Raw genomic sequence first — 70,324 nt, 5'->3', positions numbered from 1 at the left:
CAACTCAGGTAAATACCAAGGAGCACAATTGTTGGATCATATGGTAAGAGTCTGTTTAGTCTTGTATTAAACCACCACACTGTCTTCCAAGGTGACTGTACCATTTTGCATTCCCACTAGCAAGAAATGAGAGCTCCTGTTGCTCCGCATCTTCACCATCATTTGGTATTGTCAGCATTTTGGATTTTAGCCATTCTAATAAGTATTTAGTGGTATCTCATGGTCATTTTAATTTTCATTTCTCTAATGATAAATGATAAGTATTATTTTTATGTTTATTTACCATCTGTAGATCTCCTTTGGTGAGACATCTATTCATATCTGTTGTTCATTTTTAAATTGTATTGTTTGTTTTCTTATTGTTGAGTTTAATATTTCTTTGAATATTTTGGAAAAAAATTCATTTCCAATATGTGTTTTGCAAGTATTTTCTCCCAGCACTATCTGTTGAAAAATCTATCCTTTTTCCCTTGCATTGCTGTCACACACTTGTTGAAATCAGTTGGCTACATTTGTATGGGTCTGTTTCTGGGCTCTCTATTCTCTTCCATTGATCTTTGTCTATTCTTCTGCCTTGATTTCTGTAGCTTTATGGCTTTACCTAAAGCTGTAGAGGATTCATTGTCTCCTGCGCAGGGCCCAAAATGTATGTTTAGCATTTTAAATTAATACTTTAATATAAAAGAGCAAACTCCCCAATACATCAGCACATCCTTAAAATTTGTACTTTAAAAGCAGTCTGATTTTGCCCTGGGTCTCTTACAGTGGTCTCCATGTTAAAGGTCAGAGACGGTGCCGGGTGAGAGGTGTTCTTCAATGCTCCAGTTAAATATGAGGGGCACATTCTATTCATGTTCCCTGCTCTCCCACCCGTTTCATAAATAAGAAAACTAAGGCTCAGAGAGGGACTTGCTCAAGGTCACTGAGCTGCTGAGTCTGTCTTACTCCAAGGCCCCACAGGCATCGCTGGCACGTTGGCAAGTGCATGTGGAGCCCTGAGTGTAAACCTTCTTCTGAATTTTTGTATCATTTTAATATCAGCCAGGCTTCTTGAGATGACACCCACGCCCTTTACACACCTTCTTGTCTCTCAGGTCTCAGAGCCTCAGGGCCACCTGGGCCCCCCCGCCAGAGCGCTCCCTCCTGGACCCCCCTTCTCTGGGCTGCCTTCCCTAAGCTGCCCCACCTGTGCTCCCGCCACCTGTCCTTACGTCCTGGCCCCGGACGCCACCCCCCAGCACAGACCTGCCAGCGTTTTTAAGACAAGGAAGATGGATCTCACCTGAGGTTAATTAGCCATTAAGTATTCAGGTGGGAAACATGCCTAGAAAACTAACAAGGTGAAGGTAGGTTGGCTTTTCTTTTTACACTGAGCTGCCTGAGGTTGCCCTGAGGAGTGAGAGGGTGATGGTGCTGGAGGGGGACACCCACACCTCCCCTGCTCCCACGAAATCCGGGCCACTGAAAAGCGAAGGTGCTCCATGGTGTCCCCTCCACTCCCCGGGGGGTGTCCTACCCCGTCTGCTGGGGGCCCCCTTCTCTGGGCTCCCACAGCCGGGTGAGAGCTCTTCTCGAGGACTGAGTGTGAACCGCTGTCTCAGCCACAGCGGCTTCGCGGTCGCAGGCCTGGTGCCTCAGTGTGCATGGGCCTTTCCGGTCAGTGCGTGAACCAGTGAGGCTCATGACCAGCTCTCTGCACGCCTGCCCCTCCCAATCCTGCTCAAGGCCCTGCTCTCAGCGTCGACCTCTCATCACTCTTTCAGTTCTTTCCCCCTTGGCTTTGCATGTGTGCGAATGCATGTATGTACATACAGGTATATGCATGTGTGTACATGTGTGTACATGTGTATGTGTGTGTAAGTGTATGTGTTTGGGAGGAAGATGAGTGGTAGGATCATCTCAAGGCAGCTTAGGGAAATAAAAATAGGAAGAATAGCTGCTTTTCTGAAAAGACTGAGCCCTCCGTTTTGGGGAATACATATCCCCCGTGATAGAGCCAACCAAGCAAAGAGTGAATGTCTCAGGTCTGCAGTGACTGCATGGCTTTCCAAGTGACAACCACTTTGGAGGAGTATGTGATCAGGAATCTGCTTTTAATTCTCATTTATCCTACACCCTGTATTTTTGCCAAGGAAGGCAGAGGACTATTGACCTTGTAGATGAGAAAGGCAGAGTGTTAATTGCCCCAGAACCACAGAAAGTCCACATGTATATGTCGATGGCAGAGATGCTTATGCACCAGTGCCAGAATGGAAACAGAAGGTTAATCAGGTAAAAGGGTGATTCTCAGAAGGTAAAAGAAACATGACCTTTTCCGCTCCTAATCCCATGAGGAAAAACCTGCTTGTAGTCCTGAATAGAGCTTGATGATGATGTAGAGACTAAAACTGTAGAGAAGCTAAGAAATTCATCAGGAAGGAAGTTTGCTTTAGTTAGACATACAAGTAAGAGATTTGGTTGTTACAGTTTAATTAGAAAATAATGTACTCCCACAGGAAGATGAAAGAACATAATTTAAAAGATGAGCTATTAGGAATTCTGAATAGAATCTTTTCTCAAGATTTTTCCCTAAGTGTTCTATTTATGATCCCAAAGCACTTAAGAACCTGAGAAATTAGTAGAAAATGTACTTACCTTCAGCTCTGAAGCAGGAACTTTCTGGCCGAGATGATTGAGAACGAATGAGGTTTGAAAGTAAAGCAAGAGAAGGGCCTTGGGCTGGGACGCACGGAACAAATGCATCACTGGAGAGACAGTTGTTTGTTGTCATAACCTTGGATAAATGTCATTCGAAACGCACTGCATACTTCTGGTAATGCGGAAGTCAGAGAAATGAAAAGAAGGGGTTGGATTAAGACACAATTTCCATGGGCTCAGCTGGGCAAGGCTGCTTCCAATGTTCATGACAATGTTTATGGCAGACGGCAGACCCTGTGACCTTGCTCCTTTTTAACATCATTTTAGAGTTAGTTTTCAACCAAGGAATTCAATAAAATTGGATTTTGAGGAAATGGTTTTGGAAGAATTTGTTTTAAAATTTTCAGCAAACTACTCAAGGCATCTTGCAAACATTTAGCTCATTAATCTCTTTAAGAAGAGGGGAATAAGCCCATCATCCGTGTTTCACAAGACCAAACAGTGAGACAGGGGCTGTGTGCCCAAGGCCCCGCGGAGCATGGGCTGCCACAAGAAGAAAACCTTGTGTGCTGCCGATTCTCCTCTGTCATTAAGCTTCACAATATCCACCATCCAGAGCTCCATCATTCAAAGCAAAATTGTTCAGTTTAAGGGTACAACATTGTTGGCTTTCTGTTTGCCAGTGCCTGCAGGGGAGGACTCCTGTTGGTATCAGGCACATTGATGTGAGTATTTAAATGTGGCCTGGGGCCAAGTCACAGTGGACCTGGGGCTTTGGGGCTGAGTCCAAACCAGTGGCCATTTCTGAAAGTAGCAGCTCCAGACCTGAGCTGAATGACGTTCCCCACGTGAGTGGTCTGGAGAGGACTGAGGACAGAGGTCTGAGTCTGATTTCCCAGGTGGGGAAACACATTTTTATAAACTGTCTTTCCTCTGGCCTGTCCCTGAGGTGAAGCATGTTCTCCTGGGTGCTGCCGGCACCAGGGTCATTCTAGGCCTCGGAGCGTTTGTGAACAGTCCTGAGCCCCACAACGGCCCTGGGGCCCACACAAGGCTGTTCTGCGGGCCTCTCTCCCACCAGAGCCACGCAGTTGAACAGTATGTAAAAGCTGGGCAGTGCCCCCAGAAAGCCACCTAGGAAAGAAGAGACACCTGTCCTCAACCCTCAGACCTGCTGTTTCCAGAACCTTTGCCAAAGATCTGATTAGCTAGTTGGGAAAGCTGGTGGCAGGTCAGGGAGCGGGCCCCAGGCAGGTTGGCAGAGGGAGCGGTGTTGGAGAAGGCAAGTCTTGGGGGCTCCCCTCCGTGTAGAGGCTTGGGCGGCTCCATGTAGGAATGAAGAGAGATTTCAGGGAGGGTTTGCTAAGCCCTAGGAAAGAAAGGAGGCTTTGCCATTTTAGTTCTTTCATTTTTTTCTTTTTTGGCTCATCTCCCTCTAATTATGCAGGAAAATATTTGGAGCATGAAAAACCTTGTATGCCATATAAAGGAATTCGATTTTTTAGAGGAGCATATTAAAAGTAGGTAAGAATTTTGACAACATGAGTAGCAAGAATAAAAAGTGCCTTGCATAGCAAATCCTTCATGAATGGCCTTTGTTTGTCGTTTCCTGTTCTTTGACTGGTGTGTATGGGGGGGGAGGGGTACCAGTCACACCTGAAGCTGAAGAGTGTTAGAAGGATCACGTTGATTGATTTGGGGAGGGAGATGTAGGGTGGTGGCTACTTTTGCAATTTGTTCCTGAGCCCCTCCAGGTGCAGGGCACTGCCCTCAGGGTGGGGGACTTCACAGAATAGAGTGAAGTGTGAGTAGGTCATAGCTGCAGTGGCATGGGCACTGGGGAATCCAGTTAGAGCCCTCCTTGTTTCCTAGAGGATGAAACTGACCCCAGAGAGGCTGACTTGCCCAAGGCCAAGTGGATGTCAATCTGCATCTCATCTTGCCCCCTGGCTCAGTCTTCAAGGGGCCCAGGCCTGATGATTGTCTCCCCACCTTCTTTTCTGCAAGGAGCCCTCCACTGTCCCACCTCTCACTTCATCCCAGTAACCACTTATTCTCTCCTCTTCTTGAACTTTTCTGGTATTCCCACATCCCTCCCAGATTACGGAGCTTCCGTTAGACAGGGAAACTGTTGTGGTCCTAGAATGGAGGCTCCATCAAATGGGCTATTTGAGAAGAGATGAATGAAAGGACTGTTTACAGAGCATGTAGGGAACCACGGGGAAGCAAAGGCCCTGGGGACACTCATGCCTGCTTGTGCGTTTGCAGCCCTGGGGACACTCATGCCTGCTTGTGCGTTTGCAGCCCTGGGTCTGAGGGGAGAGAGGAGGATGTGGTGAGTGCCCCCGAGAGTTGAGTCACCACCCCACGGGAGGAGCTGGGAGGGGGCCCATCCCCCTCCCTCCTCCCTGATCTACTACTGGGTCTCAGGGCCCAGGGATGGGAGGGTGGTGGGGAGGGGTCACACGGAAGCTTTCCTTCACAGACACACAGGTTCAAAAGAAGCCGGCTCGGGAGGAGTCTGCAGAGCGGTCAGGTGCGTGACCCCGGCCATACCGGCCCAGCCTCCCAGCACTGCACCTGCATCTCAGCCCGTGTCCAGGGCTCACTTGTCTTTTCTCGGTGCCCCTTTTCACTCAGCGAAGCTCAGTGTGTCTGTGTCTCGCTTTCATCACACAGCAGCAGGCGGTTCTGTAACAAGAACGCTCTTTGATCCTTTAGCTCAACATCACGGATGGCGCCTGAGTGGTCTGCAGCTGGGACAAGGGCAGTTTCCGCTCTTAGAGGATGTTTGGAGAGTGTTCATGCTTAAATTACACAGCATCCCAGGGTGCTCCTTTTGCCCGTAGCCAAATTGTCTAAAATGTTTCTCTTAGCACTACCTGTCTTCACCAGGGAGAGATTATTCCTATCAGAAAGCACAACCTACCTGTGTTACTTTATATGGAAGAACAATATGGTTCCCCAATTAGTAAGTGCCTGGTTCTGGCTTGGGCATGCTGTCAATCACTTTTGGTTTTGGATCTTCCCCTGAAAAGGAAAAAGTAGGCATTTGGCTTTGCGTCAGAGCAAGTCCACATGCCCAGGGCCAATCACTGTTGCTTTTAATGAAAAACCTCTCACACATCCCAGGCCTCATTGCTGGAAGGGGACCCAGAGGTCCTTTGGTTTAGAAAGTTTGATTTGCAGTTAAGGAAACCAAGGCCCAGGGAGGTGAAATATTCTTCCAGTGTCATTCTGTTAGGCCATGAGCTATCTTTCATACCTAAAATGTGTTTGATTGGAGGTCCAAATATAAAATATTAAATAATACTAAAGATACAAATACATTACTTCAGCTACCATTCTGCGGTACTGTCAGAAGTCTGGCTCCTTCCCCAGTTCCTGCTGGGATTTCGTAACCAGTGTTCCCAAGGTTGCTGCCAGCCTCCACTTGCTCTGAGCTGCTGCCTCCAGCATCTCACCTTTGCCTCGGCCCGTCTCGAGCCGAACTCTCCGGCACTGCTGGGAGCAGAGGGCAGGCAGCGAGTCCTCACCCCCCAGTGTAAGGCTCCTGTGTGGGACGCAAGGCTTGGGAAGAGCAGAACGGAAGCAGGAAAGCTCAGCTCATCAGCCAGGCTGCACTATTTATTCACTCATTTGTTGAGAGCTTCCTGTGTAACCAGCAATGTTGTGGGTGCGGAGAGTTTGCAATTAACAAACATAGCGGCCACCTTTGTGGAGTTTCTGTTCTAGGGCTGGTCTCCTTTACTCTACTGGAATGTAACATGCACCATGAAATAGATATGGGTAAATCAGACCAGACAGGGCTGTGGGATCCAGGAAATCTTCCTGGAAGTGATGTGGCACAGGATCTGGAATGAGGAGTAGGAAACTTCCAAGCAGAAAGAAGGGTGCATTGAATAAATGGGGTGGGGGGGTGTTGCAGAGGATGGGAAGGGGCACCAGGAAGGGTAAGGAGCATGGACAAGCATGGGGCCTGGATCACAGAGCCCAGTGGTTCTGAGCTGTACACCTGTGGCTGAAGGTCAAGGCTGGACAGAGCTCGGAAGGCGAGGGTGGTCACTGAAAGACTTTTGGTGAGAAAGTGTTGTGATGCAACCTGCATTTAAGAGTAACGAAAATATAACTAGCACCATTCCTTTCTTGTCACCCCACTTCACTGTAATTTCCTTTGGTAAGATTGCTGTATAATATAAAAACGGGACCACAAAAGCATAAGTTGGCCTAAGATCATCATATGAAATTGTTGTCTTGCTTAGTTTATGGCAGTGACAAAATTTCAAGAAGGACAACTTTCTACACACATTTCAGCACATCCGAGAGAGTTTGTGTTTCTCATCTGCTGGTCAAGATGGCTTTTTTCCCAAGGATCACCTCATTTCAGAAGTGAAAAAACAGAAACAAACTGGTTACTACTGCGAACACTTTTGATATGCAGAAGAGTCCAGAGAACATTTTGAAACTTTGACATAGATCCAGGTCTCTTTGGTTTTAAAAGTGAAGTGTGGTGGTTTTGTAACTGGGCTAAATTGGAACTGTGTTTTTCAGAACCCCCTTTACTGTGTGACTCCAGGTCAGAGTTGGCTAAAGGAGAAAGTTGCATGGGATTGAGAAGTAGGCAGGGGCTGTTCTGAAGGTCGTCCTGGCCTTATCTCTCCCTTGGTGTCAGGCCTTCATCCTGACTGCTGGTCTGGCTCTCCCCCAGTGATCCAGGCACATGGTCAGGCCAGATACAGAGGCCAAGCTTACCATTTACTAGACTCGTTGCCTGTTCCCTTTGGTGACCCGCCCGGGCAGCCTTCAGGAGGGCTGCTTGTGACTTCACTCTGGTCTCCGACTCCCCTTCAGATTCCTGCTTCTCCAGCTTTTTCTGCAATTTTGTAGGCTCTTTTACTACAACACATCATAATACTCCTTAATACTCATAACGGCTTTCCAACTCCGATTGAAGACTTTACTAGCTAGACACGGGGTGCTCAAGTAACAGAAACCTAAAAAAGGTGGCTTTCGGTCTGAGTGGTGGGCAGAGGGCTGAAAGTCTCCAAAGAGACTATTAGTGAAGGCTTGAAGGACAGGGAGAAAATTTTTATAAGAAGAATGGGAAAAGGAGACCCACGCGATATGGTGGTGGAACATTTGCTGAAATTGTGGGCCTCAGCAACAAGGAAGTTAGAATAGATACTGAATGAGCTCATGGATCTGACTAAGGAGGAATTTGAAAATGCTGACTGGCTCCTTTCAGCTGTTTGTAATAAAGTACAGGGATAGCTAGATGGGCAGAGGCAACTGTTTACCTTTCAAGCAGAGTTTAGAAGAAATATAAATGAGCCAGGATTTACCATGTTGGAAATAAAACAATTTCTCACGCTCAGCCTCTCCAGATAGCAAGATATTCTGAAAGTAATAAATGGCCTTAAGGAAGAGATAAAATCCAGAGCACCTCCAGCATAACATACCTTCAGAGTAAAGTAGCCTTAGATCAGACACAAGAGACTTAAAGTGGTGCCTTTACACTACACAAAAGTTCTAAGAATATCAAGGGCATGCCTGTACAGCTGTCAGCTAGACAAATGGGCTTCTAAGAATCTCAAGGTCTTTCTTCCATATCAGTCTTACATGGAGCTCCAGGTAGAAAAAGCACCTTTCTCAGAAAAAAAATGTGGCATGGCCTCTGTCTAATGGAGTGTGGTTGTGACTTTTGTCTAATTTTATACATAAGAAATGAACAAATGTTTTGAAGAAATTGTATCATCTTGGACTGAAAGGGAAAATTTATACAGTTTATAATAAAAAGGGGACTCTGGGCTCTCAAGCTCGTATCAGCAGGAAGCAGGCTGAGAAATTTCTCAGCTACAGCATGGGCCATTTCTTATGGGAAAGGAAGGATGATACAGAGAATAGAGCCAAGAATGACAGAGAACCACACCTGGGCGGCAGCACTGGGTCCTAATCAAGGAACTGGTGCCTTGACTCCAGATGGATTTCAGGGTGGCTCTGGACTATGTGCTTCCTCCCTCCCCCTGCCCCCTTTGGAATGGGACACCCTCTGCCTTTCTCACATTGGGAAATTGATAGTTTGTCTCCTTAGCTCTCAGGTCTTCAAATTAAGATAAACTACCCAAGAAGTTGCATCCAAGGAACCACAAAGGAAGAGATTTATCTTGAGATTTGGATCACAAGATCCTGGAATTAGAGTTCACGCCTCATGAGGGCAAGACTTCTGGGATTTGGGAGGGGTTAGTGCATTTTTTGTATGGGAAGGACTTGGATTGTTGTGGCTAGAGGGAGCTAGTGTCCAAAAATAACCTTAAAAAGTCCTTTCTTCCCCATGGGCACACAGTGCTTCTCTCATGGGGAGCTTATGTCTCTGTCCTGGATTCTGGGGTGGGTCTGTGACTGCTTTGACCAATAAAAATGTGGAAGAAGGGAGTTTCGGAACTTTGGAGTTAATATTTAAAGAATACCTGCAGCTTCAGCTTCTTGCCTTTTGAGAAAGCCGTTATGCTGGGGGGAGGGAGGCTCTGGCGGTTACGTGAAGAGGCCAATGTGAAGGAAAAGTGAGGCCCCTCGCCATGGCTCCGCTGACGCCCCCACAGCCGGCGCTGACCCGCCAGCCACGGGAGTGAGCTGTTTCTGGAGCGGCCGCTACAGGCCCAGTCAAGAGACTCTGACGCCAGCAGAGCAAAGGTGAGTCCCCACCATGCCTGCTCATGTTGCAAGACTATGAGCAAATAAAGGACTCCTTTTGTTTTAACCCCCTAAATTTGGGGATAGTTTGTTACACAGCAATAGATAACCTACACTAGAAGTAAATTTCTCTCTGAGAATTTCACTTATTGCTAGAAATTCTCAACAATGATTTAAAAATGGAAAGCACTGATGACTAAGAGATGATTGCAAAGAGAATTAGATTTAAAAACAACTAGGGAATGGAAGCTGGTAGAGGCATATCTGAGTATGATTCTAGAGCAGAATATGTTTTGGAGCTCTTAAATATTGAATATAAAATCGTAAAATCTGAATTTGATAGGTTGAGACTTGTGATTCATTTGAAAGGAAAAATCTTTGAAAAGTATGGGAAATATTATCATTTGAAAGAAAACACATGCAAAATATAAGGTCTTTACTGAGTATAAATCACAAACCCAGAGAATGGAAGAGACTGATGGCGTTGAATCCAGAACTGAGAGTACTTTTCTTATTTCAATGCATATGTTTCTGTATTAGTTGAAACTGTAATCTTAGCAAAGCAAAATCTGTTCATTTTGGTTATGTTCATAGTTGATTCTGAAACTAGGCTGAATCAACCAAGTGTTGAGTTACGGGAAGGACAGGGATCTGTTTTCATTTTATACATTTGGATAAAGTGGAAAGTGAAAAATCAACATCCCCACTGCATAGAAACTAAGGTTTATGGGGATGCATTTCAGCACTTCTACACCCAGGCCAGGGCCAAAAGAAGGTGAACATTTTGGCAGAAAACTAACATATTCGTATAATTTAGGCTGAGGGTGTTTTAACTCAGTGCCTGGTGCCGCCCGCCTCTCCAAGTGCCTTCACAACTTCATTGAGAAACACTTATTCTTGCTTTGTATGAGTGAAGTTCTCCAGATGAAACTCTTGGAATAATGGCAAAATAACTTTCGGAATAACCAATTTCCGTCTTGTCTTATTCTCTCCAAACCCTCTAACTCCCTTCAGACAATGGAAAATAATTTGGCTTCATAATTAGCCCAATTTGGTGTAATTTAGAATCACTGAGAACCATCGTCTTGTGTGGACCTGATCTTTGTCCTTGATTTCACAAACAGATGTCCTGCCAAGTTTGAGAGGGGAGTGTCTGGGGATGCCCAGCAGCCAGTGTGTGGGAGGACGTGCACTTTCATACAGTAGCAAACTGTCCACCCTCACTCACAGGGGACACCTGCCTTGAGGGTTCTGACTAAAACTTGTCTTCCCTCCTGGACTCTGTACTGAGGATTTAGAATATTCACTTTGGCAGGAACTATACCTATTTATATACTGTGTACCCCAAAGGCTTATAGTTATAAAATTTCCAATGATTTTTTTAATAGTAAAAGAAGGAATGAGGAGTGAATATGGGAATTCAATAAATCTTAATTATCAATGGCAACCAAATGCAGGGACCAGCAACCAAAAGTGTGGGGGATGGCTTCCCTGGTGGTGCAGTGGTTAAGAATCTGCCTGCCAATGCAGGGGACATGGGTTTGAGCCCTGGTCCAGGAAGATCCTACATGCCTCAGAGCAACTAAGCCTGTGCGCCACAACTACTGAGCCTGCGCTCTAGAGCCCGCAAGCCACAACTACTGAGCCCGCATGCCTAGAGCCTGTGTTCCGCAACAAGAGAAGCCACCGCAATGAGAAGCCCTCGCACCGCAACGAAGAGTAGCCCCTGCTCGCGGCAACTAGAGAAAGGCAGCGTGCAGCAACGGAAGACCCAACGCAGCCAATAAATAAATAAATAAGATCCATTAAAAAAAAAAAAACTACAAAAGTGTGGGGGGGGCCTCCCTGGTGGCGCAGTGGTTGAGAGTCCGCCTGCCGATGCAGGGGACACGGGTTCGTGCCCCGGTCTGGGAGGATCCCATATGCCGTGGAGCGGCTGGGCCCGTGAGCCATGGCCGCTGGGCCTGCGCATCCGGAGCCTGTGCTCCGCAACGGGAGAGGCCACAACAGTGAGAGGCCTGCATACCGCAAAAAAAAAAAAAAAAAAAAAAAAGTGTGGGGGAACTCTGGCCTTGGCAGCAGGGTGGTGGCAGTGACAATGGTCAACATTTGGTAAATTCTTTTCGTAAGTGGAAAAGTTCCCAGGCTAGCTGCGGGTCTAGAGGGCCTGAAGATTGGGAATAAGAAGAGTGTTGCAGAAGCTGTAGTTATGCACAGTCTCCCTATTGTCAGGTGAAGAACATTGTTAAAGAATTATTTATCAAACCAGCGCTGACTGGGATCTATGTACCAGATACTGTGCCTGGTGCCAGGGTGCAATTTTTCTCTGTCCCCAAACGTTCATTGTCAGATGAGTTATAAGTATATCATTTTTTCTAATGTGCTTAAGAATGATGTTTAAATGTATATAAATATTTGATAAAGCAAAGGTCATGAACAAAAAATATGGATCGTTACCTGGGTATTGTTTTTAGAGCTTGAGGACTGGTTATCCCATTGCTCATTAATCATCTTTTCTTACTATATCTCCTTCCAGCCATATAAGAAACAGACTTTCTACTGAAATTTTCCATTTTCCTTGTTTCCTCTACTTACGTTATAAAATAATAGACAAATAATTGCCCAAGGTACAGCCTGCGTGTTTATGGGGTGGCTTGAATGGGGGCAGTATGGAGAGAGAGGTGGCACAACACAGTGGTGAATTTTGGGGTCTAGAGTCATGCTAATTGGTTTAAAAATATATTTGTGCAACTTAGTGGTCTTGAGAACTTGGACAAATTACTTTGTTCTCTAAGCCTCAGTTTCCTCACCTATAACATGGAAACAGTAATGATAGTATTGATCTCCTAGGGTTGTTGTGAGGACTAAAGAAAATAGGTCTTGTGAAGGGTTTGCAATGGTGTCTGTTGTAAGCAACCCATAGATATTCACCCTTTTATTTGTGCAAGAAAAATATAGGAGGCAACAAAGAGAACTTTTGTGAAATAGGGAAGTTTGGTGGAAAATTTAAATACTTTAAAAATACAATTTAGAATAAAGACTTAGAAACTATAGCACATTAAAATAGAAAAAGTCCCTAGAAAAGTTCAACCATTTCATTTTTAAGCTTCAAAGAACTTAGAGTGAAGTGCCCTTGGTCACAGAGCTGGTGGGGGCCGAGCTAGAACTACAGCTGGGCTCAGGTTCTGGATGATTGTCTTTATCTACCACCAAGTCTGTACTGTCCACTTCTAAAGGGATGCAACACAGGACCGTGATATCAGATGTTCCACGGCTGTATATGCGCCTCCATTTTCTGGGGCTGGGTGCTGTGTCTTGTTAGTCTCTGCTTTACTGTGGCTACTTTCTGATGGTGGACCTGGAGGAGGAGAAAGCTCTGGAATGTGAGCTCCACGACTGTAACATGTTACTTAGAAGGCAACTAAAATTTTGACTGACTTTCAGGAAGCATTGTCAGAGTAAGTTGTATCCATCGATGATTCTGTCTTCTGGAGACCCTCTATCCTAGCAATAGGTAAATACTGTGCTTATGTGAGCAGCCCGAACAATCATGTCTCACAGACCTAGAGGTTGGGGAATGTGATACATTATAACTATAATTATGTATATACACTGGCTAACAGAAAGGCACCATATATTATAACCCTGCGGCAATATTAGGGAATTAGAATTCAACAAAAGATAGACTGTGTATCAGTTAGCTACTGATGCATAACAACCCTCACACACACCCAAACTCAGTGTCTTAAAACAATAAGTATGTGTTGTAGAGGAGTCCTCCTGCTCCACCGTGAGTTTGCAGTCAGTTATGGGTCAGAGATGGACCTCAGGTCTTGCCTGGGCTCTCGGATGTTGTGGTTGGCTGGCTGTAGGCTGGTCTAAGGTGGCTTCAGCTGGCCTCAGCGTGGCCCTCCTCCACACTGTCTCTCATCTTCCAGAGGCTACTTGGGCTTGTTCACAAGGCAATGACACTGTTCTGAGATGGAGCAAAAGTACACAAGGTTTTTTGGCCCTAAGTTGGAAACTGGCACATCATCACTTCTCCCACATTCTATTGACCACAGTAAATCTTAATGACTCAGATTCAAGGGATGGGGGAATAGTCTCTACCTCCTGAAAAGAAGAGCTTCAAAGTCACGTTGCAAAGGGCATAGAAGAATTGCCACTGTTTTTACAATTAATCTAGCCTAGTTTGTATAATGAAGACAACATAGATTTTGGAATCAGATCAATATTTGATCACTAATTCTCTGCTTTACTAATTTTATCATCTTGGATCAGTTGGCCATAATTAAACCTGTCTTATAAATGGCACATCATAGATATGAATTTCCTTCCCATGTATGCTTTGTATAGAATAGATTATGACTTTCCTTGTATTACGTGTTATGGACTGAGTCATGTCCCCCCAAATTCATATGTTGAAGTGCTAATCCCCAATGTCACTGTATTTGGAGATAGGGTCTTTAGGGAGATAATTAAGGTTAATAAGGTCATAAGAGCCGGACCCTACTCCAATAGGACTCGTGTTCTTATAAGAAGAGGAAGAGACACCAAAGGTCTTTCTCCCCATCCACACAGAGGACAGGCCACGTGAGGACACAGCAAGAAGGTAGCCATCTACAAGCCAGGAAAGAGGTCTCACCAGAAACCACACTGATGGCACCTTGATCTTGAACTTGCAGCCTCCGGAACTGAGAGAAAGTAAATTTGTTGTTTGAGCCAGTCTGTGATATTTTGTTATAGTGGCCTGAGCAGACTAATATGTAACGCATATAATGCATTAAAATATAAGGTGTTATATCTTCCTTTGATAGTCTTAAGATACCATTAATATTTACATCTTATTGTGCCTTAATATCATTGTTATGAGCATTGTTTTTCCTGTGTTGTAAGCATGTGGGTTAGTTAATGAAGAATTTTATTTCACAGAATAACTCACAAAAATGTGTAAATGCATTTGATAATGACAAATGACCAATGTACATATTTAACAATACATATATGTATATTTACTCTTACATGTAACACACATATATTTAATAACAGTGCCTAAACTCAATGTACTACACACAGTAGCTACTCAAAACATTTGTTGAATGAAAAATGAGTAAATCTTATATACTGAGATGGAAGGGAAGGCAGTTTTCCCGTTCCAAGGGCTGTCAAGGTTGTCCCTCCCAGAGGGGTAGGTGCTGAGGTCTCTGTCCAGCATCTAACAAGCTTCCAGGTCTGCTCTTTCGGTTTTCACAGGTTTCTCCCTCTGTGCTATTTCCTGTGTTCTCTTTGTGGCACCTTGGATGTGCTTAGCTGGAATATCTTGCCTGTCTCCCAGCCTGACCTAATTTTCTACTTCTTCCTTGTGTCTTCCTCTGGAAGAACCACATGGTGAAAATTGGGACTTGCCCTTGTAGCTGCTCTTAGTCTGAGCAGGATGGGGTGGCTCTCTTGGCGAGTGACCAGACAGCAGGACAGCTACAGCCTCATTGGTCTTCTTCAGGACCGGGTCCCAGGGTTCAGGGCCTCCTCTGACAAGCTCTATTGGCAGCAATGGCCTTTAAAACCAACCACAGCATGTGGCGGCATGCTTCTCTCTTACCTGGAAATGTAAGTGCTTTAGGGTTTCAGCGTGTTGTGCCTGAGCCTTGGAGGCAATGCAGGTGAGCCAGTGTCAACCGGGGCGGAAGACATGGCTTACCACGCCGAGCTGGGGGCAGGGAGGGCTCCCCCAACTTCAGTAGGGCTCACATGAGTCCTGATCGGAAGGAAGGGGTTTGCTGATAAGGGCGAGCTTGGGCTGGCTTCCAGGCAGCTGGTGGAGCAGGACTGGTTGCCATAGCCACCTGCAGGGCTGCAGGCAAGGTGGACTGAGTCTGGGTTGATGAACAGAAGTCAGGGTCTGGAAAGGGCAAAGCAGGGTCTGAGACCAACTTGCAATGTGCCTCGATGCTCCATAGAATCTCGCAGCCAACAGGGTGTTTCATTTGCTGCATCTGAACGTCTTCCTGGGGGGGCAAATCTGTGCGAGTCAGTCCTCCTTGGCCTCACGGGGCCAGGCATCCAGGGACATTTTGGCAGCTCACACACCAGGCCGTCTTCTCCATGTCAGGCTGGTCCTCCCATGGGGACAGCTCTGGTTGGCCTTCCCTGCCGGATGGTGGAAGCCGAGCACCCTGGTCATGGGCATCGGTGCCGTCTTGCCACCCCTCCTGCCCTGTCCCCGTCCCTCACTCTGGGGCCTGCAGGCGTCACAGCTCCGGGCCTCGGGAGGGTATGTTTCAGACCTCAGAAGGCAGGAAGGACAGGCTGTGGTTGGCAGGTTAGCAGTGAGGAGAGGAAGGAACATGGTGACAGAGCTGGTTGTCTTGGAGGCAAATGTGGCAGGAGGGGGTCTTCTCCGTTCACAGCTGGGAGCATCCTCAGTGCCTCCTCCATCATGGCCCCTCCTGGCGCCCATCTTCCCACGGTCACAGAACCCGTCGACTCCGACATCACAAGCGGGAGGATTCATGGTGGTTAGTGTTAGGGTCAGAAGTTAAAAGTTGTAGAAATGAGACTCAAATCCAGACCTGCCTCATCCTAGAAGCCCTAATCTCAATCTGTGCCTTCATGGGACCCTGGCAGACAGCTCAGCCTCGTGCTGAAGCTCGGTCAGCTTCCCGAGGGGGCGGCAGCTCTTATTTTCACCTTGAGTTTACCCTAGCCTCAGGCACTTAGGAGATTGGGGCTCTTGTCCCCAAACCGAGTGAAGCAGAGTGATCCCACGCTTCTCCAAAGTTCTTTCCTCGTTGTCAGGGGAACGCTCCTGCCTCCCTCCTGCTTTGCATCCGGGAGCTAGTAAACCTTCCTTCCTGCTGGCTCCATGTGCCCTAGTTGAGTACTTTCTTTTTTGTCAGATATGACCCCTCGGCTTTAATTCCGTTTACACATCGAGGAAGGGATTACCTAGACGCTGTGATGTGCTTCCTGGTGTTTGACATTTTGTATTGTTTTTACTTAGTAGCATTTTAGAAACTGAAAGGGCCGCTGCTATCCACTTTCAATCCAGTTTGGGCTTCAGAGATATGTTATGGGACTAGGAGCAAATATCTCTGTGCCTCAGTTTGTATATCAGTGTGAAGAAAGGAAAAACACAAGAAAAATAGTCTGTGTTTTGGTTAAAGGCAATGCTTACCTCTGATATGTTAAAGGAGATGTGATTCCCTACCCAGTTGTTTTAACTTTCCTCCCAAAGGCTATTTTTGTGCTGAGTCCCAATAATATTTTCCCAGAGTAATCAAAGCTCAGGACCACATTCTATGGTGCATGAGAAATGCCAGTTAAGGGATATTCAAAGACTAGCCTCTGTGAGGTATACCTGGGGGGTTAAGCCAAACAATATTGACAGATTACAAAACTGAGAACGTATTGTGTGCAAAGTTTATCCTCTGGAGACAACATTAAGTCCTGGACAAGAAAAGCAGGGGGTCTATGATAATCCTAGAACCACATGGCTTGTGCAGATGAAGGATTCTGCGGAGGGGCAGATCAGCTCAGGGTGGGGTTGTTAGAAGGTTTAGGGAAGGTGGGAAGAGGCATGGGCTTTAAAGGGTGGAAAGGAGGCCCTAGAGCGTTGTAGTTCTGTGGAAAGGCATGGGGGGAATGCAGCGCCGAGTCCCTGGGATGGGACTTCATGCTGGGCCCTGTGGTTCCTGGAAGGCCCTGGAAGGCCTTCGAGGGTTTCATAACCTCCAGAGATTGTGAACTACGCTACATATGTGTGTGTATGTATTTTCCTGTGAGAGGGCCCAGAGCTTTCATCAGATTATCTGCGGATCTGTCTGTGGCTCAAAAATGATAAGAAACATGAATTATCTAGGATCTGGTTCAAGATGCCAGTGTAGGAAATCCTAAACCCACCTCCTCCTGCAGACACGCCGACTCTACAGCTGTACGTGGAAAAGTTTATTCTGAAAAAAACCTAAAAACTGGCAGATCGACCCTTTCCCATCGGGCAAATGAGAGGGAAGGCACACTGAAGGGGATAGGAAAGGCAGAGACACGATCTCCTCATTAACCCCACCCGTGGCCCAGCGACCCACAACCGGGAGGGAACTCAAAACCTGGAGCTTGGGCCTCCCTGGTGGCGCAGTGGTTGAGAGTCCGCCTGCCGATGCAGGGGATACGGGTTCGTGCCCCGGTCCGGGAGGATCCCATATGCCGCGGAGCGGCTGGGCCCGTGAGCCATGGCCGCTGGGCCTGCGCGTCCGGAGCCTGTGCTCCGCAACGGGAGAGGCCACAACAGTGAGAGGCCCGCATACCGCAAAAAGAAAAAAAAAAAAAAAAAAAAAAACCTGGAGCTTCTCCCTGGGGAGCTGAGGGTTCTACCCCCACATCGGCAGCCCAACAGTTAAGACCGGCTCCCGAGAGAAGAGCCCCCAGCATCTGGTTTTGAAGACCAGCGGGGCCCAGCCAGCTGAGGAACGGCTCTTACAGGCCCGCGTGCAGACTCCTGCACCCCAGGGCCCAGCGCAGAGGCAGCCCTTTGAACAGTGTCTAGACTTGGGTGTGAAGTAGACTCATTCCCTAGTTAAAAGCGTTGGTCTGAGGGGCAGAGGCCTGGTGGTATTCTCTCCAGGAATGGGAGCTGGCAAGCGCCATGTTTGGGGTTTTGTTTCTCTTTTTTCTTTTCCTTTTCTGTGATGCCATCCCTTTTATTCCTAGTTTGCCCAGGAATGGATGTCAAATTTTGTCACATGCTTTTTTGTGTCAGTTGGAATGATCATATGGTTTTTCTTTTTTAGTCTATTAATATGGTGAATTGCATTGATTGATTTTCAAATGTTGACGCAGCCTTGCCGTCCTGGGATAAACCTGAGTTGGTCATGATGTGTTAACCTTTATATACATTGTTGAATTCAATTTGCTAATACTTTGTTGAGGATTTCTGTGTCTGTGTTTATGAGGGATATTGATTTTTTTTTTTTTATAATATTGCTCTCTGGTTTTGGTGTTAAAGTCATGCTGGTATCATAAAATGAGATAGGAAGTGTTTCTTCCTCTTTTATGTTCTGGAAAAGATTTGTAGAATTAATACTATTTCTATTTTAAATGCTTGGCAGAATTCACAGATGGAGTTTTTTTGTTGTTGTTGTTGTTTGTAGGTTCTCAACTGTGAATTTAAATTCTTTAATAGATATAGGACTATTCAGTTTATCTATTTTCCTTTGAGTTTTTATTTATATCTTTCAAAGAATTGGTCCACATCATGTAAGTTTTTCAATTTATAAGTATATATTCCTTTATAATCCTTTTAATGTCTGAGAGGACTGTAGTGATGACCTTCTACCTTCCTGACACTGGTAATTTGAGTTTTGAGGGTTTTTTAATATAAATTTATTTGTTCTATTTATTTATTTTTGGCTGTGTTGGGTCTTTGTTGCTGCACGTTGCAGTGGCTTCTCTTGTTGCGGATCATGGGCTCTAGAGCGCAGGCTCAGTAGTTGTGGTGCAAAGGCTTAGTTGCTCCACAGCATGTGGGACCTTCCCCGACCAGGGCTCCAACCTGTGTCCCCTGCATTGGCAGGCGGATTCTTAGCCACTGCGCCACCAGGGAAGTCCCTCTTTTAATTTTCTGAATGAGGTTTTTCACCCAGTAGAAATCTTTAATTTTATAAAGTCCACAGAATCTCTTGTTTTTCTTTCTGGGTTGCTTGTCTGTGTTGTGTGTTAAAACCACAAAGCTCGTGAACTATATGATCAAACCCAAGCTCATGTCAATTTTCTTTTATGTTTTCTTCTATAATTTTGAATAGTTTTGCATTTAAAATTTGTCCATGAATAATTTTGAGTGAATTTGGTGTAAGTTGTAAAGTTTGCGTCTACATTTATTTCATTCCATATTTCATTTCATTGTTCTTTAACTATTTTTAGAAAAGTTATGGGATATTGTCTCCATTTCAGTTTGAATTTCCACAGTGTAATGGATTCAGCAGTTCTGCCAGCAGGGCGTGCTGTCTCCAGTGACCTGGGAGGGAGGCACGGCCTGCACTTCCCGCACTGACCACATGGTGGCGCTGAGCTCGCCTCTCTGACCCACAGCGCATGCGCGTTCTCTGCCGGCTCGGCTCTGAGCACAGCTGAGAGTTGTGTCTCCGCAGGCACTACGGGAGCTTTGGCTGGGGCTCCTGGGTCAGCTTCTCTGCCGACAAGAGCTCAGTCTCCTTAGGACTTGCTGGGGTTTCGGCTTCAGGACAAAGTGGGGCTGCGTCCACGCTGACGTTGGGAGCTGGGTTTCCTGACGACCCAGACGACGCTGGGAGGAAAAGGTGAGGAAAATTGAGAAGTGAGGAGAAGCTTCCTGTGGGTGACTGACTGCTGAGGTGGGGGGGTCTGTTTTCAGACGACCCAGAGGGGCTTGATGTGGAAAGCTGGTGTGCAGTGTAGCCGGTATGCAGTGTGCAGTGTAGCCGGTTTGGTGTGCAGTGTAGCCGGTATGAGTTATGGGGTGTCCAGTTTTCCCAGCACTGTTTATTGTGGGGGCTGTCCTTCCCCTTGGTGTGTCCTTGGCCCTGTGTCATAAATTAACGGAACCCGTATGGGTTTAATTCTGGGCTTTCTGACCTGTTCCTCTGGTCCCTGTGCCTGTTTTTGTGCCAATTCTGCACTGTTTTGGTGACTGTAGCTTCTCAATAGACTGTGAAGTTAGGAAGGGAGATGCCTCCAGCCTGTTCTCCTTTCTCAGGGTCGCTTTGGCTATTCGGGGTCCTTTGTGGTTCCACACAAATATTAGGAGGATTTGCTCTATTTCTGTGGAAAATACCATTGGAATTTCAGGAGGGCTTGCATTCACTGTGTACATTGCTTTGGGTCGAATGGGCATTTTAACAACAGTAATTCTTGCATTCCATGACCACGGGCTATCTTTCCATTAATTTGTGTCTTCTTCAATTTCTTCATCAATGTCTTAAAGTTTTCAGTGTGCAGGTCTTTCACATCCTTGGTTAAATTTATTCCTTGGTATTTTGTTCTTTCTGATGCAATTTTAAATAGGGTTTTTTTCTCTCTTTCTGATGGTTCATTATTAGTGTTTAAAAATGCAATTGATATTTGTGTGTTGATTTTGCATCTTTACATTTATTACTTCTAACAGTTTTTTGGTGGAATGATGTGGAAAATTGGAATTCCAAAATCCCACTGTTTCTACCACATCCAGGTCATCCACAACAGGGAAGAAAGGGAAGTCCTTTATATTGGGAAGTCCTAATATAGTTTCTAAATTACATGTGGACTTTGGGTGAACTGGATCTGGGTAAGGCTTGGCCTCTATATGGAAGTTTGATGTTTTCTCTGCTTTTCTGGCATGGTTTTGACATGGTGTTTTGAAAAGTAATTTACTTTCCAATAATTTCAAACATACAGACAACTTTAGATACATAAAAGCAAGTCTTGTATCTTGATTAAATATATTCCTAAATATTAATGTTGACATTATTTAAAATGGAATTGGTTTCATAAGTTCTCTTCAGATTATTTATTGCTAGTTATATGTATAAGATGACGATTTTTGTGAATTGACATTTTTTTCTATAACTTTGCTGAATTATTGACTAGTCAAATAATTTTTTGTTGTTATAGGAAGTTATAGGAAGTTTTATAATAAGATGGTGTGATCTGTGTTCTGTGAATAGACAGTTTTAATTTTTCCATTCACACATGGATGCCTTTTCTTTCTTTCCTCAAAACTCTGGGTAGAACTTCCAGTACGTTATTAACAGTGGTGAAAGCCAGCTTACTGGGCTTGTTCTTGATTTCAGGAGTAAATCTTTTAGTTTTTAGCATTGAGCATGATGTTTGCTGTGGCTTTGTATACTACTCTTTTTCATATTGAACAAATTTCCTTTTATTCCTACTTTCTTGAGTGTTTGTATCATGAAATAGCACTGGATTTTGATTATAGCTTCTTCTTCAATAATTGATATGACCGTGTGTTTTTACTTCACACCTTTACAGTTGTTCAATACATTGCATAGTTTTGGTTTTTAAATTTTATTTATTTTTGGCTGCGTTGGTCTTTGCTGCTGTGTGGAGGCTTTCTCCAGCTGTGGTGAGCGGGGGTTACTCTTCGTTTTGGTGCACAGGCTTCAGCAGTTGTGGCACACGGGCTCAGTAGTTGTGGCTCGCAGGCTCTAGAGCGCAGGCTCAGTAGTTGTGGCGCACGGGCTTAGTTGCTCCACAGCATGTGGGATCTTCCCGGACCAGGGCTTGAACCCGTGTCCCCTGCATTGGCAGGCGGCTTCTTAACCACTGCGCCACCAGGGAAGCCCTTCTTGATCTTTTAACAGGGTTTAGTCCCACTCTGTCCCTGCCATAAAAAGGTCCAATGTCCAGTTATTTACCCTATTTCTGTTGCTGGTTTTTATATCGAGGTGCAGATCTCGAAATATAGACAGGAGTCTAGTCATAAATCTGTAGTCCTGGAGCCCATTTGTCTCTTGCTTCAGGAAATGTAAACAGGGGGCTGGTAATGAATGTCTGGCCTGGAGCCCATCTTCTTCTCACCCCAAGAAGTGTGAACAGGAGGCCAGTTGTAAATGTCTAGCCTGGAGCCCATCTATCTCCTGCCTGATACTCTTTAGGGGTAGCACTGCCAGATCATACGGTAGATCCTTTTTCATCTTTTATAGGCACTTCCATAATGTTCTCTGTAGTGGTTGTAACCATTTACATCTCCCTAGGACCATAAAAGTATTTCCTTTTCTCCATGCTTTCTCTACCATTTATTCATTGTCGATTTTTGATGATGGCCTCTCACACGGGAGCCAGGTGATCCCTCATTTTAGTTGTGATTTGCATGTCTCTGCTAACTGCTATGTTGAGAATGTTCTTATGGGGTGTCTATTCATAATCAGGGTGAGTAGAATTTACCTGTTGAAATTGCCTCCTTGAAAGTGTGCCCTGTTTTCAGTTATTTTCGAACACTTAGGCCTGGACATTGTTTGAGGGCAAGTATCATTTAGAGTACAGCAGGCCTTGTGAAAATTAAGTGCCCCGTACCAATCGCTTTCAGGTTGCTTTTGTGGGAAACGGCCACAAGGTGGCAGAATTTCCTTGGGCCAAACTCTGGTTGCCCCGGCAACCAGAGCCTTAGGGGAAATCCTGTTGGGGGTTGTAAATTAGAGTGGAATATGCCAGAACAAACACCCAAATCTTCTGTCTCATTACCACTTTTTAAATTAGATTAATTTTTATTTTTTATTGCAGTAACATTGATATACAAGGTTGTGTTTGTTGTAGGGCTAGAGAATATTTTTCTGTTAAACATATACATATATCTATGCATGTTCGGCTTCTTTTCCCATAATGGTTATTAGAGAGTGTTGATAGACTTTCTTTGGTATACACAGATCCTTGTTGAATATCTGTTTTATATAAAATAGTTTGTATTTGTTAATCCCATCCTCCTAATTTATCCCTTGCCCCTTCCTGTCCCCTTTCGTAACCATATGTTCGCTTTTTAAGTCCTCGAGTCTGTTTATCTTTTCTAAATTATTTCAATGGTGTGTATTTTTAGATTCCAACTATAAGTGATATCATATAATATTTGTCTTTCTGATTCTGACTTACTTAGTATGATTATCTCTAGTTTTCTCTACGTTTCTGCAAATGGCATTATTTCATTCTTTTACATGGAGGAGTCATATACCATTGTATACATGTATCACACCTTTTTTATCTGTTCATCTGTCCATGGACATTTTGTATGTCTCCACATCTTGGGTATTGTAAATGGTGCTGCAGTGCACGCTTGGGTGCATGTGTCTTTTTGAATTCTGGTATTCTCCGCATATAGTCTTAGGGGTAGCACTGCCGGATCATATGGTAGATCCTTTTTTACATTTTAAAGGCACTTCCATAATGTTCCCTATAGTGTCTCTTACCATTTACATCCCACAAGCAACATAAAAACATTTCCTTTTCTGAATGCTCTCTCCACCATTTATCATTGTCGATTTTTGATGATGTTTATTCACACCGGTGCCAGGTGATCCCTTGTTGTAGTTTTGATTTGCATGTCTCTGCTTATTGCTATATTGAGCATGTTCTTATGGGCTGTTTTTTTTTTTTTTTTTTTTTTTTTTTGCGGTATGCGGGCCTCTCACTGCCGTGGCCTCTCCCGTTGCGGAGCACAGGCTCCGGACGCGCAGGCCCAGCGGCCATGGCCCACGGGCCCAGCCGCTCCGCGGCATATGGGATCCTCCCGGACCGGGGCACGAACCTGTATCCCCTGCATCGGCAGGCGGACTCTCAACCACTGCGCCACCAGGGAGGCCCTTATGGGCTGTTTTTATTCATAATCAGTGTGAGTAGAATTTACCTTTTGAAATTGCCTTCTTGAAAGTGTGCTGTGTTTTAGTTATTTTTGAACACTTTGGCCTGGACACTGTTTGAGGGCAAATATCATTTAGAGCCCAGCAGTCCTTGTGAATATTAAGTGCCCATAAGCAGTCGCTTTCAGGTTGATTTTTGGGAAAGGGCTACCAGGCGGCAGGATTACCTCGGACCCAACTCTGCCCCGGCAACCAGAGCCTGAAGGGAAACCCTGTTTGTGGCTTGTAAATTGGAGAGAAATGTGCCAGAACAAACACCCAAATCTTGTGTCTCATTACCAATTTTTAAATTCGATTAACTTTTTTTATTGGAGTAACATTTATATAGACTGTTGTGTATGTTGCAGGTATACAGAATCATTTTCATTTATACATATACGTATGTCTGTGCATGTTCAGCTTCTTTTCCCATAATGGTTATGAGAGTGTTGTTAGCCCTTCCTTGGTATACATAGATCCTTGTTGAATATCTGTTTTATATGAAATAGGTTGTATTTGTTAATCCCATCCTCCTAATTTATCCCTTGTCCCCTTTGGTCCCCTTTGGTAACCATGTTTGCTTTTTAAGTCCCTGAGTCTATTTATATTTTCTAAATTATTTCAATGGTACATATTTTTAGATTCCAACTATAAGTGATATCATATAATATTTGTCTTTCTGATTCTGACTTACTTCACTTAGTATGATTATCTCTAGTTTTCTCTATGTTCCTGCAAAAGGTATTATTTCACTCTTTTACATGACAGAGTCATATACCATTGTGTACATGTATCACATCTTTTTTATCTGTTCCTCTGTCCATGGACATTTTGTTATGTCTCCACATCTTGGATATTGTAAATGGTGCTGCAGTGCACGCTTGGGTGCATGTGTCTTTTCGAATTCTGGTTTTCTCCGCATATTCTCTTAGGGGTAGCACTGCCGGATCATATGGTAGATCCTTTTTTACCTTTTAAAGGCACTTCCATAATGTTCTCTATGGTGGCTCTTACCATTTACATCCCACAAGCAACATAAAACCATGTCCTTTCTCCATGTTCTCTCCACCATTTATTCATTGTAAATTTGGGTGATGGTGTTTTAGACCCGTGCAAGCTGATCCTTCATTGTAGTTTTGATTTACATGTGTCTGCTAACTGCTATGTTGAGCATGTTCCTTGTGCTGTTATTCTTCATAAACAGTGTGAGTAGAATTTACCTGTTGAAATTGCCTTCTGGGAAGTGTGTCGTGTTTTCAATTATTTTCAAACATTTAGGCCTGGACATATTTTGAGGGCAAGTGTCATTTAGAGCCCAGCAGTCCTTGTGAATATTAAATGCCCATAAGTAATCGTTTTGAGGTTGCTTTTGCGGGAAACAGCCACAAGGCGGCAGAATCTCCTCGGGCCCAACTCTGGTTGCCTCGGCAACCAGAGCCTTCCTGGAAATCCTGTTTGGGGCTTGTAAATTGGAGTGGAATATGCCAGAACAAACACCCAAATTTTGTGTCTCATTACCACTTTTTTTTTTTTGGATGCATAGAACTGATTAGCTTTTATTCATGTTACAAAGAGTTGTTTTCTTTACAAAAAATATTTTTCTGTCTTCTTTTTTTCTTTAACATCTTTATTGGAGTATAATTGCTTTACAATCGTGTGTTAGTTTCTGCTTTATAACAAAGTGAATCAGCTATACATATTCATTTATCCCCATATCTCTTCCCTCTTATGTCTCCCTCCCTCCCACCCTCCCTATCCCACCCCTCTAGGTGGTCACAAAGCACCGAGCTGATCTCCCTGTGCTATGCAGCTGATTCCCACTAGCTATCTATTTTACATTTGGTAGTGTATATAAGTCCATGCCACTCTCTCACTTCGTCCCAGCTTACCCTTCCCCCTCCCCATGTCCTCAAGTCCATTCTCTAGCAGGTCTGTGTCTTTTTTCCCATTCTGCCCCTAGGTTCTTCATGACTTTTTTTTTTTTTTTAGATTCCATATATATGTGTTAGCATACAGTATTTGTTTTTCTCTTTCTGACTTACTTCACTCTGTATGACAGACTCTAGGTCCATCCACCTCACTACAAAAACTCAATTTCATTTCTTTTTATGGCTGAGTAATATTCCATTGTATATATGTGCTACATCTTCTTTATCCATTCCTCTGTCGATGGACATTTAGGTTGCTTCCATGTCCTGGCTATTGTAACTAGAGCTGCAGTGAACATTGTGGTACATGATTCTTTTTGAATTATGGTTTTCTCAGGGTATATGCCCAGTAGTGGGATTGCTGGGTCGTATGGTAGTTCTATTTTTAGTATTTTAAGGAACCTCCATACTGTTCTCCCTAGTGGCTGTATCAATTTACATTCCCACCAACAGTTCAAGAGGGTTCCCTTTTCTCCACACCCTCTCCAGCATTTATTGTTTGTAGATTTTTTGATGATGGCCATTCTGACTGGTGTGAGATGATATCTCATTGTAGTTTTGATTTGTATTTCTCTAATGATTAATGATGTTGAGCATTCTTTCATGTGTTTGTTGGCAATCTGTTTATCTTCTTTGGAGAAATGTCTATTTAGGTCTTCTACCAATTTTTGGACTGGGTTGTTTTTTTGATATTTCATTACCACTTTTTAAATTACATTAATTGGGCTTCCCTGGTGGCGCAGTGGTTAAGAATTGCCTGCCAATGCAGGGAACATGGGTTCGAGCCCTGGTCTGGGAAGATCCCACATGCTGTGAAGCAACTAAGCCCATGCGCCACAACTACTAAGGCTGTGCTCTAGAGTCGGTGAGCCACAACTACTGAAGCCTGTGTGCCTAGAGCCCATGCTCCGCAATAAGAGAAGCCCTCGCAATGAGAAGCCCACACACCGCAACGAAGACCCAACTCAGCCAGAAATAAAATAAATTTATTTTAAAAAATAATAAATTACATTAATTTTTATTTTTTATTGGAGTAACACAGATATACAATGTTGTGTTGTTTGTGGGTATAGAGAATCTTTTTCCTTTAAACATTTACATATATCTATGCCCCTTCGGCTTCTTTTCCCATATACGTTATTAGAGTTGATAGCTCTTCTTTGGTATATGTAAGACCTTGCTCCATATCTTTTTAAAAATTTATTTATTTAATTTATTTATTTTTGGCTGCGTTGGGTCTTTGTTGCTGTGCTCAGGCTTCCTCTAGTTGCGGCAAGTGGGGGTGCTCTTCGTTACAGCGTGCGGGCTTCTCATCGCTATGGCTTCTCTTGTTGCGGAGCGTGGGCTCTAGGTGTGTGGGCTTCAGTAGTGGTGGTGTGTGGGCTCAGTAGTTGTGGTTCACAGGCTTTAGAGTGCAGGCTCAGTAGTTGTGGTACACGGGCTTAGTTGCTCTGAAGCATGTGGGATCTTCCCAGACCAGGGCTTGAACCCATGTTCCCTGCATTGGCAGGCAATTCTTAACCACTGTGCCACCAGGGAAGCCCTCCATATCTTTTTTATATGAAATAATTTGAATTTATTAATCCCATCCTCCTGATTAATCCCTGACCCCTTCTGTCCACTTTGGTAACCATATATTTTCTTTTTAAATCCCTGAGTGTGTTTATGTTTTCTCAATCATTTCAATGGTGTTTATTTTTAGATTCCACTTATAAGTGATATCATGATATTTATCTTTCTGATTCTGACTTACTTTACATAATATGATTACCTCTAGGTTTATCTATGTTCCAGCAAATGACATTATTTCATTCTTTTACATGGCGGAATGATACCATTGTGTACATGTATCACATCTTTTTTATCTGTTCATCTGTCTGTGGACATTTTGTATGTCTCCACATGTTCGGTATTGTAAATGGTGCTGCAGTGCATGCTTGGGTGCATGTGTCTTTTTGATTTCCGGTATTCTCTGCATATAGTCTTAGAGGTAGCACTGCCAGATCATATGGTAGCACTATTTTTACTTTTTAAACGCAGTTCCATAATGTTCTCTGTAGTGGCTGTTACCATTTACATCCCACCATCACCATAAAAGAGTTTCCTTTTCTCCATACCCTCTACACCATTGATTCATTGTCAGTTTTTGATAATGGTTATTCACACGAGTGCCAGTGATCCCTCGGTGTAGTTTTGATTTGCATGTCTCTGCTAATTGCTTTGTAGAGCATGTTCTGATGGGCTGTTTTTATTCATAATCAGTGTTGAGTAGAATTTACCTGTCGAAATTGCCTTCTGGAAAGAGTGCAATGTCTTCAATTATTTTCGAACTTTTAGGCCTGGATCTTTTTTGAGGGCAAGTATCATTTAGAGCCCAGCAGTCGCTGTGAATATTAAGTGCCCATAAGCAGTCATTTTGAGGTTGCTTTTGAGGGAAATGGCCACAAGGCGGCAGAATTTCTGGGGCCCAACTCTGGTTGCCCTTGCAACCAGAGCCTTAGGGGAAACCCTGTTTGTGTCTTGTAAATTGGAGAGGAATGTGCCAGAACAAACACCCAAATCTTGTGTCTCATTACCAATTCTTTAATTTGATTAATTTTTACTTCTTTTTTTTTTTTTTTTTTTGCGGTACGCGGGCCTCTCATCGCCGTGGCCTCTCCTGCTGTGGAGCACAGGCTCCGGACGCGCAGGCCCAGCGTCCATGGCCCACGGGCCCAGCCGCTCCGCGGCACGTGGGATCCTCCCGGACCGGAGCACGAACCCGCTTCCTCTGCATCAGCAGGCGGTCTCCCAACCACTGCGCCACCAGGGAAGCCCTAATTTTTACTTTTTATTGGAGTAACAATGATATACACTGTTGTGTACGTTGCAGGTTGACAGAATCATTTTCATTCATACATATACGTTTATCAATGTATGTTCGGCTTCTTTTCCCATATAGGTTATTAGAGAATGTTGATAACCCTTACTTGGTATACATAGATCCTTGTTGAATATCTGTTTTATATGTAATAGTTTGTATTTGTTAATCCTGTCCTCCTAATTTATCCCTTGTCCCCTTCTGTCCCCTTTGGTAACCATACGTTTGCTTTTTAAGTCCCTGAGTCTGTTTATGTTTTCTAAATTATTTCAGTGATATGTATTTTTAGATTCTAACTATAAGTGATATCATATAATATTTGTCTTTCTGATTCTGACTGACTTCACTTAGTATGATTATCTCTAGTTTTCTCTATGTTCCTGCAAAAGGTATTATTTCACTCTTTTACATGACAGAGTCATATACCATTGTGTACATGTATCACGTCTTTTTTATCTGTGCATCTGTCCATGGACATTTTGTATGTCTCCACATCTTGGGTATTGTAAATGGTGCTGCAGTGCACGCTTGCGTGCATGTGTCTTTTGGAATTCTGGTTCTTTCCGTGTATATTCTTAGGGGTAGCAATACTGGATCATATGGTAGATTTTTTTTTTTACATCTTAAAGGCACTTCTATAATGTTCTCTACAGTGGCTGTTACCGTTTACATCCCACCAGCACCATAAAATGATTTCCTATTCTCCATGCCCTCTCCACCATTTATTCATTGGAAAGTTTGGTGATGGTGTTTTAGACCAGTGGAAGCAGATCTCTCGTTGTAGTTTTGATTTGCATGTGTCTGCTAACTGCTATGTTGAGCATATTTTCATGGGCTTTTTTTCTTCAAAACCAGTGTGAGTAGAATTTACCTGTTGAAATTGCCTTTTTGATAGTCTTCCCTGTTTTCAATCATTTTGAACACTTACCCCTGGACATTTCTTAGGGAAGGTATCATTTAGAGCCTAGCAGTCCTTGTGAATATCATTACCCATAAGCAATCTTTTTGAGGTTGCTTTTGTGGGAAACGGCCACAAATAGCAGGATTTCCTCAGGCCCAACTGTGGTTTTCCCGGCAACCAGAGCCTTAGGAAAAATCCTCTTTGGCCCTTGTAAGTTAGAGTGGAATGTACCAGAATATACACCCAAATCGTCTCTCTCATTATCGGTTTTTTTTTTTTTTTTTTTTTGCGGTGCACGGGCCTCTCACCACTGTGGCCTCTCCCATTGCGGAGCACAGGCTCCGGACGTGAAGGCTCAGCGGCCATGGCTCACGGGCCCAGCCGCTCCGCGGCATGTGGGATCTTCCCAGACCGGGGCAGGAACCCGTGTTCCCTGCATCGGCAGGCGGACGCTCAACCACTGCGCCACCAGGGAAGCCCCATCATTTTTAAATTAGATTAATTTTTATTTTATTTGGAGTAACATTGATATACAATGTTGTGTATTTTGTAGGAAAGAGAATCTTCTCCGTTATGCATGTACATATATCTATGCATCTTTTGCTTCTTTTCCCATGTAGGTTATTAGAGAGCATTGATAGCCCTTCCTTTGTGTACATAGATACTTGTTGAATATCTGTTTTATATGAAATAGTTTGTATTTGTTAATCCCATCATCCTAATTTATCCCTTGTCTTCTTTTTTTTTTTTTTTTTACGGTTTTCTTGGAAAGGTTTTTTACTGTATTTTTATTTAAGGTATAACTCTAAATTATATAATTATAAATTTCACCTATTCTATTGCATGGTTCTACCTATTTTGACAAATGTATATAGTTATGTAAAAACCACAATCAAGATATAGAACAATTGCATCATGCTAGGAAATTCTCCCATACTCACTTGTAGTTGGTCCCTCCCCCACTTCATAGCCACTGATCTATTTTCTGTCCCCATAGTCTTATCTTTACAAGAATATTATATAAGTGGAGTCATACAGTATGCATCCTTTTGAGCCTGGCTTCTTTCACTTAGGATACTATGTTAGAGAACCATTGTGTGCCCTTTGGTAACCATGTTTGGGTTTTTTTGTTTTTTATTTGTTTTTTTAATTCAAGACCCATTTATTCTCTAGTTCTGCCCACATGGAGACACCCTCCTTGAAAAGGTGTTAAATCCTTCCGTTCACTTTAACACCTTGTGCTGAAAACACGTGTTCCAAGTTTTCAACTATGAGATCCACATTCTTAAAGCACTAATTCTTAAACCCCATCTAGATTTCTCCCCTTGGATGGGGGGAGATGACCCAAACACAGCGAAGAACAGCTCAGGACTGTGAGCTCTGCTCGCCCAGAAGACTTTGCAGCTCCCCTGACCACCCTGCTGGAGCCAGGATTAGGGCCTTGAGATGAGGAGCACCTGCTGGGCTGCCGCCACTGCCACCGGCCCCCTAACTCCTGTTCTCTTCACTGGCTTGCTGTCACCTCTAGTTTCCCTGGAGTTTGGGGATTCCAGACGGTCTCTGCTCACACTTCTGCATCACACCTGCTGCCTCAGCACTGCTGATCCACACCAAGGGGGAAAAGCACACAGAACTGCTTTCCAACACACCAACGTTCCACACAAAAGTTATTTTATAAGCCTGCAGGTGCTTTTTCATCAGAGGACATTCCCAAGGCCATGACTTCCCCCGGCTCCCCACTGCCCTTGCTGGCAGACTGGACATGCGTGGTCACAGTGCTGAGTTGGGCACACCCCCCTGGCTCTACTCAGGCGCACTCTCCTGGAGAACTGAGGGCGGTGCCCTGGGCTCATCAGCAGGATCTGTCCTGAAGCCAGTCCGAGAGTGACAAGAGCCGCACCTGCAGGTCATTTCCACTGACCAGCCGCACAGGACCGAGCTGGGCCCACAGACCTTGGTCTGGATTGTGTTGGCTGGTCATTCTTGCCTAGGTTCACAGGCCAACAGCCAGTGTCCTTCCTTTCCTGCTCATCACTGCACCAGCGGCTCACTCCTACCTGCTGCCGTCACACGCCTGGCAACCTCGTATTCCGGGGCCAGCCAAGAACTGAGACCCCAGCAGGCCCCTAGTTCCCAGCAGGCAAATTCCCCATTAAACTACTGCTGCCTAGCCGTGTTCTTGAGGCTTCAGAGCCGGGAAAGTGCGGAGAGCATAGCAAGCCGCGGCGCCCCCATCCCCGGACCTGCGATGCTCCGCGGAGGCGCCGGAACCTCGTCGCACCGCAACCCCCGCCCCAACACAAGCGACCTCTGCGCCCGCCTGTCCCGGGGACCTGGGCACACCTCCGGCCACCGCGACCCTGGACGGAGGCGCGGGCGCAGGGCTCGGCCGGCGGCGGGCGCTGGGGCGGGCGGGGATCCCGGCTCCGGCCCCGAGGCTTCGCGGACCCGCCAAGCCCACCTCCGTCCCCGCCGCCCGGGAAGTTATATGTAACTTTTTAATACCATTTTCTAGTAAAAGGAACCAGAGCTCTTTGAAGAAATGGCTGACACTAGGACTGAGACAGTAAATATATGAGCCAGGCCAATTTTGAATCTTGTATCAGAAAGGAAGTACCAAGAAAACAAATCCACAAGATGAAATGATGTCAAAGGAAAACAGGAGCCAATGGAAGGAACTCTCAATAGCCAAAGTGGGAATGAACTTAGCATCCAAATCTTGATTGCTGGATAATAACACAAAGTTTAAAAAATAAAAATAAAAAAACTATCCATAGGTGTCCATGTTGGTAAAAATAAGTAACTGCATAGGGTTTTTTTAATGAATGGGGTTGAATAGAAATCTCCTATGTAGAAGAATTCCAAATAATTGATGTAGACACTCAGCCATCCACGGAGTGTGGAGGTGAATCTAACTCCCGCCCCCATAGGTGCTGGTTCCCAGTGTGACTTCCTCCTAAGGAAGACACACAGTATGGAAATGGGAAAAAAATTAACTTCATTGTGGGGAAATCTGACAAGCACTACCTCAGGCAGGTGACCAAAGTTAATATTAACAGTGATAAGTTGCCTTGAGAGCCTGTTCCCTTGATATAAAGTGATGAGAAATCACTTTACCTCTGTGATCTGCTTACTCAAAACCCATAACTCGGGCCTCCCTGGTGGCGCAGTGGTTGAGAGTCCGCCTGCCGATGCAGGGGATACGGGTTCGTGCCCCGGTCTGGGAGGATCCCATATGCCGCGGAGCGGCTGGGCCCGTGAGCCATGGCCTCTGGGCCTGCGCGTCCGGAGCCTGTGCTCCGCAACGGGAGAGGCCACAACAGTGAGAGGCCCGCATACCGCAAAAAGAAAAAAAAAAAAAAAAAAAACCATAACTCAAGCCTAATCATGAGAAAAACACCAAGTAAATCCCAGCAGAGGACAGTCTACAAAATACCTGACCAGACCTCCTCACCAATGTCAGTGTCATAGAAACAAGGAGAGTCTGAGAAACTGTGAAAGCCCAGAAGGGCCTAAACAGACATGACGACTAAATGTCACGTGATACCCTGGATGGCATCCTGGAAGACAAAAAGTTAGAATGAAGGAAACCTAAATGAAATATGGACTTCAGTTAATAATAAGGTATCGATATTTGTTCATTAATTGTGACAGTTCTGTAGAAAACACTCTCTTGCAGTGTGATCTGGTCTCTCACCAATCCTTTGTCCTGCTTTGGGGTGGCCCCATTCACAGGAACAGTCTCTCTCACTGCATCCAGGGCCTCCTGGAGCAACTCCAGGCTGATACCACTCAATGTCCATTTTACCAGAAAGGGTCTCTCCTTCCCATGAAAAGCCATGGTCTAAAATGCCTTTGGCTTGGGTCACATTCTCATTCTTGAACCCATCAGAGCACCAAGAGGATAGAACATAGGATTGGCTAGACGTGGATCAGAAGCCCATCTTCCATGTGGGTGGAATGTGGGGTCTGCCCTCTGGAAATGTTTGGATTGGAAGCAGGTAACAAGCAGTTCCCCCAAGGAAAGCTGAGCTGCTGGACTTGGCCATGAGAACAGATACCCAGTCAGGGAAAGCAGCTGCTTCTGTATCACTGACAGATCACTGCACAGCTGTGGAATCTGAAGCCCAAAGAAGGAAGGGGTTCAGTTAGGGTCAGGGCTGCAGCCACCCATCCACGGCTCTTGCTGTCCTCCCTTGATGGCAAGAAGCTCTTCCACTTGCTAAAATAGCAGCTTTGCTGTTGGTGGTAAACTCCAGGCTCTTGCTTTGGGCATCGGGTCCTCACATCAGAGGCTGGCCCTGATTGCCCGTGTGCTGCAAAAGGCACACAGACTTCATTCACGTCCCTGGTGGTGGGAGCCCAGGAGTCACACCTGCCCCCTGGCCACATTAATCACCCATTCCTGAAGAACAAAATTGCTTATTTTCCAGTCTCTTCTCTCTCCCTTACAAAGAGCTGAGACCAAATGCTGGGTGGTAAGTAAACTCTTGCTCAGTGAAGCAGTGGGAGCTTCAAGGGTTATTCCATGCCACACAATCCACAGTTGGCAAGCTTTCTGGAGGACACAGGGGCTGAGCCCTAAACTCACATGGCTCACTGAGACCATGTGGCCTCAGTGAGAAACTGCCCATTGGGAGGCCCAGTGGCCCCCATATCTTTGAGTCTTAACGATTATGAGTGTCAAAGTTTATTACAACTGGAAAGCCAAAGAATTTTAGGGTAATAGCTGCTGTTTGGATGTTGTGGCCAGGGCCACACTCCATGTTCAGAGGATTATTATACTCTCTTGGCCAGCTACGAGGCTGTGAGGGAAGAGACACTTCTCTCAATCACATGGTTGTAGGGAACTGAAACATCCAGGGGGATGTCTACGCTGCCCAGGTAGCTGTTCAATTGCACAGCTGCATGGTCGGCTCAGTAATTGGCAACAAGAGCTAGACAGGGCCCAGGCTGGCCTGAGCTGGAGAACCACAGATGCCTGCCTGGATGCTCAGAGGTCAAGGGCTATCCTGTCTGAGACTTGATTTTCTACTGATGCCCGCTCACATGGGACAAAGGATTCATCAAGTCCCAGGAGGGCCTCAGCTGCCCTCAAAAAGGCAGCGCCTGAGGGCCAGCCAGTCACTGCACCCAGTCCTGAATAAATCTGCACATGTCTTCTGAGTGCCCTCGCGTCAGAGCTGTGCTGGAACCTAGGTCTGCCCAGGCAGAGTGGGGCCAGCACCATCCTTTCCAGGCAGGAGGGAAGGCCAACAGAAACTGCTTGATTTCTGATGCCCTCCATAACATTTGACTGAGGTCGAGTTGGATTCGAAACAGAGACAAGTACAGACATTCATTCTTCTCTCAGAGCCCAAGATTGGGGGGCAGAAACACAATGATACAGCTCACCTACCTGACTAATGTGTGACCCTGGGAGAATAATGTCCATCCTGGAAGCCTCAGAGAAGGAGAAGGGGGATGAGGGTGGGTTATGCTTAAACCTAAATCTAATCCTAACACCACAGCCTATAACCCTAACCCCTAACCTATAACCCTAAACCTAACAACCCCTAACCTTGGACTCTAGACCCTCGATCCTGACACCTAAACTCTAATCTCTGACCCTGACCCTTTAACCATCACCCTCTATCCTGATTCTCCAACTCTGACCATAATCCTAACCCTAACCCTGACCCCTAAGCCCTGACACTGACTCTGACCACAGACCTAAACCCTAGCAAAGTGGATACTGAGGGATGTCTCTATAATCTCTCAAATAAACCAAGGGAATAAATCTTTATCATCTTACATTTAGTAATAGTTTCTTAGATCTGACACGAAAGTACAAGCGATGAAAGAAAAAAATAGATACATAGGATTTCCTCAAAGTTAAAAACTTTATCATATCAAAAATGCTATCCAGAAAGTGAAAAGACAGCCCACAGAATGGAAGGAAATGTTTGCACATTTTATATCTAATAAAAGTCTATTTTTAGAATATATCAAGAAACTTACTAGGGACTTCCCTCCTGGCACAGTGGTTAAGAATCCGCCTGCCAATGCAGGGGACACAGGTTCAAACCCTGGTCTGGGAAGATCCCGCATACTGCAGAGCAACTAAGCCCGTGCGCCACAACTACTGAAGCCCTCGCGCCTAGAGCCTATGTTCCGCAGTAACAGAAGCCACCAAAATGAGAAGCCCGCACACCGCAACGAAGAGTAGCCCCCGCTCACCACAACTAGAGAGAGCTTGCGTGCAGCAACAAAGACCCAACACAGCCCAAAAAAATTAATTAATTTTTTTTTTTTTTTTTTTTTTTTTTGCGGTAGGCGGGCCTCTCACTGTTGTGGCCTCTCCCCTTGCAGAGCACAGGCTCCGGACGCGCAGGCTCAGCAGCCATGGCTCACGGGCCCAGCCGCTCTGCGGCATGTGGGATCCTCCCAGACCGGGGCACGAACCCGTGTCCCCTGCATCGGCAGGCGGACTCTCAACCACTGCGCCACCAGGGAAGCCCCAATTAATTAATTTTTAAAAAAGAAACTTAACAACAAAAACACAAAGAACTCAATTTTTACAACGCACAAAGGACTTGACCTGACTCTTCTCCAGACAAGATATACAAATGGTCAGCAAGGACATGAAAAGATGTCAAACATCAGTAGTCATGATGGAAATGCAAATGAGTACCACGATGCAATACCCCTTCAAACACACTAGAATTGTTATTGTCAAGAAAAATAAAAAATAATGAATATTGGCAACAAGGTAGAGCAAATGTAATTTTTTTTTTTTTCTTTGCGGTACGCAGGCCTCTCACTGTTGTGGCCTCTCCCGTTGCGGAGCACAGGCTCCAGACACGCAGGCTCAGCGGCCATGGCTCATGGGCCCAGCTGCTCCGTGGCATGTGGGATCTTCCTGGACCAGGGCACGAACCCGTGTCCCCTGCATTGGCAGGCGGACTCTCAACCACTGCGCCACCAGGGAAACCCTTTTTTCTTTTTTTTTTTTTTGCAAATGGAAATTTTAACCATTGCTTGTGGAAATGTAAAATGGTGCAGCCTATGTGTGTATAATATTTTGATATTTCCTCAAAAAGGTAAATGTACAGTATGATATGGTGCAACAATGTAACTCCTAGTTATAGACACCAAAGTATTGAAAACAGGGTTTCAAACAAAAACTTGCACATCCATGTTAAGGGGAGTGGAATATGACACCCCCATATATGCCTCTTTGGCGTAAGGATTATTTTGAACCAATTAATTTAAAAAAGTAGACACAGGGGCCTCCCTGGTGGCGCAGTGGTTGAGAGTCCGCCTGCCGATGCAGGGGATACGGGTTCGTGCCCCGGTCTGGGAGGATCCCATATGCCGCGGAGCGGCTGGGCCCGTGAGCCATGGCCGCTGAGCCTGCGCATCCGGAGCCTGTGCCCCGCAACGGGAGAGGCCACAACAGTGAGAGGCCCGCGTACCGCAAAAAAAAAAAAAAAAAAAAAGTAGACACAGGAGAATCTCTGAAATTCGAGTAGAAGTTACCCTTTTAGGGAGGAAAATTTACATTTATAATGGAAATCTACATTTATAAAGGTGTCTCCCTCTCAGTACCAGGAATAGAAGGGTGACTATCTCAAGAAACTCTTATCGGTGGAGAAGGCCCGAACTTAAATCTGCGTAACAACCATACCCTTTTTTTTTTTTACTGTGCTTTGCCTGATAACCTCCTTTAACCGGGTTCCCCCCTCCCCTAACACCTTTCTTTTGTTTTTAGCTGAGGATGGCATGTGAGGAGCTGGCTTGGGCCATTTCAGGGACTTACTTAGTTTTCCTGGGTATCTCCCAAATTCACAGGAGGTATGTACGTTATTAAGCTTCTGACTGTTTTTCTTTTGTTAATGTATCTTATAGGAGTGATCTCAACTAAGAACACAGAAGTATAGAGGGAAAATTATTTTTCCTCCCATACACATGCAATTAAATACTATTTGGCAATGGAAAGAAATGAACCATCAACCTATGCAAAGACATGGATGAATCTTAGATGTATAATGCTAAGTGTGATAACCAAAAAAAATAAAATACAGGAGACTGCAAACAGGGAAAGGGTTTATTTGGGATCTTAAGAATTGTGTTTGGGAGTGTCCACTGGAAAAAAAAAAAGCACAACGTGAGAGTTGTGAGTTATGTTTTATTTGCGGGCAAAATGAGGACTATAGCCTGGGAGACAGCCTCTGAGATAGCCCTGAGGAACTGCTCTGAAGAGGTTGGGGTGGGGGGGGTCAGTATATATGTGATTTTGGTGAAGGGAGCTATGTGCAATCAAGCACACATGTCGGCAGAAGATTGCAGCTGGTCAGCTGGTCATGAGGCAGTTGCTGCTAGTCACGAGGAGCAGATGTCTCAGTTTATGATTTTAGTGCTTTTCTTTTTTAAAAATTAATTAATTAGGCTGCATGGGGTCTTAGTTGCAGCACATGGGATCTTTCATTTGCAGCGTGTGGGCTCTTCGTTGCAGCACACGGGCTTCTCTAGTTGCAGAGTGGGGGCTCAGTAATTGCAGCGCGTGGGCTTAGTTGCCCCGTAGCGTGTGGGATCTTAGTTCCCCGACCAGGGAATCGAACCCGTGTCCCTTGCATTGGAAGGCAGATCATTGACCACTGGACCACCAGGGAAGTCCCGATGCTACTGCTTCTCTCGTTATGAGAAAATGCAAGAAATTGGGCTCATAAAATCTCCTGTCTGAAGACCTGTTCTGCCAGTTTTCCCAGAGCAGAGTGCCTCATTCCTGATCTCTACCCTGAACTCCTTTCAGGGTGTGTTTTGAGACTGCAGTGGCTGGTGACCTCATCCTTGCAGAGCCAGATGGCAAGTGACAATTTTTAGTTGGCAGGATACATAGATTCAGGTAACCCTTAAAGAGTGTTCTAGGGAAGAGAAAGGGTCAGGGGCTTATAAAGACAAAAAGACACAAGGTTGTTAAAAGTTGCCTGGCAATAATTGTTATTGACTCTGATGGGAGTCAGAAAATATTTGTCCTTAAGAAGTCACGAGTTTTGGGGACTTCCCTGGTGGCGCAGTGGTTAAGAATCTGCTTGCCAATGCAGGGGACAAGGGTTCGAGCCCTGGTCCAGGAAGATCCCACATGCTGCGGAGCACCTAAGCCCGTGAGCCACAACTACTGAAGCCTGCACACCTAGAGCCCGTGCTCCGCAACAAGAGAAGCCACCACAATGAGAAGCCCGCGCACTGCAACCAAGAGTAGCCCCTGCTCACTGCAACTAGAGAAAGCCTGCGCACAGCAACGAAGACCCAACACAGCCGAAAATAAAAAATAAATTAAAAAAAAATAAATAAATTTATTTAAGAAAAAAGAAATCATGAGGTTTTTTTAGGATAAGGATTGCTGCAGCAAAACTAAAAATGAAGTTTCCCCTCTCCTGAGAACAAGGAAAATAAAGGGAACAGTGAACAGGCTAGAGAAGAAACAACCTGGCCTGAAAGAGTTAATCCTAGTTTTATTTTAACTGTTACTAATCTGTAGTGTCTGTAGTTAGAATTGTCCTTCACAAAGCTAACCTGTCACCCCCCAATCCTTTGTAATTTACATTCTGCACCTGGTATTTGCTCCCCCTGTAACCTCTTGTAGCAAATCACCCCTTGTTGTTTGCATTTCAGAAAGGAGATCGCAGACCGATAACCCAGAGACTAACGGACCCAGTTACCGGGCAATTACCGGGTTGCTTGACTCCAGCGGTCTCTTTTGAAATAATGCAAGAAGAATGCATGACCTTCACCATTTTGATCCTTGTCACTCACTTCGGATTGCGAACTCCCCTATAAGAATCCCTGTAATTCCCCAGGGAGGTTGGCGGGGTGGGGCACAGTTCTAGGGGCACTAGCCTACTGTCTTCCCTTTGCCTGGCAAAGAAAATTAAGCCTCGCTACTTCCTATCTTCCAAACCTCTGTCTCCATATTTTTATTTGGCATCGGTGCACAGGGAGCCAAGATTTTTGCAACAGTCTTGGGATTTAATCCTTGTAGAGGTAGATGGCAAGTGCCAATTTTTAGTTGGCGGGTTTACTGTTACCATTTTACTCTAGCCTTTGTGTAAAATTGAAAAGTCTGAAAAGAACCAATGTTTTAGAAGAAGCAGTGCCACTTGTAAACATCCTGCCACCTAACAGGACAGCCTCTTCTTCTCCACCCATGACTTGATAAGAAAGGAAGCTCTCAACACACAGGCCTGGAGAAGGTGGATTTCACAAGTCACTGTGAGTTAAAAACTGTTCTAATGCAATGGAGCTACTAAATACATATGCTTGTTCTTAAGAAAAATTATAAAACTAACAAATCCTTTTCTCCAGATATAAAAAATAAAATCTATTAATCACTACTGTAATTTGATTCCAGAAAAATAGCCAACTGAAGCAAAAAAAAGCACAGGCTGCCTATAGCACAGTCTACAATGCAGGGCGGGGGCGGGGCCGGGGCCTCGGTCCACGCCCACCGCGCGGGCGGGGGAGAATTCTCAGAAATCTCGCGATTTTGAGGCTGTGGAGTAGCCTCCGAGGTCGCGTGGGCGGGGAGGCAGGGTAAAGGGCGGGGACAATGCGGGACGCTCCCCGGTGGGGCAGAGACAGCCTCCTTGTGGATGACGCAAAGGCGGGTCGCGCTGTGCTCAGAACTGTCGTGAAAGGGGGCGGGGCGCGCCGCGCTGGGGACTGACGTAGGTGGCGCGCGTCGCTTCGGCGGTGGCTGGCGGGGTGCGGGAGCCATGGAGCGGTACTCCGGCGCCTTGGAGGAGGCGGTGGACGGAGCCCGGCAGCAGGAGCGGCACTACCAGTTGCTGTCGGCTCTGCAGGGCCTGGTCAAGGAGCTGCCCAGGTGCGCGGCCTCGGGGCGCGGGGGTGGGCGGGGCGCGCGGGCAGGCGGCTCTGCCCCGCCCCGCTCACCGCGCCCTCCTCCCGCAGCTCCTTCCAGCAGCGCCTGTCCTACACCACGCTCAGTGACCTGGCCCTGGCGCTCCTCGACGGCACCGTCTTCGAGATCGTGCAGGGGCTGCTGGACATCCAGCACCTCACCGAGAAGAGCCTGTACAACCAGCGCCTGCGGCTGCAGAACGAGCACCGAGGTGCGCGGGGGCGACGGGACGGCAGTTCCGGTCTCTGCGGGCGGAGGCCTTCCGCGGATACCGTTCGAAAGAAGCCCTTGAAATTGACCGGATCGAGGGCGCGGGGCCTTTGATGACAAATGGGTCGAGTCGGTTTTACTTTGTCAGTTGCACAGTCATCTTTTCACAGGACATCCAGAAACTCCCTGCTCGCGCTCCCGCGTGCCCTCACTCCCCTTCCAGGCAGGATGGCCCGAGGCCTCTGTGCTTGGTCAGCCCACTGGCAGGTCTGGTGTTGGCGGTTGGCCGCCCGCAGTGATGCCCCGCAGTGTTGACAGCTCTGCAGTGCCCTTCAGTGTCAGTTCGCTCTCCACCGCGCATCAAGTTCCCTTGCACTGAGCCCTGAGGCACCCTCCAGAACCCGAAAACTTTTCCACTTGAGCCACGCGTTTGGCCAAAGCCTTGGGAGCCTTGGCCCCTCCCAGGCATCCCTACTGGGAATGGGAGGGGCCTCCGGAGCCCCTTCCTGCGAGGTATGCTGGGCAGCTCTTCCCGCCCCTCAGATTTCCCACCTTTCTTATTTTATTTTTCCCCAACTTTTTATTTACTTGAAAAAGGTTAAGTATTTAGAAAAGTTGGAAGTATGATATAATGAATACTTATACGTTCTCCAGCTACACTCCGTAACTGAAGTTTTGACAAAAGTTCTTTGTGTCCGTAAGTATGTGCAACACCACAGGGCTTCACCAGGGGTCCTCAGCATTCCTCTAGACCAGGGTTTTCAACAGAAGCGCTGTTGGCATTTGTGGCTGGACAGGTTTTCTTTTTTTCTTCTTTATTTATTTATTTTTGGCTGCATTGGGTCTTCGTTGCAGTGCGCGGGCTTCTCATTGTGGTGGCTTCTCTTGTGGAGCGCGGGCTCTAGGCGCACGGGCTTCAGTAGTTGTGGCACGCGGGCTCAGTACTTGTGGCTCGCAGGCTCTAGAGCACAGGCTCAGTAGTTGTGGTGCACGGGCTCCGCGGCATGCAGGATCTTCCCGGACCAGGGCTTGAACCCATGTCCCCTGCTTTGGCAGGTGGATTCTTAACCACTGTGCCACCAGGGAAGTCCTTGGACAGGTCTTAATGGTTCTTTCCTGAATGTTTAAAAGCATCCTTGGCTTCTAACTACTAGATGATAGTGGCACCTTCCCCCAGTAGTGACAGCCAGAAATGTCTCCAGACATGCCTGGGGGTCAGCCTTGGTCCAGTACTGAGAACCAGCGATCTAGAACAAGAACGCTTTCCTCTGTAACCACAATGGATAGAAATGAATCATTCCAGGGTGTGTTCTGACATTGAGTCCACGGTCACATACCGAAACTTGTCTCAAATTGTCTGTCCCTTTATAAGGATCCAGTGTGTGGTCATGCTTTGCCATTGGTTACTTTGGTCTCTGCTTCTGAAACAGTTCCCAACATTTATTGTGGCGCTGACTTTTTGAAGAGTCCAGGGTATTCTGCCTCAGAACGTCCCCACTGTGGATCTGTTGGATTGCCTCTTCGTGTTGACATTTTACCTCTTTCTCCACTTTCTGAGTTTCCTGTAAACTGGACAGCATGACGATAAACACGTTAAGTGTTTGTGGCAAAAATTCCTCCTAGTGATGTGAGGTCCCTTTCCTCTGGGGGCAGATGATAGACATCTGCCCCAGGATTAGTGTGTTTCTATCAGGAATGGATGTTGGGATTTGTCAAATCTTTTTTCTGCATCTATTGAGATGATCAAGTGGCTTTTTGGTTACGATGGTGAATTACATTGATTTTTTAAATTCCTGGGATAAACCGCATTCCTGGGATAAACCTTATTCAGTCATGATGAACTATTCTTTTTTGTCTATGTTGGTTTGATTTGCTAAAATCTTAAGAATTTTTACTTCTATGCTAGTGATGGACATTGGCCTGTAGTTCTCTTGTAACATTTTTGTCTGGTTTGAGTATCAGGGAGATACTCGCTTCACAGGATGAGTTGGGAAGTGTTCTCTTTGGTTTTCCAGAAGAATTTGTGTATAATTGGTACTACTTCTTCCCTAAATGTTTGAGTGGTTGTCTTTGTACATGTTGGTTTTTTATAATTATATTTTATTTATTTATTTTTGGCTGCGTTGGGTCTTCATTGCTGGGCATGGGCTTTCTCTAGCTGCGGTGAGCTGGGGCTGCTCTTCATTGTGGTGCGCAGTCTTCTCATTGTGGTGGCTTCTCTTGTTGTAGAGCACGGGCTCTAGGTGCACGAGTTTCAGTAGTTGTGGCACGAGGGCTCAGTAGTTGTGGCTCGTGGGCTCTAGAGCACAGGCTCAGTAGCTGTGGCACACGAGCTTCATTGCTCCGCGGCATGTGGGATCTTCCCAGACCAGAGCTCGAACCCGTGTCCCCTGCATTGGCAGGCAGATTCTCAACCACTGCGCCACCAGGGAAGCCCCTCTTTCAGTCTTAATTTCGACCAAGGTTTGGGAGGCATTTCATGACCAATCTGTCCCACGGTGTTAGGAATGCTCATTCCCAGGTCAGGCGAGGATTTCCTTGATAGGCCACTCAATGTGCTGTTACCAGACTAGGCCCTGTTAACTAACAGTAGCCCAAGGCCTCTGGGCTGCCTGTCCTACTAGTCTGTTATTGCCCTGTTGTTGCTTCTTCCCACATCTAGAGCTACACTATTACAATCCCTGATCTTACAGAACTATATATTTGGTCAGTTGTTTCAGGTCTTCTAATCATCATTATCTTTATTGGAGGCTCAGCCACACATTTGGTCATGAAAGAAACAATCTTGTAAAATAGGCAGAAATATAGCTAGTGACATTAATAAGGTCATCAGTAAGTATTTAAGCTGAGAACTCCAGCCCAGTGTCTCCCCAGGTCGTCTGACCTGTCTGTTCTGCACCAATCACTGTCTTTAAGAGAAATGATATACTGGCCTTGTCCATAAAGTCCACCAAAGACGTCTGCACGTACAAGGCCAGTGGTGGGTCACCATGACCCCTTACAGGACTGAGAAAGGAATGTTACCTCCTAAGGAGTTACATGGCTGGCACCAGGAGAAAAATTGATCTTTGTGGTTGAGCAGGTATTTCTGCCATTGGGGAGTCCGGTTCATGCTTAATGCAGATGCACAATGCACAGCGGAGGGGAGGGAGGAGGCTCAGATAGGCAGAAAAAAATTTTTGTTTAAATGTTGCTTGTCTTACCTTAAAATATGAATTTTATTTCATCACATCCTTGGGCCCCCCAGGGTCTGTGCCCGCCCTACTCCCTCTAGGAGCCGTGGATAGGGTACAGGGTGGCTCTGCACCCCTCATCACCACCAAGGGCAGCACTGAGGGGGAGTGACTGCCACACCCCAGGGCAGAGGCCACTCTCCTCGTCCTCCTTTCCCAGGCCTTTGCCTGGGTGGTCTTTTGGATGTCTCAGTGGATGTCCCTTGGATGATGGCAGGTCACGCCGGACTCCTGGCCTGTAGCCAGCATCTGAGCCTAGAAACCTCCAGACCGCAGTCTCCCCCCTCCCTATCCCCAATTCTCTGAGCTCAGGCTGCAGCTCTGGCTCCGCCCCCATACCACACGCTTGGCCTCACCCTTCTCTAGTGCCCTGGAGCCCTGCTGCTGGAGAAGGGCCGTACCCTGGGTGAGGGCCCACCTGAGTGGGCTGGGGGCTGGGTGTCCAGAGCTCCACCCAGCTCCCGGTGCAGGCCTCCCTCACGTCTACGCCTCTGCCCTGCTTCCCTGTGGTGGTGGGACAGCTGGAGCAGGCCCCCTCCTTCTTACCTCTCTGCCACCTGCTGATGCCCCTTTGGTCTTGTCCCCTTCCAGTGCTCAGGCAGGCGCTGCGGCAGAAACACCAGGAAGCCCAGCAGGCCTGCCGGCCCCACAACCTGCCTGTGCTCCAGGCGGCCCAGCAGCGCGAGCTAGAGGTAGGGGTGTGGGCAGGGTGGGCACCACCTGGGCTCTGCTTAGAGGGCCGTAGAGGAGGGGCTCTGGGTGGTTTGGGAGCCGCTGGCCAGCCTGGGCCTCAGCCTGGGGTGGGCTGCGAAGGCTGCATGTGCCCACATGTGGCTCTTCACTGTTGGGGGTTGAGGTGTGCTTGGAGTGGGTGGAGACTGTGTGATCCCCCCACTCCCCTCCACCTGCTCCCCGAGACAGCAGCTCCTAATGGGCTGGGCCTGTACAGGGCAGGTGTGAGTGGGGGCCATTGTGCCCCATGGCCTTGGGGATGAGGGCAGTGGTGGGATGATGGAGCCAGCAAGTCCTGCTCCCAGGTTGCCTGGGAACAACACAGAGGCCCACCCATAACCAAGAAGCCACCAGTGGTGGGGTGCATATGGAGGCATGTGCAGGGTCCCAAGGTAGCCCCAAGCCAGGGCATGCAGGTAGGAGGTGCTGAGCCGGGCTTGGCCACAGATCCAGTGGGGAGGAAACATATGCAAAGGCCCAGAAATGGTGGCCAGCTTGACAGTCAGCAGAGGTGGAGCCAGCATCTGGCCAGCTCATGGTGGTCCGGAGCTGTCAGGGCTGGGCGAGGCCTGGCACAGCAAAGAGAGCACACCTGACAGGAGGTGCTGGAGTAAGGGCATTTGGGACAGGTCACCTGAGCCCCTCTGCAGGGTTCTGTGTGGCTAAGGAGGGACGGACCTAGGTGCAGTACGGGCTTCATCCATAGTCTGGGAGCTGGATCCACTGGGAGGTGGGGAGGGGCCAGAGGAGGTGACAGGCCAGGAATGTGTGTGTGAGGCACTGATGGGCAGGAGGCTGAGCCCCTGAGCTGCCTTCACCGTGGCAGGAGGCGGAGCACCGGATCCGTGAGGAGCAGCGGGCGATGGACCAGAAGATTGTCCTGGAGCTGGACCGGAAGGTGGCGGACCAGCAGAGTACACTGGAGAAGGCAGGGGTCGCCGGCTTCTATGTGACCACCAACCCACAGGTCAGTGGCACAGGCCTGCCCCGGCACAGCCCAGGGGATGTTGGTCCCCAAGGCTAGATTCCATATGGGGTTTTAGCTGGTTGCTGGGGAGCCCAGGCCCAGGGTGTGTGGGGACAGGGGACGTGGTGAGTTAGGGAGGCTCCAGGAAGGGTTTTTGCGTTGTGCTCAGCACAGAGGCCGGTCAGACTGCCTCCGCCACGGGAGGGTAAGCCATGTGGCTACAGGGCATTGCCCACCTTCCCCGGGTTCGCTGTGCCCTACAGGGCCTCGTGTGCAGTTCCCCTACATCCCTGCACACACCTCCATTTGTGCCGAGCCAGGGCAACTGCAGGCCCTGCCACAGGTGGAGTCCCAGCACCTGCCCCTTTCTGGCAGGCGGTAGCCAGGCTTCACTGGAAGTCAGCCCCATGGGCTCAAGCCTGGTGCTCTCCTGGTATCTGCCCTGGGTCCTTGGGTAAAGGAGGCTGCTTCCTGGGACCTTTGCCAGGGCTAAAGGGGACCTCACAGTGGCCCCTCTGCATCCCAGGAGCTGACGCTACAGATGAACCTATTGGAACTAATCCGGAAGCTGCAGCAGAGGGGCTGCCAGGTGGGGAAGGCAGCACTATGACCAGGCAGGGTTCCTGCCAGTGACCCGCCGCTGCCCATCTTGGCTGGGAAGACATCCCTGTCCCACGGTCACCAAAGGCAGCAGAAAGCTGAGTGGCGCTCATCTTCCTGAAGTCTGGCCACCACCCTCCCAGCTGCTTGCAGGAGGGGCACCCCATGAGGAGAAGCTAGGTGGACCTGGGCTGCGTCTGCCACCCACCTTCACCTGGGCTTTTTTGTCCAAAGCTAGGGTGGGAAGGTAAAGGGAAGAGTGGGCCCAGCCTTCCGGCTGTCTGCCCCAGGTTTCTGATGTGTTCTGCTCTCGGCCCCTCCCTTGGCAGGTGCAGCCCCCTAGTAGGAAAGGCTCATGAGCTGCATGTGACCCCGAGAAATAAAGACGCCTCAGCATGGCCTGCACGTGGCTTGCATGACGGCTCTGTGGTGCCTGTCGTGACCAGGGCCTAGCTAGGGCCCTCGCCTGGGGGCTCCGTGGCCTACAGAGGAATTAGCAGAAGACGCCCCCACCCCCATGTCACAGAGGCCCCTCCCTGGGGCAAGTCCCAGGGCACTAGGGCCACATCCAGTCTGCTCTGGGGCTGTCAGAGCAGCCAGAGCCTGGTGTGGGTCACTGGGGTGAAGGGCACAGAGCAGCAGGAAGGGTCTGAGGGAGGAAGAGACTGAGGATGTGGAAGCACCAAGCCCACTCTGGGGAGTGTGCTGTCTGCATTGGTCTGAGCCCCAGCTGTGGGGTTGGAGGTGAGGGTATCCAGTGCCCTGCGTGGCCGGGTCTGCAATACGGCTTGAAGGCAGGTGTTGGTGGGTCCACCCTGCCCAAGGTGTGCCGGGGGTGTGTGACACAGGAGAGGCCGAGCCTGAGCGTGAGGCTTCTCGGGCCGTTGGAGCCACTCCCTCTGCCACTGACTGCACGTGAGGGCTCTGCAGGGAAGAGCATCGTGGGCCCGGAGTCAAGGGCTCTTAGCTGCAGAAATAGTGGTTTATTGACAGGCCAGCTTCCCCAGCCAGCCACTGCCCACCTGTGGGGCTCAGGGCCCATGGGTTGGGCCCTGCAGAAGGTGGTTCTTCAGGCCCAAGGTCGTGGCGGTGGGCAGAGATGCAGCCATGCTCGCTCACTGGAGGGCGGTTTCTGACAGTTCCCAGCAGCTCTGGCAGGTAACGGACATAGCCCGCACCTGGGTGCCCACAGGCAGGGGCCAGCGGGGTCTCACAGTTTGGGATGTAAAAGGTGTTGTGTGTGAGGTTGGGGTCAGGCTGTAGCCCTGGGTGGTCGCAGCCCAGGTGAGGATGCGTTGGGACACGGCCACAGCACTAGGCCGGGCGGTGGAAGAGGCTGCCCGTGCAGAGCCTCCGCTTGAGCTCCTGCCAAAGCAGCTGCCACTCCCTTTGAGCGCCCTTCATGACTCCGCTGTTCTCCAGGGCTCGGCGGGACAGGTAGGGCAGCACCTCCATCACAGGGCCGTAAGGCACGTACTTGTACACGGGGAAGCCTGCCTGGCCTGCACACAGGGGTGGAGGCGGTGAGTCCCAGCGCCTCCGCCCCTGCCCCCTGCCCCCCACCAGAAGCCCAGCTCACCTAGCGGGAAGCTTATCTGGTCGCACATACCCAGAAGCTGTCCAAAGTACACCTGGCAATCGGTGGGGTGCAGGCCCAGCTCCTCCATCCTGTGAACAGGCAGGGCGGTGGGTAAGACCCTCCCTCTCCCCCCAGATCCCCCACCCACAGGGTAGGGCGTGGGCATAGGCTCTCTCCTGCATAGACCAGGCCCCTTCCCTACTGCTGCTGCCTCAGCCCAAGGCCACCAAGTGCCCCCCTTCCCCAGCCAGCCTCCCTCTTGCTGTGCTTGCTCCCCGATGGCCCCTTCCCTGCTGCCCACTATGACCCAGCAAGGCAGACTCACCCAGTGGCCAGCCCTTGGTGTGCCCTGGGAAGCTCTCAGCCCTCTCACCATCCCCTTCTCAAACCCCTCAGAGTTCCGTTGCCTCTGTGTTCCCAGCCCTGTGACCCCACCTCCAGCTTCTCATCCTCCCCTTGCTGGCTGCCCTGTCCGTAAGGCAGTCACTAGCTACTGGTGGCAACTGAGCCTCTGGAAGGCGGGTGGTCTGAATTGAGGTGCACTGCAAGTGTCAAACGCACGTGGGCTTTTGAAGACAGTGTGAAAACTGAATGCAGAGTATGTCACTGTTTTTCTGAAAACATGTTTAAATGGTACTATTTTGGATATGTGGGGTTAATTAAAATGTATATCAAAATTAACTTTTTTTTTAACATGGCTATGAAACATTTGGGGTTAATAGATGTGGCTCGAATTTCCTACTCAGACGTTAAGGTGGGGGCCCCCAACTCTGTCCACACCCTCTCCTATCCTCACACCTCCCCTCATAGGATCTTTAAAAAATTCCCAGGGTTTGAAATGTCTATACATTGATGATTCCCACGTTTTTACCTCTGGCTTCCTGCACGTGCAGATACAGACTCGGCCTATCAGCACCAGCACTCTGTAGCCCGCCCCCATCCTTCCACCCCACAGGGGCGTGTTCAGCCTGGGCCCTCACACCCACCCAGGCTACAGGCTGGGCCTGTTGGTCCCCATCCCTGCCTCTGGAGTCCCCCTCCCTTCTCCTGTCTCAGGGCCCCACCCCAGGCTCCCAGAGCACTCAGTGCCTCTCACCCTGGGCTTCCACATGAGGGGCTTCCCAGACCGTTTCTCTCCTTCCCCCAGGGCTAGGCTCCAAGGTCGGGGCCCCAGTCTGCACCATGTTGCCCTGGTATCCAGCTTACATGTCTCTGTCCCCCGTGAGAGCAGGGCTGCCACCGTGTTGCTGCCTGACGGTGGTGGGAACACTCACGTGGCATCCTGCAAAAACTGACCCCTCCCCTGCTGCTGCCCCTTCCCTGCCAGTGTCCATGCCTGCTGCCATGTGACTAGCTTTGCCCAGCACAGAAAGAGGCTCTCTCCATCTGGCCGGCAATATCTGAACTGGGCATGACTTTCTTTAGCCAACAGAACGATAGCAAATGTGACATGGGCAGAGGCTTGCCCCCTCCAGGGCTTCTGGTAGCCTGAGACCACCTGTGGAGAAGCCTAAGCTGGCCTGTAGGACACCCGACATGTGATGCAGTGCCCTTTGCTGTCCCAGCCACAAATGAGGCCATTTAGGGCCAACCAGACCCCATGTGAATACAGATGCAGGATGGGCCCCAGGCAAGGCCAGCAGAAGCAGCCCGAAGCAGAGCCCAGCCCACACTGCTGGCTCACAGAACATACTGTGTTCAGGCCTCTGTATTTTGGGTTGGTTTGTTAACAGCCAAAGCTAATCTGACTGAGGTCTCTAATGTGTGGCATCAGAGGCCCACACTGCTGCCCCTGGGAAGACCAGCCCAAGGTGTTAAAGGCTCTGTGGACCTTGGCCTGGCGTGGGCTGTGGAGCCTGTGAGATGGGCAAGCACTCAGCTGGCACTCAGCATAGGGGGAGCCGTGTCTAGGGCAGGAGGCCACCGCAGCCAAGATGGGGAGGCCATATATGCTCCCAGTGGCAAGATCCAGAAATCAGGTGAAAGGAAGCCCTTCTGAGGGCAGTTTATAACCTTTAGACGTTTCCCTGTCCTCGCCTAGTCAGTCTGAGTGGACTAGCCTGTGACCAAAACCTAAAACGGGGCAACCACAGGCTGCTGAGATGGTGATGGAAACCTCAGGAGGTCGGCACTGCCAGGCAGGGGCCAGGGCCTCTCTGTGCACATCGTCTTGGGGTGGACCCTGGTGCCGGAAAGACCACTTTTGATCACGGTTCCATCACAGAATTGTACTTTTAAGCCTAAGTGAAAGCCAGCTTTTAAATTTTTCAACTCAGCCCTGTGTTCCTTCAAAAATCAAAGAAACCAAAACTGGGGCTTCCCTGGTGATGCAGTGGTTAAGAATCTGCCTGCCAATGCAGGGGACACGGGTTCGAGCCCTGGTCCAGGAAGACCCCACATGCCGCTGAGCAACTAAGCCCATGCACCACAACTACTGAGCCTGCGCTCTAGAGCCTGTGAGCCACAACTACTGAGCCCGCACGCCTAGAGCCTGTGCTCCGCAACAAGAGAAGCCACCGCAGTGAGAAGCCCGCACACTGCAACGAAGAATAGCTCCCACTTGCTGCAGCTAGAGAAAGCCCGCACGCAGCAACGAAGACCCAACGCACGCAGCCAAAAATAAAAAACAAAACAAAACAAACCCAAAACTAATCTTCTCCGAGCACAAAAGGTGTCCCTGGCCATCCCACGTCCAGGGATAGGATGGGGCGTCCACGGAGGCCCCAGGGATGGAGGGAAGAAAGCGGAACAGTCCACCCGGCTAGGATGCCAGTCAGAGCCAACCACCAGCAAGGAAACAGCCTGACCCCAGCCCAGCAGGACTCCAGAGGGAGCCTCGACACAGTCTGCCCTCCACCTGGCAGCCCCGCTGGCCTCAGCGCTCCTGTTCACAGCCAGGCAGCTGCAAGTGCAGAGCATTAGACATCGTGGCCTTTAGTTGCAGTTTCACACCATGAAAAAGCAGCCCCAGCATGAGAAGGACAAGCACGACATTAATGAATGGTTTAGGACGACCAGAGTCACCCTCCAGGCAGAGCCTGCAAGTGCCTCTGGGTGCACGCCCTGCACCTTCACTACTCGGCCCAAGCCTTGGGCTTGGGGTGCCCACTGGGGGGGGGGGGCCTGCCTTGCTCCTGGGGAAGACAAGGGCCAGCAAGGCCACTGCCGCCACCCAGCTTCCTGTGGCGGGGAGAGGGGGAGCTAGGACCCCTGCTGTGGTCCAGTTTGGGTTAAGATATGAGATAAAAGAACATGGTGATTGGAAATTCCCTGGCAGTCCAGTGATTAGGACTGGCGCTTTCACTGCCTGGGGCCTGGGTTTGATCCCTGGTCAGGGAACTCCCAGAACACGGCCAAAAGAAAAAAATGTATATTTATTTCACCTCATTCCTATATCTGACTTATAAGGATGCTCCATGGGACAGGCGTTTAAAGAGAAAACAGACTATCTTAAATTCTAAACACAGTTTAAAGTGTTGAGAAATTGTTCATAAATAAGGCGATACATCTGAGGGCTCCAACATTTCACAGTTAAATTTCACCTAATGAAATATATTTTTTAATTTGAAACTTTAGTAAGTCTTGTATTAATGTTAAAAACCCAAGTAACTGCAAACAGCCTTTTGGCTACTGCAGCACAACGCCCAGCCAGCCTCAGTGGGTCTGGGGGCCCTAAAGCCGCCACTCCAGTTCGTTCCACAGATGTCCCCCCAAAACCCACTGCCTGCCCACACTTCCTGCCCACCCAGGAGCGCCCAGTGGGAAGGGGGCGGGGCCAACCTGCACAGCGTGAAGCGCACGGTGTCCTCATTGTGCGAGGCCACCATCACTGCGGCCCTGGCGTTGTGCTTCAGCTCCTCCAGGACGTAGTTGAGGCACCTGGGGAGGGTGACGCGTGAGTCAGGCCTGCACAACCCCTGCAGGGGCAGAAGCAGAAGCAGGTGCAAAACAGTGGACGATCCTGGCGTGGAATTAAAAAGCAAACGGGGGCTTCCCTGGTGGCAAAGTGGTTGGGAGTCCGCCTGCCGATGCAGGGGACACGGGTTCATGCCCCGGTCCGGGAGGATCCCACATGCCGCGGAGTGGCTAGGCCCGTGAGCCATGGCCGCTGAGCCTGCGTGTCCGGAGCCTGTGCTCCGCAATGGGAGAGGCCACAACAGTGAGAGGCCTGAGTACAACAACAACAACAAAAAAAAGCAAACAGGCCTCGTGCCATTTGGGGAGGGCTGCCGGGGTACAGCTCTCATCTTGATCAACCCGGGCAGTTCAGTAGACTTTTACATTAAAAAAAAAAAAAAAAAAAACCTTAATGGTTTTGGAAAAAGTAAAACAAAGGCAGAGGAGGTATTGGTTCTGACCCCCAGGTTGCTCCCACGTTAGACAGGATCACGTCGGGTCAGCTCCAGCCCCTTCCCGGTTTCTCCCCCCCACCCCGCCCCTGGGAAGCTCTGAGGCTCCGGGAGCCAAAGAAGGCAGCACACCTGTGGTACATGGCGTTGGTGGCCTCGTAGGTGGGGTTGATAGGGTCCTCATACCCAATCTCCAGGGCGCGGGCACGTTCCTGGGCCATGTATGCGCCACGCACCAGCTTGGCCCCGAAACACCAGCCCTCTCGGCGAGCCAGCTCCACATCCAGAGTGACACTGTCATAGGCGTCCTGTGGGCCAGAGCCGAAAGTTGAGGACGACCAGGATGGGCCCCCTCCAGCCTGCGTCCCATAGGGCCTCCCTGGGGCCCGGGCACTCCCCAGTGTGTAGTCAGCAGGGGCACCGGGGCCAGCAGCTGTGGTGACTTGGGGGCTGTCAGCATCTGCCTGGACCCTACGCACCCACTTCCCCTTGTCCCCGCAGCCCCTATACCCTATACCCACCCTACCCTGAGTCCTCCAAACACCTGGCTGGTACCCAAGTGGCCGCCAGAGATTGTGCTCAAGGGTCCCTGAGGCACACGCACGAGTCTGGGGAGGGGCCCAGAGCCTTCATCAGACCCTTAGAGGGAACCAAGCTAAAAAGGGCGGGAGTAAACAGTCACTCGAAATCTGGCGATTAAGGCATGTTACGTGGACTCCAAAAGCTCCTTCATCGTCCTCCTGCCCCTTCAGCACCCTGTCTGGGGTCTGAGGCCCAGGGGATGGGTCCACTGGCAGCTGGTCCTGGGGGCCTGTCTCCCTGCAGCAGACGCTGGGCGCACCTTGAGGTAGCACTGGTACGTGTTGAAGATGAGTGGTCTCTCCACGTTGAACCTGCGCTGCATCTCCAGCGTCAGGCGGCTGATGGCCGGCTGGAAGTAGGTCTGCTCGGCGTCCACCATCAGCCGCACGCCCACCTCGCTGGCTTTCTGAGGGGCACAGCGGGGAGAGAGGGTCTGTCTGGGGCCCGGGTGACACGGGTGCCCCCCCACCCCGGCACATCCCAGGGTCCTCGACCTGGGCCAGGACGTCCATCCTCTGCAGCATCCTCGTCATCTGCTGTTCCTCCTCCTCAGTGAACCGCGACAGCAGAGGCTCCAGCTGTCCTGTCTGAGGGGGCAGCGCAGTCAGGCCACGGCAGGGTTCCAGACCTGGGCTCTCGAGGCCAGCGCTCCCACCCCTCCCGTGGGCAGCCTCTCGCCCCTGGTGCAGGGCCTACCAATACCCAGTGCCTGGTGCCCGGGACCAGTGGGCCTCATCCCCGCGCCCCCTTCTCCACCCACCACCCTGTTTGTGCATTAAGGTCAGTGTCCTGTCCAGGGTCCCGCCAGCCACACAGCATCCCATAATCGCGCTGCCCGCCAGCACACCCTTCCTCATGGGGCTGGCTGCCCCAGGTCAGGCCTGCACCCAAGGAGTCGGCTCCCACGGCCTCCACAGGATCCTCACGATGGGTCCCCCTCCTGTTCCTGCGCAAAGTTCAGGAAGTGACCCTTGACCCACCCAATCACCTGGAAAGACTCAGCCCCTAGCAGGCAGAGGACATGGAGGAAGAACTGTGCCTACAGGCAGACTTGGCTGGCCACACAGCACAGACGGACATGCAACAGGGGGACGGAGGCATCGGCCCCAGATGGTGGCACTCAGGGCACTGGTCAGGTCAGCAGTAGGCACCCACCCTGCAGGCCCGTGAAGCACAGGGGGCCCTCTGCTTGTCCCGCTTGCCCACTAACACTGCCCAGGTCACTCCCGGCGAGGCCTCAATCACACCCCTCCTGGGCCCTCCGTCACCAGGCTGGAGCTTGTGAAAGGCAGCGTCTGTGGGTTGTTTCCCAAGGCACCTCTGCTGCTTCCTCCCATCCCAGCTCAGTGGTGCGCTCAAGCACGGCCACAAAGGCCCGGTCACCCTCCCAGGGGCAGGTGGAGTCTCATTTTTCTCCCCCGAACACAGGCCAGTCTAGCGACTCCCCTTTAACAAATAGCACTGGGCAGAAGGGACGGCATGGGTCTCCTGAGGCTTGACTAGAATAGGCGACAGCTTCTGCCTGGCTTGTGGGGACACTCATCCTGGGGACCCAGCGCCACTCTGAGGAAGCCCTGGCGGTGTGAGCGGGGACCCTCTGTGACGACCCTGCGAGAACCGTGAGGTGGGAGGCACGGACGCGAACAGCGTCACCTGCATGTTGGGGACCACCAGGTGCTTGGAGAGCTCGGTCCTGCTGTCAATGAGGCTGCCCCAGTCCAGCAGGTCCAGGGTGCTGTGGGAGAAGGCGTGTCAGCATGCGGACACGCGGCCTCACCAAGGCCCCAAACCAGCCCCCTCCCTGCAGGAGCACCCCCAGACCCAACCCCACAGAACCTGCCTCAGTGCTCAGTTTTGAAAGACTGGTAACATGTAAACATGGTCCTCTGTTTAAAAAACAGAAACCAAAACATGAATATTCTTACATCAGGGCCGAGACCACCCAGGCCACATCAGGCTCGGGGAAGAGCTGGACACGGGAGACCAGGCAGGAGGGGACGGCACACTGCCGCCAGCCCCCAGCTCCTCAAAATGAGGCTTGGGACCCTCCGGGATCTCAGCTGCCCTCACCCTTCACCTGCCTGCCAGATAGGTCCTGGGACGGCTGGGTGTGGCACCCTCACTCCACAGCCCAAATAATTCTGTAAGAAGCCCTAGGGTTCGAGGGGGGCCCATGCCCTGGAAGAGGGTGACCAGGATTGGGGGAAGGTATTGGGGCTAAGCCAGAACCTTGGCTGAACCAGGGCGGCCGCTCCCGAAATCTCAGCCCGGGGGCTACTCTTACCCGGACACGCCAAGGGTCTCCACAGTGAACCAGTTCTCAATTTCCATCTGGGACGCGATGCCCATCTTCACCACGCTTTCCTTCAGAAGCGAGAGGGCATTGGTCCCACTGCTGTCTCCCGGCCCTGCTCACGAACATCTCCTGCCCCTGCCCGCTGGCCTGTGATGCTAGGCTGACTTTATTATGCCAGTACTGAGATTGGCTACACTTCTGCCTTGGGTTTCTGCTCCAGGGAGTGTCTCTCCCTGCTGCCCACCCCCCACACCTGCCCATCCCTGCGGGTCCACAGAGCTCGGCTACTGGCAGGGCCAGCCCCCCTCCAAGCCTCCCACCCAGCACTTCCTCCACCTCTGCTCAGATTCCCTCCCCACCGACCCAGCAGCTGGGGGCTGGGCAGCAGGCCCTGGGAACCCACCTCGGACACTGCCTGGCCAATTCCTCCTGGGCAGGGCTCCTCCCCGGCCCACCTTCTCACACCCACCACGGAGAGGCGGCCCCACCTGCAGTGCAGCCACCTCCAGCTTCGTGTCCATGGCAGCCAGCCCGGCCTTGCCCTGCTCTGCAGCCATTTGGTGGAAGAACCGTCTCCACTTGGTCAGCACATCTGAGAACTGCAGCTGCGGACGCGGGCCTGAGCTGCCATCCCAGGCGCACAGCCAGCCCCCTCCCAGGACCCCCATGTAGCCCAAGCCACCCCATCCCGCCTGTGTGCCTGGCTCCCAGGGCCAAGGCACCAGCACACGAGCTTTCACTTAACGCTCACGGCAGCCCCAAGTTCTTACAAACTCCCTGTGGGTGGAAGGTTTTGACACTTACCAGAAACTGGGGTCTCCCCAGTGCGGTGAGCTTAATGGCTGAGAAGCCATCCTCGCTGGCTCCACCTGTGAGAAGCCACAGAAGAGCCGTCAGTGCTGGGGTGTGGCGGGGGGGGACCCTGAGCCTGCACCCGGAATCTGTGCCACTCAAGAGTTAGGACACTTCTTGGGACATCCCTGGTGGCACAGTGATTAAGAATCCGCCTGCCAGTGCGAGGGATGCGGGTTCGAGCCCTGGTCCGGGAAGATCCCACATGCCGCGGAGCAACTAAGCCCATGAGCCAAAACTACTGAGCCTGTGCTCTAGAGCCCGTGCTCCGCAACAATAGAAGCCACTGCAATGAGAAGCCTGTGCACTGCAACGACGAGCAGCCCCCACTCGCTGCAACTAGAGAAAGCCCGCACGCAGTAACGAAGACCCAACGGAGCCAAAAAGAGAAAAAGAAAAAAAAAAAGAAAAAAAGAGTTAGGACACTTCTCATCAACATATGACGGACTTCAGGAGGCAGGCGGTGGCTGTTCTTCCTATTAGTTACCTACAACACATGGTACTGGGTCTACCTTGCACCTGGGCCCTGAGACCCCCAGAGCACGAACAATCCAGCCACCCGATGAGACGGTGCAGTGGCACCAGCGCTTCCTTCCTCCCTCGCCCACCAGGCCCGAGCAGGCCCACGGTGGCCATGCTTCCCGGGCAGGCTGCCTGGCCCTCAGAAGCAGCTCTGGTGGCTGCCTGGCAATCTCAGGCCGAGGGGGGTGGCAACAGGAGGGGAGAGCCCACCGAGGACCCAGACGCCTGGGCTGGCTGACCACCCATGGCAGAAGGACAATGACCCTACGCAGCCCGCAAACACCCTGTACTCGGCTGCTCCGGATGCCCCACCATGCAGGTGGAAGCCAGTGACTCAGCAGGGTTTGAGTTTGCCACGTGGGTCCAGGAATGCAGTGGGCAAAGGAGCTGGTGAGACCTGCCCATTCAATCCCTGCCTGTTTCCTCTCCAATGCCCTCGGCACCCGGGGCTGCCCCTGGGGGTTCACCAAACACAGAAACGCCCAGCAGAGCACAAGCTGGAGGCAGAAGGCACTCAACCACCACCCCCATTCTCTCCTCTGGCTTCTGGAAGCCCACGACACACATCTTTGCTTCTGTGGGGCCCTCCCCGTCTGTCTGCCCCCAGGCAGAGTGGGCAAGGAACCAAGAAGACGCCCCTGGCACTGGACACTGGGCAGCCAGGTGTCTGCCTGACCGCCCGGGGTGCCCAGCGCTGCTCCTAGGAGGCTGCCTCTGGGCGTTGCTCACTCCCACTCCTTAAAGTGTTCAGAAGGTGTGGGACCCACTAACAGGAGGGCTGCTGGGGACCTGATGGACGCTGAGGCCTCTGTGACCTCCCGGCTTAACTCACCTCCCTAGCAGGTGTTCCCACCCAGAGGCCACGTGGGGAAGAATTCTCTGTTAAAGAGGACGTGGCACCAGCTCCCGGAATGGTGTGGCCCTCAGCAGAGCCAGGGGTCATGTGACAAGAGTCAAGCCCCTGCCTGGGACTGGGGGCCACTTGGCCCACTGACAGGCCCACATCTGGACACCTGGTACCCAGGAGGGTGGAGGCGCCCTTCTGTGGGCAGCCAGGCTCCTCAGGAAGGAGCTGGACTCAGGTGTGAGCCCAGGTCATCCTCAGGACCAAGGCCACAGAGATGGGGATGGGGCCCTGAGCAAACACTCCAGGCCCGGCCTTGTGTTCCCACACCAGCATCTCCTAGAGCAGAGGTCAGCCCAGGCTGGGCCTGGTGGATGGCAGGCCAGCGACAAGCAGGACCCCACCTGAAGCCTCGATGCAGCGCAGGAACGTCTCCATATGGCTGTCACACTTGGCCTCGTTGGCGTAGAAGTAGGTGCGGGCGCTGACAACACCATTCCTGCGGTCTCCGAATGCCCGGTGGGCCTGGAACTGCTTCTCCCTCTTACTGGTGCCTGGAGAGGTGGGCGTCCGGCCTGAGCCACCTCCCCACCCTCGCAAGGCCCCATCCCGCCACCAGCGCCGCACTCCAGCTCCAGTCCCACCCCGAGCACACGGCCCCCTGCCTGTGCTGCTCCCCAAACCCGCCCGCCCTGGCGCCCACTCTTCCTTCTCCTCGGGTCACCCTAGTCATGTGGCAAACCCAGGGCAGGAAGGCAAAGCCCAGACCCACCGAGGGCCGAGTGCACCGGCCCCCCAGGCGGGCCGTAAGGATGTGTCAGCCACTCAGAACGACGGCCTGGGTGCCCAGGGACACAGGGAGGAGCCGGGGCTGTGTGCGGGTGGGGAGCGGGCTCGTTCCTGAATGGCTGCCTCCCACTCACCATGGCCATCCCTCTCCGATGCTGAGGTACAGGACCTGCAGGAGGGAAGAAGAGGGAGAGGGTTGCGGTCACGCCACCTCAGGTACAAGTGACAAACGCATCCCATTGAGGAGGCACAGGTGGGAGGAAGTAGAGGCTGAGCCCTGACCCTGACCCAGGAGGGCTGAAGAGGAAGGCATGGTCACCTGGCCAGGTAAGAGTGACTCACGCCACCCCACCCGCCCCCGGCCTCCAGGGTCACCTTCTCTGAGCCTGGCAGCCTACAAGCCCTGCTCCGGAGGAACAACGTGGGTCTCCCCCTGGGTGAGGCCCCCTCCCTACACTGGGTGAGGAGGAAGTAAAGCGATACACAGCCCAGGGCGTGGGTAGGTCCTTGAGGCTGGCTAGCCATGGGGTATTCCTTCCTGTGAGGAAAAGGCGGGGCACGGGCCAGTCAGGGCTGAGGATAGTGGAGAGAGGGAAACCACCAGCTTCCTGATCCCCAGAGCCAAGGAGCGGGGCCCCTTGCTCTGCCCTCTGCCCACAGCCGGCCCCACCTCCACCCACGCTCCTCAGGATTATTTTCAAACCAGCAACCACAATTTATTTTTTTAATGCAAACCCTCCCCTGGCCATCATACCTGAATATACCCAGTCCTAATGAGGACAGGACAGAGAGGGCACCTGTAAGGCCAGACCCAGGCCGCCCCACAGCTGTGGCCCACTGAGGTGGAGGCATGACATGGCACCCGCCATCTGCACCAAGGCAGGGGCCTCATCCCGAGGTTGGCAGCTGCGGGAGGCTCGGACCTGCTATGTCACCACACAGCCCATAACCTGCAGGTATCCACCTTCTAGGCAGACTGCCCTCCACTGAGGGGACACCACTACCCAGAGGCCCCCAGGGGCCCGGGGCCGTATGACGGTCTCAATTAGCATTTCCACAGCTGGGCTTCTACCCTCCAAGCCCCAGCCCAGCTCCAAAGGCACAGGGGAGCCAGCCGGCCACATAGCCACGTGATCAGGGGGCAGTGGCCTATCCCAGAGCAGACAGTACTTAGCATGGGCAGGGCTGCACTCTTGACCAGGCCTGGCGAGTGGATCACGAGGAGACAAAGATGGCAGTTACCAGGCTGGGGGGAAGGGGAGTGTCATGTCACCATGAAGAGAAGAGCATGCTCTGTACACACACACACGTGCAGACACATGTGCACACATGCACACACGTGCAGACACTTGCGTGCACATGTAACTGCACGGGCCAAGATGTGGAGGAGGGAATGGAGTGCCCCCGGGGACAGGGGGCAGGAGAGGACCGCAGGAGCGACCCAGGGGCTTGCAGGAGTGGCAGGAAGACCCCAACCATCCCCTCAGCCACCTCTAAGCTCAGGTCTGCATCAGGTAATTTGTTGGCTGGACACCTTTTAGAAAAAAGTGAAAAGTGAGGGGAGACCACGCCGGCTGCCCTTACACCAGCTCTCCCCTGGTGAAACGCAGGAGGCAGGAGAAGAACACAGAAAAGCCTGTGGGCCCCCAGGCCCTGGCTCCAGGCAGCACCCAAGACACTGTGCACACCAGTCCCAAGGAGCGGCCTCCACCCTGGGGAACAAGGCCAAGGCCTCGCCCCCAGCCAGCCCTGGGTTTGCACAGCCAGGACACACACACCTGCTGGCCACACTGTCCCCAGCCCTCCTCATCACAACCTCATCACAGCCAATCATCGAGAGGAACCCAGCCCTGCGCCCTCTCCCCACGGCCCTCAGCCTGCTGGGGGGACCCTGCGAGGCTCCTCTCCTAGAGTTAGGTTCCTGGCCTCTGCCTTCTAACAAGTGTTCTGGGAAACACCATCCCACCCCCTCCCTGGATGGCTATTCTCCCTTCTGCGCCTCTGGCCTCCTACCTCCTGCTTCCTAACCTGGGGAAGACCCCCAGATCCCCTCCTCCCAGGGCCATGTCCTCAGGGCACATGCTGGGCCTCTTGCATGTTCAGACGCCCCCATCTCTTCTGTGCCTCTTATGGTTATGCCTGGGGCAGGGCCCCACCACCTGCGCTCGCTCCCCGCCCCACCCCACTCCACTCCTGTGACTTTAACTTGGGGCAGTGGCCTCTACATCATTTCCCAGAGCAGGGTCTTCGGGCCTGTGACCCCTCCGTTCCCCACACAGGGGCTCCTGATGGAGAATGCGTGGCATCTCGATGGCGTGCATGTTCGATCAGTGCCTATGAGCCTGGTTCTGCACCCTCAGCCAGGCTCCACCAAGCACACAGGGCTGCCTGGCAGCAGCCCTGCCACTGGCATTGGACGGCGGCCACCACATTAGGACAGGAAGGGACTGCCGTTCACGTCCCAAAGCCCACAAAGCAGGGCTCCTGCAGGACAAGGGGCACCAACAGCAGGGTGGCCCAGGGTCACAGGCTCCAGTGCCCATGGTAGGGCGAAGCCGGCCCTCCTCCCAGTGCTCCCCTGCAGGGCAAGGAGGAAGCCAGGCGGATCGCCCTGGGAAAGAAGTCTTTTCATAACAGAGAGAGAAAATCCCACTGTGAAACCACCAGCCCTCACCCAGACCCAGCGGGGATACAGCCCATTAGTTATTCAACAGGCAGCCTCAGAGCAGGCTGCAGCCCCAGCCCACAGCCCCCCTAGGAACACCGGGGTGCTGAGCTGGAGAACTCCGCCTTCAAGACAGCAAATCACGAGGCAGGGGCTTGGCTCCCCAGGCCAATCCACCAGCAGCTCGGGCCCGCTCGGACATTCCGTTCCCAGGGTAGGAGCCTCATGTGACACCTTCCCCTCCCCTCCGTGCCCCTCCCCTCTCCTCTCCTCCGTGCCCCTCCCCTCTCTTCCCCTCCGTGCCCCTCCCCTCTCTTCCCCTCCATGCCCCTCCCCGCCCCTTCCCTCCCCACCCCTCCCGGCCCCTCCACACCCCTTCCCTTCCCTCTCTGCCCCTCCCCAGCCCTTCCCTCCCCAGGCCAGAACAAACACCAGAGCTTAAGACAGGGCAGGTTACTCAGCAAGCCTGTCCCAAGCCTCACATGGTCAGGGGTGGCTGCTGTCAGGACTTAGGGGCCCAGATGCCAGTGACGGGTGGAGGGGTGCAGGCACCAGCCCAGGAACTGGGCGTTTTGCAAAGAAAGGGCTGGTTCTGCCTGGATCTCCCATGAGGCTCCTACTTCAGGAAGCAGAGGGTGAAATGGTCCTCGAGTTCTGTCCTATGGCCCAGGAGGGTGGGTCGGGGGATGCCCATGTGTCCCCATACTCACTGCCCAGAGAACGGGCCGGGCAGCCAGTTGGTGACCTCGGCAGGAGCCACTGGGCTCGCCTGCCACACGTGTGCTCCTGGCAGCACATTCCCTTTTCCTCAGACCCCCAGGCAGTCTCCACACCTACCAGGTGGGGCCCACCTGCTAATCAGGAAATCATCTCAGGGGCCAGGCAAGGGTGGGACAGTGGGACCTGCCCAGTAGGTCAGAATCCCCAGAAGAGATGCTGCAGGAGAGCAGGAAGCCAGAGCACCTCCAACACCAGTGTCAGCAATCATATTTTGTAAACCGCCGGGTAGCACCCAGCGGCCACCATTGAGTCACGGCCACTCAATTCTGCCCCTGTAGGGTGAGAGCACTTTGAATTTCATATAATTTTCACGTGTCACAAAACATTACTCTTGCTTTGTTTCAACCATTTAAAAATACAACAATGATTCTTAGCTTGCAGACTGTACAAAAGCAGGCTGATCGGGCTGGGGACCAGAGTTTGCTGACCCCATCCTCGCCCCTCCTCCAGCCTCGGCACACAAGGCCTCCGTGGAAGCCCAGAGCTGTTATCCTCACGGGGCAAGAACACAACCCCAGGCAGACCCAGGAGGGCTGCTGTTAGTCATGTGGACAGGGCTCCCCCAGCCAGGCCCAGCCCAGCCCCAGTGTGCTGGGGTTGCCAGCAGGTGCCACGCGGGCCTTACTCCATCTCCTTGTGTTCGGCCTCCTCGGGGGTCAGGTCCTCCTCCACACCGTAGTCCAGGATAGAGCCCACGCCGAAGGCCCTGTTGTGCTGGATCAGGGGCCGGATGGACTCCTGGTCCTCACCAGCCACAAACTGCCCGTAGAAGGTCATCTTCATCAGTCTGTCGAACAACCTTTGCCCCAGAAGTCTCCTGGCAAGACGGAGCAACTGAAAGGTAAAGGGCAGCGGCTATTCTGGGCCACCCGGCCTCCCATGTCCCCAGCAGGACACTCCTGCTTCCCTGCCTGCCCGGCACAAGCCTTGACGTGCTCTCCCCAGGGCCAAACTCGGCTCATGGCCTTGGTTTTACGGTGACACCACCCGAAGCAGATTGCTTCTCTGCTCAGTGACTGTCCATGCCCCACTCCTCATGCAGGGTGGCCGGTCCCAGGCGCTGCTCTTGCCTCCCTGCCCTGCACGCTCATGGGTGACCCCAGTGGCACATGGCAGTCGCCTGACTACCGCTTGGTGGATAAAGAAGTGAATGGCAGCTCTCTCTGGGAACAGCAGTGGGCGTGTTCATAACATTCTCTGTATCCACACCTCTGCAGGTTATGCTGGGGAAGAGGGGGATTTGGTGTGAGTTTCTAGAAGGTGAGAACCCAGATTTTTCAATGTTTTGTTCACTGCTTATTCCAAGTCCCTAAAACAGTGCCTGGCAAGGGGCCGGCCCTCCAGTGGGTGCTGAACAGATGAACACACAAAACTCTGAGTATGAGTTCCACTGGAGAAAGCATAGGCCTGGGAGATGACCATCCACCTGGGACCAGCGGGGACTCAGCACACTCATCCAGGCCGCAGGAGGCCGGCAGCCCGAGAGTACGTGCCCCAGGGGAAGACAGCCTCCCAAACGACTCAGCTTTCTCCTCCAATCATATCTCGCCACACCCCAAATTTCTGCCATCATCATTCAAATGTCCCAAGCAACTGCCTCCTGCCCGACACAGTTCTAGGGTGAAGAAAACAGATGATGGGCTCCCATCCTAGTTGCAGGGAGACCCAGAAGGAGGGAGGGGCAAGATACCTCCATGGAATTCAGAATGGGGGTGAGGGAGTGCCAGCCAGGGCAAGGGCGGGAGGTGTTTGCTAACTTAGATCCAGGGTACGGGGCTTGCCAGGCTAGGAGGTGACGCGGTGCTCCTGCACTGGGGACAGTGGTGGGAAGGAATGAGGTCAAGGAGGGGCAGGGGGATGACCACTGGGAGGACACACCCACCATCTGTCTGGGAATTCCTGTGTGTCTACTACCCCCGGCTCCAGCTCCAAGGCAGGAATAGTCTAAGGTTTCTCAAACCCAGTGAATAACAGAACCCCACTTTTTTGTGGGGAACATCTCTTGGGATCAGGGTCTCAGGGAGCAATCTCTAGTCTAAGCAAAAGCATGAGTCAGTCACACACCTTCATCCACAAACCAGTCCCAAACAGTCCAAGCCTCTCAAAGGCGGACACACCTGAACTGTGGCTGGCACCCGGACGGAGATGCTTAAGGAGCCGTGTGGCAACACGAGGGTGAAGGTTTCCAGGCCATCACCTCTGTCTGTGCCGTGTCTGATTTTATTGCATCTCATTATTTTTATAAAGAAGCAGCCTTTGTGCTGTGTCTGATTTTATTGCATCTCATTATTTTTATAAAGAAGAATAGAAATGGAAAGTGGAAGTGCCAACCCGGGAGATGGGCAGGCCTCCTCCACCTCACAAGAGCCCTAGCCAGAAGTCACGAGTCTGTGGGTCAGAGCACCCTAGCAGGAGGAAAAGCCAGGTCTTGGATATATCAAAGTTCACCCCAGAGGCAGGCCAGGCAGAAACAGGGACCTGAAAACCAGAATTCAGTTCTGGAAAACCCCAGACATCATATACGTCAATTCTGAGGACTGTCAGAAACACAGTGTGTGTGGAAGTGGGCCAACTGTCTACTCTAGGGCCGGCAAACTTTCCCGCCCAGGAACACGTGGTAAATAACTTAGGCTGTGCAGGCCACCCAGTCTCTGTCATAACTACCCAACTAGCATGAAAACAGCTCCAGCCAATGCTCATAGAAGGAGCAGGAGGAAGGCTGATGCTGAGATGTGGTCCAGGGGTCATGGGCTGGTGACCTCCCGCTCCCCTCCTGTTCCCCTGTTGTCAGAGGGAACAACAGTGAAGGCCACTCAGGTAACCTGAGCTGGTCACCGACCCTCTCACCCTGGCAAAGGGGAGGCCAGCCTGTCACAGAGGGCTATGGAAGCACATGGTGCAGGGCTGGCAGTTTTAAGCCAACTCCAGAGCAAAACAGCCCCTTTAAAACCATCCTGGCATCAGGCGTGCCCTGGGGTGGCACTACCTGAGACGAGGGTAGCCCCACCTCTTCCCCAGGTAGGAACGTCGAACGTCCTTCGTGGATTTAGAAATTTGCACCAGTAACACAAACACCATAAAAGACTCAAAGACATGTCTGCAGAGCAAGGACGGGTAAAGCCGGTTCTCTCCCCTCCCTGACTGCCCCCTTCCCCCACACTCTCCTGCACTGGCTCACACCCAAGCACCGAGGCTTTCATCATGCAAGACCTGAATTTTCTAAACCCTTCTCAAAAAGGCCTGCCTTCGGGCAAGTGCGGGCCCCCACTGGGTCCTGAGCCAATGCCACAGCTCAAACTGGGCTCCTGCAGGCTGACACTCCCCGGGGCATGAGCTGCACAGACCTGCACTGGCTCAGCAGGAGGAATTTTTGCTGCAGGCCAGAGCACAAGAAGGACCAGGTTCTGGTGAGCGGCCCACAACTCTGCAGTCTGGCCTCTGCCCTGTCTCCTCCAGCACCAGGCACCAAGGCCACTGTCATCAGTGGAACCACCAGCAATGACGACAGGGGGAACACGGAAGGCAGGCAGAGCACACCGCACAGTTACTGGGCTCCTTAAGGATGTCCCCAGGACACAGGTAGAACACGAGGGGAGCATGGGAGAAGCCTCCTTGCTCCTCCAGGCACCCACAGCACAGTCCCAGTGCACTGGCGCTTGCCCCAGGCAGGCACCCAAGGGACGGTGGAGCTGACATGTCCCTCCCACTGTTGCCCACAGTACCCGAGGACCCACAGCTCTGCTGGCTTCTCTGCTGGTTTTGAACCTAGCCCCTTCAGAGCCACCCAACTCTAGCTCTGCCCTCATCACCCACCCACCTTGGGTGGCCTCACCTTCACCTATGCCCAAGCTGTGGCTTGGTGCTCCTCCTGGGTCCAGTCTCCCTAGCCTCTGCCCGGAGCTAAGGTGCCCTCAGCACAGTCTCACTGAGAAGTCAACACCACCTGCATGAAGCGCCTTCAGGACCCTCAGCACCAACTGGACCCTTGCTTTTAAACTGTTCCCAGGATCACCTTGACCAAGAGCGGCTAAGACACTTCTGCTTTTTACTTCCCCAAAGCCCTCACACTTTTCAATGTAACTGTGTTAAAGTTTCAAAAGTCGGATATTTGAGCAGCAAGCGTCCCATTCTCCCTCAACATTGTCTGTTCAGAGTGACCATGTCTGAGGATCCCCTGGGTCACAGCGTCCAAGAACTCTAGGGTCCCAGGCTATGAGCGGCTCAGTACGGCCAGGCTTCCCTTTGGGCAACACAGACGACACTCAATTTTAAATTTCGGGTGAACACTGTGTATTACTGCAAGCAGCATATAGCTTAATATTTAAACTAATCTTTGTTTTTAGCTGCCAGTAACTGACACGTGGTAAAATTCACGGGCCCGAATTCACCCTTCCTTCCTGACTTCCCGGCCACAGGCGATGCTCCAGAGGCCCCGCTTTCCACTTCGAAACTTCGTAACGGCTCCCAGGACCGGCGAAGGCCCGCGGGGCCCTGGCCGCACCCCACCCCCAGCGTTCCCGAGCCCCCGCACACCTGCTCGTGGCGCGCCAGCAGCGCGGGCGAGGCGCAAAGGCGCAGCACCAGCAGGCTACGCGCCAGCTCCCAGCTGCGCCGGCTCCGGTACGCCTCCTGCGTGTTGCCGAAGTCCACGGCGGGCACTGGCGGCCGCGCGGCCTCGGCCGCCCCGCGCCCCCGCACGGCTTCCAGGCCCTCGGCGTGCTGCTCGCGGGTCGCCGGCGCTGTAGACAGCGGGGCTCGGCGGCAGAGGGCGGAGCGTAGCACGGGGAAGGTTCGCCTAAGACTCATGGCTGTTGTGCATGTGCCCCTGGGCTGATTAAGTACGCGCCGCCAGCCCCGCCCCGCGCTCGGCCCCGCCTTTTCCCGAGAGGCCCTGCCCCGCGCTTGGCCCCGCCCCCGGTAGCGCCCCACCACACCCCGAGCTCGAGCCTCGCCCTCTCCCCCGGAGGCTCCGCCCCGTGCGTTCCTGAAAGGTGTGGGTCGCCTGGCAGGCCCCGCCCACCGAGCGGCGCCACGTGCGCCTGAACCCCGCCTTCTCAGCTAGTGGCCGCCCCACCCCGAGGAGACCCCGCCTACTTGGCTGACCACCCTAGCTCCGCCTGCTCCGCTGGAGGCCCCACCCTCCCCGCCCCCCCTCACACCTGTACACCTGGGCGCCTCCCTGGGCGATGAGCTGCAGGAACTCACAGCTGAGGCCGGGTCTGCGGAGAATCCGGGAAGGCCGAGCGCGATGCTGCTTCTCTCGGGTAAAGGGGCTTTGGGAAGCCCTCCGTCCTCTCCCCTGGCCTAAGGCTCGAGCGTGGAAAGGAGTCTCCTTAGGGGCTTGCCAACTCCGTTCTCTCCCGTCTTTCTGGTCCCACTGCCCACGCAACGGGCAGGCGTGGACCACCAGGCTCCCTTGGGAAGCCCTGCAGCTCCCATTATTCCAATACGCCCTGCTTCTCCCCTACAGGTCCAGCCTTCTGTACCACCTTTGGGGCTGACAGCAAAGCCCCTGCTATGCCACCTTCCACCGGCCACCCTTCACTCCTAAGGGCCTTCAGGGCCTTCCCACCCTCTGTCCCTCTGCCTTGGATTCCCTTCCTTCCAACATCATGCTAGGCCTGCTGTCCCAGCCCCAGATTTCACCTCCTGGGAGGAACCTGTCTTGACCACCCTCCCCATCACTCCCTCTCCCCACACCTGCATCTCCTCAGGATGTTCCTGCACACCCACGGGTGCTGGGTCTGACTGTGTGTGGCAGCCTCACTCCATACCTTGCCCACCTGTTTCACCTGGTTCTCTGGGTGCTCCATGCATCTTGGTGCATTGGACACCCTGGCCTGTTTGGCACTTGGGACTGAATAATTGTGCATTGCAGGATGTCTATCAGCATCCCAGGCTTCTACCTGCCAGATGTCAGTAGCACCCCTCCCCCAGACCTTGCTCATGTCTCCTGGGGGATACCATCACCACGCCCTATATTGAGGGAGGCTTCTTGACATTGTCACAGGCCTCTTGCCCCCCTTCCCCCTATTGGAGTTGAAAAAGGGAGAGACACAGGGGGCAGGTGAGTCAAGGCCCAGGGACAAGAACTTGGGGGGTCCCTCCAGCAGCTCAGAAACTTAGCTCCCCAAGAGTAGGCCAGCCCTGACAGCTGGCCATGGCCACCAGACTCTCCCATTTTCCTGTCATGGATAAACTTCCCTCCTCCCAAAAACCCTTCAGGGACTCCCCGCTGCCATCTGGACAAGGCTGCTGGTTCAGCCTGGCTCATCGGGCCCTCAGTGGCCAGGCCCCGCCTACACCCACCTTACCTCTCACCTCTTACCTCCTCTGAGCTCCAGGTCATTCGCACACTGCTCGCTCCCCTTGCACCCCAGCTCCCTCCCTTCTCCTCCTCAGGGTCGGCTTGGTGGGCACCAGCTTGACCACAGCTCCCTCTTCTTGCACTTGACTCCCAGCCACCTGCTGTGTCCCTCCCCAACTGCCTCTTGATGTGTCTTTATTGAATGAAGAAAGGAAGGAGCACATTTGATGTTGGAAGTTTGATGCCAAGCTCTAGGCTGGTGACTGGGTTGGAGACGTCCTCCAGGCCCCGCCCTGAATCCTGAGTCGCCCTGGACCACACCCAGCCCTTGCCTAGCACCCTGGCTCCTGCTTTACAGGCAGACACCCCGTTGGTGCCATGTCTCTCCTCTGCTGGGCACACAAAGCTGGCCTGGGCTGCATTCCCCCAAGAGCGTCTGCACCTGATTACCAGGATCGGACCCAGGTTCCCAGCCCTCAGCATCATGTGTCAGGACAAAGTACAGCTGAGCAGTTCTGTGGGGACCTGGTGACGCACACACCAATCGGTGTTGGTACTTAGTCCCAGCTGACACACAGCGCTGGAGCTGACCCTAACCCCAACCCTTCCCACCAGCAGCCAGTACTGCGCTTGGCCCATCTTCAGGATAATCTTGTTGATCTCATCTGCCCCTGCCAGTGATCTCCCTCTAATGCACTCATATTAGGGGCCAGGGTGGGGGGTACCACAGCAGCCCCAGCAGTGCCACGGCTCACTGCACTGATAGTGAAGAATGCTGGTAATCATCCACGTCACACACACTTTTGGCAAAATGATTGTGCATGTGAAATGCCAGGTCAGCTCGTGGGCTGACCTTCCCACGCACCTGTCCTCCGACATCTCCATCCCTGCTCTGACTCAGGGAATAGAGGGAGGAGTCTAAGCCAAAACACAGCTGACAAGGTCAAGGCAAGGTCCAGGCAAATCTCACAGACCAGGCAGCACAGTCGTGGTCAGTGCTGGGCCCAGCCTGGTATCGCACCCCAGCCAGGGACAGTCCCCAGGGGCATGTTCAGCCCTGCCTCCTGTGTGGGAGGTCACACTGGGTTCCTTGCCTCACATCAGCACTGGCTTCCTGTCCTCCAGCTCAGGAGACTGAGACAGATCTGAGAAGGCCAGACCTCTGGGGTCTTCGCCATGTGGCAGTCACCTGCTGGTCACACCTGGATGAGGGCCAGTCAGCAAGGGCTCCAAGGAGGAAGCAGCTGGGCGACAGACCCTAGTGGACGGGTCTGTCCCACTCAGTGGGCTGACCCATCTCAGGACAGTCACTGACCTGCTTTTGCCACAGTCGTGTGGCCCGGCTCTTCCCAGAGAGGACACCCTCTGAGTTCCCCCTGCGCCTCGTCTCCTACGGATACCCGGTAAAATGTTTGTTTTCACCTCATTGGTGAGCATGACATTGGAACTCTGTCAAAGTTATTATTTTGCCATGGGCCTCTTACCCGTATTTCCTGAAATATTTGTCTGCCTGAATCGTGGCTCCCCGTCAGAACTCATTCTAATTTATTACAGTTTGCTGCTTGCTCTATACCCATTTTCACTGATATATTTGCTCTGTCTGCACACAGAGGAATTCATTCACATTTGTTTAATTTGGGGATTGTCTTCCTGTTATCAGCCTGCACCAAACACAGGCCAGTATTTGACCCCCCGGAGCGTAAATTCCCTCATGGGCACATCATCCCCTTATCCACTCCCTGCCAGTGTTCATAGATTCTGCCCGAGCTCTGTTTAACTCTGTGATTTTAGTCATTGTTTTTCAGAGCTAGTAAAATATGATTGCATTCCCTGACATTAAGGTTGTCTGCTGATCTCAGGTCACGCTGCTGTGTTTACGTGGGTGCTGTCACTCTTCACCACACAGGCCGCTTTGTCTGGTGACTTTCAGTACGTGTGAGGAAAGGCATTCAGAGTTCCCCCCAATTCTTTCTCTGTAAAAATCGAAGTGTCCTCTGTGTGCTGACAAGCGTGGCTGTCACAACCTTCCTCTTCGGGAGCTATGATTGCTGACCCGGTTTATGCAGGAGAAACTGAGGCCCAGAGGAGAGGAACAACCTGCCCAGGGCCCACTACAGGATTGGAAGCCTGGGTCACTGTCCCCAGAGCCTTCTTCCACCTTTTCTGGTTGTCAGGCGTGCACTGGGTCTGCGGAGCACACGACCCCCGGTGACGCACGTGGCCGGCACCGGGCTGGGGACCTGCAGGCCAAGGAGGCAGGAATGTGGGGACACCGGCCTGGGCTCGGGCCTTGAAAAGGGGCCAAGCCTAAGGGACCCGCAGCCCCTGGTGACAGAAGGGAGGGCATGACAGCAGAGTCGAGGCTAAATAAGCCCGTGCATCTGAGGTCAGTGGAGTGGAATCCTGCCAACGAAGAGGGCAGTTGGCTGGGGGCTCCAGATGCCTTTAACAGGACAGAGCAGGCACGTGTCATGTGAAGGCAGGAATGACAAAACAACAGGAACAGCAGCCCGCGGCGACCCAGTTCAGGTTGTGTCCTGGGCACACCCACACCCGGAGTGCAGGGACTGCAGAGCGAGGCCGCAGACTGTGGCTCTGGGCCAGAGAGAGTTTGGGACCTCGTCCATGGGGAGATGAGAACAGCAGTAATCCCCCCCGGGGGTTACTGCCAACAATCAGTGGGCACCGAAGGCATTTAGCACAAGCCCTGGCACCCACTAAACTCTTGACAAACCAGAGCTCTGCTCTCG

The 70,324-nt window shown here is 51.0% G+C and overlaps 2 protein-coding genes and 1 long non-coding RNA gene across 4 annotated transcripts; 2 read left to right on the top strand and 1 right to left on the bottom strand.

Annotated features, from left to right (window-relative positions):
- Positions 1 to 19,431: 19,431 nt before the first annotated feature.
- LOC308627194 lies at positions 19,432 to 39,073 on the top strand. Its single transcript, XR_014017375.1, has 3 exons — positions 19,432 to 19,634; positions 37,118 to 37,200; positions 39,022 to 39,073. It is a non-coding gene; the product is annotated as an uncharacterized lncRNA (long non-coding RNA).
- Positions 39,074 to 40,043: 970 nt separating this feature from the next.
- Positions 40,044 to 46,837, top strand: LOC308626669 (protein DGCR6). The gene is made up of 5 exons (XM_081252025.1): positions 40,044 to 40,231; positions 40,318 to 40,478; positions 44,302 to 44,402; positions 45,269 to 45,409; positions 45,936 to 46,837. The coding sequence occupies exons 1-5, from the start codon at positions 40,122 to 40,124 to the stop codon at positions 46,017 to 46,019; spliced, it is 597 nt and encodes a 198-aa protein (XP_081108151.1). The 5' UTR covers positions 40,044 to 40,121; the 3' UTR covers positions 46,020 to 46,837.
- A 140-nt stretch (positions 46,838 to 46,977) lies between these two features.
- On the bottom strand, positions 46,978 to 66,073 carry PRODH (proline dehydrogenase 1; the record flags this gene model as incomplete). 2 transcript variants are annotated; one of them, XM_081252023.1, is made up of 14 exons in its annotated part: positions 46,978 to 47,511; positions 47,589 to 47,677; positions 51,369 to 51,467; positions 52,070 to 52,245; positions 52,779 to 52,925; positions 53,014 to 53,106; positions 54,173 to 54,254; positions 54,804 to 54,883; positions 55,304 to 55,420; positions 55,620 to 55,684; positions 57,438 to 57,587; positions 57,957 to 57,991; positions 61,893 to 62,101; positions 65,801 to 66,073. In XM_081252023.1, the coding sequence occupies 14 exons, from the start codon at positions 66,071 to 66,073 to the stop codon at positions 47,324 to 47,326; spliced, it is 1,803 nt and encodes a 600-aa protein (XP_081108149.1). In that variant the 3' UTR covers positions 46,978 to 47,323. The 2 variants fall into 2 exon arrangements, with proteins under 2 accessions (XP_081108149.1, XP_081108150.1); XM_081252024.1 differs by having other exon boundaries at positions 61,893 to 62,084; positions 65,801 to 65,882.
- Between the last annotated feature and the right edge of the window lie 4,251 nt (positions 66,074 to 70,324).

Source organism: Mesoplodon bidens, assembly GCF_964165515.1.
Source record: "Mesoplodon bidens genome assembly, chromosome: 13".
In the NCBI taxonomy this organism is placed as follows: domain Eukaryota; kingdom Metazoa; phylum Chordata; class Mammalia; order Artiodactyla; family Ziphiidae; genus Mesoplodon; species Mesoplodon bidens.
The sequence above is the reverse complement of the archived record's forward strand: the minus strand, read 5'-3'. Positions and strand labels throughout refer to the sequence as shown.

Coding starts and splice junctions, on each gene's coding strand:
- LOC308626669 (XM_081252025.1), top strand. CDS start 40,122: ATGGAGCGGTACTCCGGCGCCTTGGAGGAGGCGGTGGACGGAGCCCGG. Junction 40,479..44,301: donor GCTGCAGAACGAGCACCGAG/GTGCGCGGGGGC, acceptor GTCCCCTTCCAG/TGCTCAGGCAGGCGCTGCGG. Junction 45,410..45,935: donor ATGTGACCACCAACCCACAG/GTCAGTGGCACA, acceptor TCTGCATCCCAG/GAGCTGACGCTACAGATGAA.